This window comes from Vipera berus, assembly GCF_964194415.1.
Source record: "Vipera berus genome assembly, chromosome: 3".
Taxonomy (NCBI): domain Eukaryota; kingdom Metazoa; phylum Chordata; class Lepidosauria; order Squamata; family Viperidae; genus Vipera; species Vipera berus.
Window position 1 is genome coordinate 32507224 of NC_138204.1, and position 72089 is coordinate 32579312.

Consider the following 72089-nt stretch of genomic DNA (forward strand, 5'->3'; position numbering starts at 1 on the left):
CCAGACATCATGCACAAAAATGTAGTGTGAGAAGTTTTATATCCAAATATATTTTATTCTTTATGCTGTTTCCATGTTCCTTTAAAATATTAACAGAATCCACAATGGTCTGAGAATCAGTTTCTCCACTAGATAATTGAGAGTTAATCAACTAAAATTAGCAAACTTCCTCAAAACCCCAAATAAGTTACCCCGACCTAATAAAGATATCAAAGGATAAGGTCTGCAAACACAGTTAAGTTAGTTCTCCCAGCAGAACTGTGCGCACACACATGCACACACACACACACACACACACAAACACACACCTCAAGTGTAACCCTAGAATCAACACATAGACACTTCCATACTCTAGACAAGCTCCGCCTATAAAAATCTGCTGCTTGTACCCCATTTCTCTGCGGCCTGCCCTAAAGGCAAACTGTTTTGCTTTTAGGAATAAATATTTCTTCTTTCCTCACAGCTTTCTGGATCTCATTTTTATTTATTCTTGCAGCTTGAGTTGAAACCCAAAATTATTCTTCTGACAGTAGGATGGTTGTGATATTTTAACATAGTGGTAACACAGTAGGTAGTGTGTCACTGATCTCTGCTAAAACTAATAAATTCAATAGTACACACATCAGAGGTCACTTTGCAAAGTTTGGTCATCAGGATACTTCTCTGCCTCCCATAGACTAAGGCCAGTTTCATTCAAAGTTAATTTCTCTCTTCAATTGCTCATCCTCACTTATGTTGCCTGAAGGATCTTATCTCATAGCAGGCATATTCTTGACCTGAGATTATAATCCACTTGTAATACAAAATGTTCAAGCTAAACTGGAAGCAATACACTTATTTTATCCCCTTTTGTCTCTTCCTAAAGTCGGAAAGAATTCGGCTAATTAAAGCTCGTTTAAACATCCTTGGGTCTAGAACTATAAGTTCTTTCAATAGCATGGGTTTAGGGTAGTTTCCACATTTGGATAAAGGCAGTTTGGCATTGACATGTTTTAAAAAACATGTGTATCACACAGTAATGTGTTGCATTTGAAGCTGCTTCTGAGGCAGTTTGGAAATTGTGTTTCGTTTCAGAATACGGAAGCTGAAAAGCTGACCTGGACCAGGCATATGAGCTCATTATGCCTGTGCTTTGTAACTCAGTTGGATCTCCATCTGCTTCCAAATCCAGGTCGCAGCATTAGTTTTGGGCTTTAAAAATCTTCACAGTGTGGTAGTGAAGAGGCACCTTTCTCCACCATTATCTGATAATGTTAAATCAATTTTAGTATTAATATTTCTTGTTTTAATATTTTATCTCATTGCTTTTATTGTTTGTAAGCCATCCAGAATCACGCCTAGGTGAAATGAGTGGCATGTGAGTTTTATATTTATATTTATATTTATATTTAGTCCTCACCAGGAACCCATCAGATATTTCCTTTACTATCAGGATGACGGCATCCCAACATCCTGATAATTTGGCGTTTCAGTGAAGTCAATTTGCAGCTTCTTTTGTAACTGTCTTCTGGGAGGTATCTGATGCTAGCACACAATGCTGGTAGTATAAATGAATCTTGAAAGGGTGACAGTGGGGAGGGGGAAAGAACCTCCTTGTATGCCTGTGATGTATTCTTTTTATAATGTGCTTTTGTTTATTGAGTTTACACTTGCTCTTTTCAGAAGCAAGCTAATTTATATCTGTCCTTTCATAAAAGTCATTGTATGACAGATGAAATGTCAGCAGTAATTAAACAGAATCACTGGGGTATCTCCTGAAAGAAGAGTAGATTGCGCTGGAGAAAGAGATGGAAACATGTGCACAGACTTTATAACTTCACAGCCAAGACTGTCTCCTCCCTCTTTGTCTCTTACTGTTTTATCCCAGTTAAATATGCTCTGGCTTCTCTTCATTTGAATCAAATATTAGTGCATTTATGGTTTACATAAACATGGAGAATACATGGTGTAAAGATGAAGACATACGATCTGGACTATGGAAAGGAGGATCAATTCCATCATCAGCCATAAAGACTCATTGGGTGTCTTTATTGGGCCACTCTTGCTCAGCCCACCTTGCCTCCCAGGGACGTTGGTATGAAGACAAATTTGCAGGAAAGAAGACCTAGACCTCTTGATGGAAAATGGGATATAAAGTTAACGAATCCCTACCTCTTTATAATAAAAAGAGAAGTTTGAGACTACCATAATAAAGAAGTCACAACAGACCGCTGGTCCATTGAGACTATGTACAGATTGGCAGCAACTCTACAAGATTCAATGGTAGCACCATGGTGGGGCAGTACAGTATTGCAGGCTAACTCTGCTGACTGCCAGCAGTTAGATCCTGACTGGCTGAAAGTTGACTCAGCCTTCCAAAGTCCATAAAATGAGGACTCAGATTGTTGGGGGCAAAATGCTGAGACTGTAAAATGCTTAGGCAGAGCTGTAAAGCACTATGAAGCTGTTTATAAGTCTAAGAGCTATTGCTATTCAGGGCAACAATCTTTATGGCATCTGCTGTCAAACCCCATTAGCAAAATCACTATGTAGCATCTGCATATTTCCCTTTCCCTCCTGCCTGTCCTAATAATAGAATTGGGATTCATACACATATACCAGCATATACACAGCTTTAATGTGCTTACAGAATCCCTAAATTCTAAAACATTCAAAAAGAACCCTAAAAAACCAGCCATCTCAAATCTCAGTTCATTCCTTACTGGATCCGGAGCTGGGAAAAAGAGATGAAGGAAAGGAGTGGCGCCCTTGTCAAAAAGCAGTTCATTTAATCCTTTAGATTAAGATGGCTGTGGTGACTAAAATGAAACTGTGCAAATGTTCAAAGGACTCTTTATCATCTTCTGGCCTGGAAAATGATATTGAAAATACTGTGTATCATACTAACAAAAGAAACTAGTGGGTCATTTTACGGTTATAGTAAAATCTATCCTTAATTCTCTAACTGGAAGTAGAATGCACAGTGCACCTAATAATTTTTATTTAATGCTGTATGTATTGCATAATTTTTAGCTCCCTGGATATTGAAAAAAACTCAGATTTTAACCAGATTTTAAGTAATTGAATGTAAAATAAACTGGAAAAATATCATCATCTTAAAAGACATATTTGGCAATGGATCTAGATTTTATGCAAATATATTTGTACATTAGAGGCCAGGTGTGATTATAGACACAAATTCTGCTCAGAACTTTCATACACCATGGAAGAAAAACAATAATTGAAACTATATGTGGAAACCTATGGGCAAAATTTAAGCACACTTAAGCCTACCTACACCTACACCTACACCTACCTACCTAAACCAAACCTACACTACTATAATACATAGCTAAATATACAGGTAAAATGTTTCCTAAATCTACCTTCTTTTACAGATATTCATCAAATCTGTCCTTGCAAAAGAAAGTGGTAATGCAGTTGGGAATTATTTTTTTCATCAGTTGGGTGAGCCAAGTATAGAGCTCCAATCTAACAGCGTGAACTATGCAATTTTCATAGGCCATACACCCTGGATACTTAATAATTGTTTACTCCATACTGTCATACTGTCTGCATTATTAAGTCAATAAATTGGATCTGTGGAGGAAGGAAAAGCTCCAGATGCAGATAGCATTTTAGTATGCATGCATGTATTTATTAGATTTGTATCCTGCTGTATTATTTTTATAAATGCAACAAACATACATAATATTCTTTCCTCCTCCTTTTTTCCCCACAACAACATCCCTGTGAGGTGGTTGTGTTGAGACAGAGTGACTGGCCCAAAGTAATCCAGTTGGCTTTCATGCCTAAGACACGACTACAGCACATAGTCTCCTGGTTTCTGCTTTTTATTATTGAAATCTGGGCTACAAAAGTCTGGATAATCACTAGGCAACACAGTATAATAGTTAATTTCTCTTTACAGCCAGGAAAGTCAGTTTGGTGTAGTAGTTAAGGAATCAGACTAGAAACTGGGAGTCAATGAGTTCTAGTTTTGCCTTAGGCATAAAGCCAGCTGGATGACTTTGGGCTAGTCACTTTCTCTCAGTCCTAGGAAGGAGCCAATGGCAAACCAATTCTGAAAAACTGTGCTAAGAAAACTGCAGGGACTTGTCAGATATGTCAAAATCAGATATGATTGAAAAGGGGAAAAAATGGTTACCATAATGGAAGAATCAGTGAATCACATCCACTTTTAACTTCATTTGCATTCCTGGAACTTAAATCACAGCAGAACAATGTGCTCATATGAGAGTAAACCCTGTTTCAATATAGTAAGAATTTTATCACCATATATGTTATGATCATAAAAATAGCTAAGAAAATGCTTGTTATTTCTGCTAACATCATTCTTTGATGTTATCAGAATCATATGCATTGTTGGAGAAAATTTTTACAAATCCAGCATGTTTATTGTGGTCTTAATTATGACTTAAAAGTGACCGAATTTCTGCAATATGCACATTCTTTCATCATGATTAGCTACCCAATGAAACATAATTCTTGTTTAGGGCCACAGTGTTGACTACAATCACAGAGAGTAAAGTGCATTAAAGCCTCTTGAAATTAATAAGGTTAAGCATGTTATGTTGAATTGTGACCATTGTATTCCTACTGGTTGTTTTCCATTTTAGTTTTAGTTTATAACTTTACGTAAGCATTTTGTTTTGTGTCATTTTTAAAAATTTTCTTTAAAAAAATCTATGGCTACTTTTCACGTTAACAAACTTGACAAACACATAAAGATTTTATATGAACCACGAGAGGGAGACAAATACCAATGATCTCATAGCATTAGATGCATTCGTGGTGACACTGCTGTATTTTAGTGTACATAAACATCATGTAGTGGAAAGTAAAATGTCATCACAGGAAAAATGTGAATTAATCACACAGAATTACTAGAAATGGCAACAGTTGGTAAACTAGCATTTTCTAGAAAACTGATATCAGTTTTAAGTAAGTTGGTAACCCAGGAAGCTTGTCAGAATTTAGTACAGAATAAACACATTCAAAGACAATGGGGACATAAATCAATTGGCATTAATTTCATATTAATCATACAAATAAATTAATTTTGAAATTCATGCATTTCTAAATGGTACAATTTATATTTGAATTCATACACATATAAATAAATTCATACTGTAACATTCAGAAAACCTATTTGTTCTATATTCTTGAGCCTATTTATTTTGCAATACAATATGCATGAATTAAACTTTCTTAAGTTGAACACAAGAGTTTTTGGTACATACTCCTCTCCTTCAACTAATATCTGTAAGTAATATTGTCTGAAAAATTCAATGATTCTGCACTGTAAAATGAAAATGTAGTTAAGCAAATAACTGTTCATAGTATTTCCAGTTAAGTGAAAATATATTTTGACAGATTCTTTTTTTGGCAATCTAGTTTCCCCAAGCTCCCATTTCTACAAAAAAACAACAAAAAAACAACCCCTTAGTAATAAAAAAGAGAATCTCAAATGCTACTTGTCCTAACCCTGACAACCTTGCCAATTTTAATACTTGTGGACTTTAATTCCCAGAATTCCCCAACCAGCATGCTCCACATTAACTCAAATGAAATGGATATCTTACCATTTCTTAATATGTGACCCAAACCTCTTTAATATTATGAATTGTATGTCTCTTCATGACAATTGTTCATATGATATTGGAGAGGATTGTCCTGAAACTCACCTTTTCTTTCTTATTTATTTATTTATTTATTTATTTTTCACATTTCTTAACTGCCCATCTCTCTCAGAAAGGGATTCTGGGTGATGTACAATAGCAATAGGAATAGCACTTAGACTTACATACTGCTTCAGTGTTTTACAGCCCTCTCTAAGCAGTTTACAAGAGTCAGCATAATGACCCCCAACAATCTGGGTCCTCATTTTACCAACCTCGGAAGGTTGGAAGACTAAGTCAACCTTGAACTGGTCAGAATCGAACTGCTGGCAGTCAGCAGAATTAGCTTGCAATAATGCATTCTAAACACTGCACCATCACCAATAAATATCAAAATATAAAAATTGTATATAAAAATTAAAATGTTAATGAGTTAATTTTTTAGCATGAAAAATGTTTTAAAAAATTAAGGAGGCAATAATAATTAAAAATTAGTGGACAAAGTAAAAACATAGAATTTTGTATATTTTTATGTAACATATGTGTAACTCTAGTTCAGAGGTGTCTAACTCAATTTCATTGAGGGCCACATCAGCATTATGGTTGCATATAAGACTAAGTCTAGGTATCCACTCTGGAGGCTCAGTAGGATGCTGTGAGTCTGGATCTTCTGAAGTATAAGGGTGCTGCACTCTTCACGGCACTCTTAAGGTCCCAATAATCCGAGACCGGAGAGTCTGAACAGTAGAGAGACTAAGCCACAGATCTCTCACCCAGAGGGGCAGCAGCAGCTTTGTAGGAAGCGCATGCACTTCAGCAGCGTATGGCTCGGGTTTCTCGACTAGCTTTGGCCCAGGCCCGGCACACACAAGCCTCCCATCCTGCATTTCCTTGCATCTTTGGGGAAAAATCTGAGAAGCGAGTGGCTACTTGTGGGAAAGTACAGCACAGACAAAGAGGAGGAGGGAAAAGCGGAGAGGCAGGGAGGGGTGAGAACTGAAGAAACACATCACCTGAGCGCCTTCCGTCCTTTCTCTTTCCTTCCCTCACCAACCACTCACTTTCAGGCAGAGGGCACTTTAGCCATGCCCGCCCACCTCTGCACTTACTGCTGCTGCACAGCTCATGTTGGAAAGGCTCTCACTACCCATCCTCTGCTAGCACTGCTGCCACTGAAAAGACACCCAAAGAAGCAAGTAGGTAACTACTCAATCACCTCCTCCTACTAGTCCAGACATGTCAAACTCGTGACATCACGTGACATTGTGCAATGTATTGGGATGGTTTTGCCATTGCCAGCAATGGGGTAGGCACAGCTTCCGGCTGATGCATCTGGCCTGCGGGCCGGAGGTTTGACACCCCTGTACTAGTCTGATTGTGGGCCAGATCTAAACACATCACAGGTCGGATCTGGCCTGTGGGCCTTGAGTTTGCTCTAGTCCTTCCCTTGGGCTACTTAATTTCAATATTTAAAATCTTTCTTGGTTGTTGCTAGTTGTTTGAATTATTTCCTAGGTCAGGGTGAGAAGACAGCATGATAAATAGAGAAGCTGAATAGTTAGAGAGGTTGAGTTCCAATATATTTCAACAATTTGAGTGTTCACTAAAAAAGCACCAAAGAGATTCATTTGCTACCATCTACCTTGATTTTTGCAGCCCTTACATGGTAGCCCTGATTCATAATTGATCACCTCCTGCTTGTAAGCTATTTAGAGTTGTATAATTAAAACGGAATAAATGTCTTTACAAACAAACTAAAGTTAATGAAGGAATGGATTCAGGCCCCCCCATTTATAATTAAGGATCTTGAAGTTCTGTCTGTTCTTTTAACTCTCCTGAGTTTTCTAAACATTTAATGATTCTGTTCAGTTTTTTAAAAAAGATTCTGCTCTACCTACGGTACTTTCTCTGTATTCCGTTGAAACCTCTGTTTAATTAAGTTATGTGAACAGTCAACCACAGATACTCCTTTTTTCAAATGCAGACAATTTTTGTAGCCAAAGACCCAATGTGGTTAGAGTAGACTTTCTACCGCCTCCAAACTCTTTCCTTATTATCACCGGAAACCTGTGTTCTTCCTGTACTGTAATTATAATCCTTTCCAGTGTCTAAACAAGATATATTACATCAATAGGGGCTTATTAAAACCAATAAAACCATTTGAGTGTTATTTTAAGTCTTTTCTTCAGCAATCACAGACAAGCAACCTGGTGCTTTCCCACTTGCTCAAATTTTTCATAAGCTTTACAATGTTATCTTTGTGATAAAATGAATGATTTGCCAGGTATGATATCATTGTTTCAGACAATACCTGTTTTGATAACTATGGAAACAATGGCATATATGTGTGTGTGTGTGTGTTGTGTGTGTGTGTGCGCGAAGGGAAAAACATGAATTAAATCTGAAGTTTTCAAGATGCTGAGGAAAAGGAGGATTTGGTTTAACAATTTGAAAAACAAAAGCATTGTTCCATTGCATACAATGTTTTGTAAAATCCAAAGCTGTCTTCATATGATGAAGCCACAAACTAACCCAATTTATAAGGATTACAAGGAATTTTGAAAATTTGAAATGTCTCTGTTGCTATTTGTTTCTAGTACTCTTTATTTTTAATAAAATAGTTTCTGATGAAACTTTATCTTTCATGAAATCTCTAGCAAAATTATTTAGTCATTATGTATTTTCCCTGAAATGTTCCTTTACTATTTTAGTACTAATGACTTGTGATTTTCAGAATTAGTGGTTATTTAATTTCAGAAAATGGATAGTATTGATCATGATCTGACAGTTGTCCTAATGGTATAATGAAATTTTACAGATATTATGTTACTGACATGCAAAATGATACTCAGAATCATCAGTGATTGCAATGGCCTATAGATTTAGTAAATAAACTTTAATCTAAATCTGTATACTTGGAAGAAAAAGTAACATGGCAAATTACGGATTGGTTATTTGTACTGCTCTGTAAGCATACTGGGTCAACAGATGCTCTGTAAGCATACTGGGTCAACACATTATTATATTCATATATAATAAAACCCAAATGCTTTCAAACAAATGAAATCACATATTAAATTAGTAATCTTGGTGGAAATATTTTTTTAAAAGAGATGGGGTGATGGGATGTAGGCTATTCTTTTTAAAATATCAAAGCTGGCATATAATGTTAAGCCATAATTTAATATAAAAAATTCATACCTCAACTAACCTAAGTTTGGTGCATTTACTCATCCCTTCCTCTAATGAAATCATATTAGCATTTTACTCTCAGTTAAACATGTTTAGTGTATTGTCCCAAATTGCTAGCTCCAGGTGCTGCTGGAGGACAACTACAGCATCCTGTAGCTCAGCAATATTTAAAGAGATACATTTTTTTCCATTCTAAAGTTGAAGTAGTCCTCAACTTACAACAGTTCATTTAGTGACCATTCAAATTTACAACGGCACTGAAAAAATTGACTTATGAGTTTTTCATGCTTACTACTATTGCAGCATCCCCATGGTAATCTGATCAAAATTGAGATGCTTGGCAACTGCCCCATATTTATGACGGTTGCAGTGCCCTGGGGTCATGTGATCTCCTTTTGCAACCTTCTGACAAGCAAAGTCAATGGGGAAGCCAGATTTACTTAACAACCATGTTATTAACTTAACAACTACAATGATTCACTTAACAATTGTGGCAAGAAAGCTCATAAAATGGGGCAACATTTACTTGTCTCGCTTAGCAACAGAAATTTTTGGCTCAGTTGTGGTTGTAAGTCAAGGACAACTACCTTGTATTTTGAAAGCAACCAGCAATAGTCAAGATTAACCATACTTTGTCTGAATTTAGATGACACTGATGAAGTATGAAAAAGTATCTTTATTCTATGTCACAATTATAATTATTTTCAGATATTGGAGGCAGCATTCATAGAAACATAGGCAATGACTACGTTCTGCATATGTGCATGGATACTTGAGTTAGACTCATTCATGCACATATGCAGAACATAGGCAAGGGGAATGGCAAGTGATGAAATGTGTTTCGCAGCAATGTATGAAGTTTTGCACCTTATGTTATGAAGTCCATTGCAAACTTGTCATTTTGTATCATTGTGGCTAGCTGCAGATGCCTGTGCAGATGCTCCTAATGAATGGACATATCCTGGAAAGAAGAGCCCAAAATATAAAAGGAGGTGTCCACAATTGGATGCAGTATTCAAGGAGCAGCCTAACCAGCACAGAATAGAATCAAAATATTATTCTATTGCTTTTAATGTACTAAGAATTAGATTAAGTTGTAATTTCAGAGTAGAAAAAAGGACCCAAGGAACAACAATCAGTCTGACACCAACACTTGGAAAGTCCTAGAACTGATAATTATTTGAAAGCATCTTGGGAACAATGCATTGACTATTAGAAAACAGCATGGATTTTGTCAATAAAATGTGTGTTTTCTGGCTCTGTTTATTTCCATTTTTGATCCCTTAGTTAATAGAGAAATGTTGTGGACATAATACATCTGGATTTCATATCTGTTATGGATGACACAATCTTCATGTGGCTTGAAAACTACACTCCAGAAGCACTCATCAATAGAGGTATCAAGCAGTGTGCCACAAGATTTGGTACTGTGTTCAGTATTCTTAAATTTTTCATTAGTGATTTGGATAAAAGTATTTACCAAAAATATTTACCAAAGCTATAATAGACCAAATGCTAGATATAACAACATATTCCATAAATAAAAGAAACAAAACTAAAATGATCTTGATAGGTTATGGAAATGAGTCAAAATAATAGATTAATACTAAAAAAGGGAAATTTTTATGTAAAGTAAATGAAATGAAGTACACTGGAAAAGGAAAAGCAGTAGCAGTTCATTGTCAAGTGTGAAACACCACTACAAGTAAAGTTCTAATTAAACTTTTATTAGTATTACTATTATTACTATTACAATTATTCATGCCAATTCACAGAAATTTCTCTACTTAACTAATGGTTAGCACTAGTTTGGTGCTAGGTAAGGGTCAATGGAATTCGAGAGAGACTGGGTTTAGTCCATTTGTGGCTATGTAGACTTTAGGCTGATTCCTCCTTTGACTCCATTTCCAGGTTTTGCCACTACACATCAAGGCACTAGGATATGGAATGATTTTACTCTTTAAATTATTTTCTTAAATTAAATTCTTTCCCTATATGTCCAGTCAAAATCAGCCTTAGTTAAATTTAAGGGTTTTTAAACCAAGACTACACAGCATATATATATCTAAAAGTGCAGAAATGGAATATTTTTTATTTTATTTATTTTATTTTAATCCCATTTATATCCCGCCCTTCTCCGAAGACTCAGGGCGGCTTACAATCTAAGCACAAATCAAATGTGCTTAGCAATAGCCTTCATTCTATGTATATGCCTGCTTATTAGGAATAGGACTGACATTGTTGTCCTTAATTGACACTTCCTATTCTATTATTTTATTCTAAGTCAATGATTCTTAAACTGGGCATATGTTAGGGGTAATTTGTAATTGCTTCTTTGTGAGACAGCTGTCGAGATGCTTGTGTAAAAGAACTTATTGTGTTTGTAGTTCTTTGGTGGTGATACAGTAATGATATTTATAAGACCTGGAAAAGGGTCATACAGTTTAAAAAGCACTGTTCTAGATCATCATAGAGTTGCCAAAGGTCATTAAAAATGATGCTGTTATCCTAGAGATGCTTGAGCTGCCTGAGATGCTTCTGGTGCTTTTATATTAAGCTTGATTGGATTAATAGGCCTGAACAGTGCCTGGTTGAAAAAAAAAGTAGCTTTGCAAAGTAGTAATTCAAGATGCAGAAATAAAGCACAACTAATTAGTAAGATGTCCACAGAACTGCAATTATCTGTAGCAATTCCACCAGGTAACATCAGGGCCAGAAGTGAGACAATGAAGTATTTCCTTCACTCCATCTTAGGCCAGTCTAGGACTATGTAGGACTATCACATGTAGCTACTTTCTCCAAGAGCTGTCTCAATTGATGACCATTATAGAAGTTGCTTTTCAAAAAGTTTCATTTTAGACTCTTCTATCACATCCATTAAACTGTTAACTAAAACACTGTAAAGCGTAAACATTGTTGAACAATGAGTTATCTTGAGTGCAGTTGCAGAAAGCATATAAATCTACTTTGCAAGGAAGCAAATAGCTACACACATGAACTGTCATGTGTGATCTAACAAAAAATGATAGAATGGGCTTTGTGTTCCCTGGGAACTTTAAAAATTCTGAGATGCTCAAAGCTGGAATGTATTTGAGCAGCTCCCCCCAAACTTTTATTTCATAGCATTTCATGATAATCTAGTATTTTCCCCTCTGCTTTTGGGCTATTGCAAGTGAAAAACTTTATACATTAATACTTTATATATTAACAGAATTTCAGAATTATTGGAATAACACTTGGAATATTTTCAGTTTGTCTAATAGCTTCAAAAATTGAGCTACTTTGGAATGGGATCTCCTCCATGTATAAGGTCCAGGACAATTGCCATCTTTATGCCCTGGTTGAGAAAGCGTCTATATTCTTTTCTGTTGGATCTATGCCATTCCTCAGGTTGATGCCAAAGTTAACATTCTTTTTCTCTGTACACAAATTTAAAAAAATAACACATTGCTAGTGCTTCTTTCTGTTTCTGTTATGTCATGTAGCAAATCTCCATTGCTTTCAAAATTCCTAGTTTTGGTATTTCCACAAGTCTGCATTTTAGAACATTTTCATACTCATAACATATTCTTATCTTCTCCCAGGATCTCAAGAGGTAGAAATCAGGATGTACCAAGAATTTCCAATATAATTGCACAGGCCACCTTCAAGCACTGGGCAGTGATATATTGCCATTTTTTAAAAATGGCATTCACTGCTAGAATGGCATTTCCATCTCCATAGATGCAAGGCCACTGACACAAGGATGCATGAAAATGGCTTGTGGTTGGAAACCTCAGCTATGGTGTATTCTGTATGTGCCCTAAGAAAATGATCTAAAAAACAGAGCTCTCCAACCAGGGACCAATTCTGTTGAGAAAGGTTTTTCCACAGACAGGAGAGTGCATGGTTTTGTGTGCTGCCTGCATCCCATGGTTAGGGCTTTGTTTGTGCGGACCAGTTGCTGGCATGCTGCAGCCCCTGATTGGGGACCCCTGATCTAAAAGATTTCCAACATTCTTTTACCAATTCACACATGGCAAAATTACAAATCTGGCATCAATTTTAGCAATTTTCAGTGTGGATTAACAAATACATTAAACATATTTGTCAAAATATGTCAAATATAATTTTGTAGTATAAAGAGAGTGAAAATGTCCCAGAAAAGAAAAAAAATATCTGGAGCAAAAAATCTTAAGTAGAGATCTAAAAAAAAACTACCCTCTCCCAAAAAAAGAGGTATCCTTTTGAAACTCCTAAAAAAATTAGAAGATGAGCCAAACCACAGGGGATGCCCGAATAAGACACAGCTGACTCAGTAATTCTGGGAGTTGAAGTCTATGAGTCATAAAAGAGCCAAGGTTGCCTACCCCTGGCCTAGGATGGCAAAACGAATCAAGTTGAAAGATATGAATAAGCAAATTAAACTTTTTAAAGAACTGTGAAAAATAGTACTTATTCAGTTCCTTAACAGCACCCCCCCCCCACACTACTGCTATTCTATTTCCTTAAAAAAGGAAAATGGAAATGTTTGGAGTGATGGCATGGTATACAAAAAATTCTACAGAAGTATTACTCTCATGTCAAAAGCTTGAGAGAAAAAACATTGATTTTATGTCAGGACGAGAACATAGTCCAAGCCATTAATGAATAAAAATAGCTTAAATGTAATGCTGTATCTAAAGCTACACTTGTATATTCACTTACCCGGAAGTAAGTCCTACAAAGGTGATGGGATTTGCTTCTGGGTGTCAGTCCACATCTATAATATGACTATCAAAAACAGTTTTCATACAGATGTAGAAAAATATCTCTATGGATAGATAATAGAACTGCAACATAGAGATCTTTTCTTTCTTATGCTTGACGTCTGCACCATCACTCTCAAATGTGAGATTAAAGGTCAACCGATTGTCAAAAGCACGATGTATTCCATTTTGAATTCCTGTATCTAGAATTTAATTTCTCCATGGATCTGCCCATGTGCAAAAACATCAAGTTCCCACCAAGATTTTAATGCAGAACAATGGAGGAACCCTTAAATTCCCACAATGAAGGAATGGATTGTAAAGATCTCAGAAATGGCAAAACAGATCTGTATAGTCAGAAATAAAACAACAAATACTTTTATAAAAGACTAAAAAAATCTTTATGCATTTTTTGCTCAAAAAGGAAAAAAAACAAAGAGAGGATTTATGGTTTTGATGATTGAAAAAGGACTAAATAAGGGACTGAAGAGATTCTTGTAATGGCAAGAAAAGGAAGGGATAATGAGTTTGTTTATAACCATTTAAAAGATCTGATACTACTTTGCTTTTTGCATTTTCTTTTTTCATATTTTTCTTTACATTTGCTTTTTATTTATATAAAAATTCTTAGTAAAAAGTATATAGATGGACAAAAACACCAGGTTCCCGAAGTCCATCATCTCTTTTGGAAAAGCTAAGTGCTGGATAGTATTCTTACAGAAACATACCATGGGTCAAAGGTTTATGTATAATCAACTAAAGTGGCAATCTTAACTTAGCTAAAGTTCATGTATTGAAAGGTATTTAACTCTTCTTTAAAGCACATAGTTATTATTCAGACCCTTATGCATAATACACACAAGAATTCCTGATTAAGCAGATCCATCTCAATAGATTCTAGATTCTAGTCCATTAAAACTAAGGCTAGAGTTAATGTATTAGCATTTAAGAGACTCTGGGCTCTTCTATGTTGTGTGATGATGGAGGTTCTCCTGTGTATTTTGAAACAAAAAGCAATTCTGCAAATGCATTCACTTTGTGTGTTCTCAATCCTCCATTAAAGTGAAGAAAGTATGCTTTATGAGCAAAGGAATTTCATGTGTGCCCAGATACTCCCATAACAATAGAAGTGATGCAAATACATCTGCTGGAAGCATATGTCACAGTACTTTCACTAGTGAGAAATGGCAACTCAGAGTTATACACCTTTGAATGCCCCACAAAAGAATGTGACACCTTGGATTCTACTTTTTTTGTTTTATTATAAAGAAAGGTAAGATAAGCATTGTGAGTCAAAATGTGCAAGTACTGTATAAACAGCACCACAAAGAAAATAAAAAATAATTAAAAAAAACATGGAAAACGCACTTTTCATAAACTGTAATTCTGCTTTCTGTTTTTTTCATAAATAGACAAAAATCCTTGTCAGCAATTTTAAATAGATGGACATATGGCTGAAAAAATATAATAATGCCATATAACATGGATATAAATTGTCCATTTCTTGCTGTACAAATAATAGAAACGGGTTTGGCAGGGTTTTTTTTTCATTTGTTTTTTTATACACATCTCCATTCTATGTATAACTAAAAAATGTGCTACAATTAATATAAAATGCTTTTACTATAAAGTAAACTACTATTTCTTCCACAAAAGAATTTTAAAGATGTCTTTAGCACACTTCTAAAACATTTAAGTAAGCTACTTACAACTATCCAACAAATTATATTTTCCATGGTCTTTTTTCACATTGTTTCCTTCTCATATTTGCACTTTTGCTTCCCAGCTACTATGTCCACCCATTCTCCAAACAATAGTTTTGTTTTTATTTTGAATTTAAATCTTTGCCAGACATTCAAGGCCTTTTGCATGTACAATATTCACACAGACTTCACATTTGTCTTGCACAGAGTTTAGTGCCTTTTAGCAAGTCATCGTAAGAGCATCTCCTCCTGCTGAGCCAAGCTAATGCCGTTGAGTGCTGTGCCATAGTCTGTGCTGAATCTAAAAAGCAGTTCGCTAGGAAAATGGTCCTTAGCTAAGCTGGTAGCAAGCAAGAAAGTTGTGTGAGGGATGGGGTGAACCATTATCAATTTTGCTCTTTTATGATCTATGCACGGTTGGCTTCCACATACAGTAGACTTCTGAGAAGAGAAAGGAAGGGAGGAGGAAGAAAAGATACAAAAGACAAAGGACAGGCTGCTCTCAGAATCAAGATATGAAGCCATGCTCTCTTTTCCATGTGACTTGCTTGATGCCCACCTGGGTAGCCTGTGTCACAGACTCACTTAAGTGTCCTTCCTTTTCACCTTTGCAGAATGGAGATGTCAAGGCTTAAGTGAGGTAGAGTGACTTGTCCCTTGGCAGCATGCTGTAAGAAGAAAAAAGAGGGGACGTGAGATTGTGACAAGCTGCTAAAAAAAAAAAAAACCAGCATAGCAACCATGAGACTAGCAGGTACCCCTGTGTTGTACCTGTGCATTGTGAGGTCCACATTGTAAGAGACAGTTCGGAAATTAAAAATCAACAATCTGTCTTTTTCTGCTTGACGTTCACCCATATATGGCAAGGGACAGTCTCAAGGAACAAGTTCACCCATATATAAGGACAGTCTCAAGGAACAAGCACAATAACTGCTTGCAGGTAAGACTAGCTCATTAGCCTATCTGGAAGCAACTGACTCGGGAGCACCGAAACAAAAAAAACATCCAAGCCCTGCATGCCATTCAGACATTACAGTACTGATGTTGCCCATTACCACAGAGATAAGACCAATTATAGTTCCATTGTCAATCACAGCTGGACATGGGCTATGGCTGAGAATGAACTGCATGACTGGCCAACCAAATAACACTCAGCCTTCACATTTGGAGCAGTAGCACAGGACAGTGGAGGATATGGCTTCTGTTCCAATGCCCAACTGGCACTCCAGATATCAAAGCATTTGCAGCTGTTGCTTTTAGAAGGCTGTTGGGCCAGCCAGAGCACACAAGTAGCATGCCTGATGTATTGCCATCCGTTTTCAAACGGTTAACCAGGCTTTGTTATTTTTTGTTTCAGAACAGGCCTTTACATACCAACTGACTGGAAATACAATTCTAGGTGATGCATCATTCTTTGGGTGGTAATCCTCAAAAATGACAGCCCAAAGATACCAGATCAGTGCTGGGATACATAGTTTACATGCATAAGGTTCCAGGCTGAATTCTTGGAGTTTGCAGAGAGGGGTGGGGGAATCTGTAAACTTGGAGAGCTGCTGTCAATCGGATAGTCAATACAGAACTAAATGGAATGTGCAAGTCTTACATTCCATCCATGATAAAATGTTTTCATTCTCTACAGTTTGCCAGTCACTATTCTTACAGCTGACATCATTGTGGGTGCAAACTGTGGATGTGCACTTTTATACTACTATATTGCATTTGTTTTATAATCTACTTAAATAATTCACTGTTGTTATACTTAACTGAGACTGGCATTGAGCTACAACTTTAGGTAAAAAATTAAATGTGGTGATTATACTTCTAAATCCATTCTAATCCTGGGACCTCCTGGGACCTCCTACCCATGTGGTGAAATGATACAGCTTAGTATCAAAGTTGTAAAGGGCCATGTAGGCCACAGCATTTAGCTCCCTGCTTAGTGTGGAAATGCATGTTAAAGCAATCCAACGTTTGCTTGAATACATCCAATGAAGAGGATCACCACTCTTGGAAATGTACTCCACTTTTGAATTGCTCTTCCATTCCTAATACTCAGATGCTGCCTTAATTTGAAATCATTATTCTGTTTTCTGCATCCTGGGACATCAAGAACAGATCTTAAGTTCTTCTGCTCTCCACTCCATCTAGCGCATATTATTGTATTGTTATTTTTCAAGGCTACCTATGCAGTTTCCTCTGCGACTTTCGTAGGAGTCATGTTGCTCCTATATTGCTTAGATTCTCCTCCTTCTTCTTTGCTCAAATCCTATTCAGCTCAAATCCTTTTTAAAGCATGGTGCTCAGCCCTGGATTGCAATACTCAGGGCTTTTTTTGTCATAGAATGCCCAGAACGGAGTTCCGGCACCTTTTTTGGATGGAACCTTGTAGGGTAGGCAAGGCGGGTGGTATGACGTGTGTGAGTTCCGGCACTTTTTTTTTTTTTTTTTTTTTACAAAAAAAGCAATGGCAGTCTCAAGGTAGAATCTGACCAATATGGAACAGAATGATTTGAGAATAATTGTATTAGATAAGACCAAAATTGGCTTCCTTATTTGCAGCCATTGTGCTGTTTCTCTTAGTGACAATTATGAAAAGTTACAATGAAGAATCCATTAATCTCTGCCCCTCTTCACCCATTTTCCTGCTAGTTACACTTAGTAGTGTTATCTGAGTTTGCATGTTTTTCCTAACAGGAACCATTTATTTTCTTTTTTGTCAACTTCCACAGGTTGTAGCAACAAAAAAGTGTGTTTTGCCTTCTTAGAAAAGTTGACTAGGGCAAAGATCAATTCTGATTATTCTTTTAATAAAAAAGGCAATGAATGGCTCCACCATTCTGACCTGAATATATTTTATACTTGCTGAATGCTAATAGATATGGATTTGCTTTGTAACACAGGCTCATAGAAATACGCTGCTGCAAATAGACTTCTAAAGTATGTTTTCACTCTCACACACAAAAAGATGGAAATGCTAATCTGATACTAAATGTTACTGAAGATTTCTGCAAAATCAGCTAAATTCTGAAAGCCTTATCAAATTAAAACCCATAACTGGTTTCCCCATTTAAGAGCTTCACGGAAGAATTTCAGCTAATTAAATTGTGCAACTTCCAAGTTGTCTAACCCCATCCCCTCAACCCATTCACAATTTTCCAGATAAAACTATAATGCCTTTCATTGCATTTCATAATGAGTGAATAATTTTGCCTTATTGGAAACTAAGAACAAAAGAACTATCAGAGTGAGAATCAGTGTTGAACCTAACTACTGTACAGTTTAATGACAGGTATCCCTTAATCAATACAAAGCAGGCTGTAAACTTGCATTTTAGATGGAATAAAGCACATACAGTATTGTATATGTGGTGATACTAAACATTTCACCACCAATGTATCTTGTTGGATTCAAGAATTTTCTCCAGAACTATTTTTTTCTGCTGGAAGTAGACTATGGAGAAAAAATTAAGAGATAAAAGAGGTTGCATCAATTGTATATCCTTCCTCTATTAAAAACTGGATGGCTCTACTCTTTTTTATGTGCCTGTAGTAGGTTCATACTTAAGTGAATACATCTAAGTTCAAAATGAATTTCAGCCCTCTGTTATGGAATGAAAATATACTACAGCACTTGTTTGTCAAAGGTATCTATGGTATCCACTCTCTCATAATTCATTTATCTGTCCTTTTTACAGTCTGCACTTAGCATGTTCTATCTTTCTACCCTTAGCACAGAATTAATATGAACATGAATAGCATGGTCCTCTAGTATTAGAGCTTCATTAATTTTACAAACTGCTCTCCCAAACACATTATGGATATTGTTATAAATAATTGAATTTCAACTAAGTGCCTTTCCCATGTTTATATTTGCTCCTTTTTCCCCTCTAAAGATATTTCTTCACTTACTCAAGTGATTTGGAAGATTATATCATTTTGTCTACATCTTCCAGTTTCCAACATGAATTAGTGTGGTCTGTTTTTGTTTGGACAAACTGACTGTATGCAAATCAGCAATATGTGTGGTTTGCTTCACAGCCTTAACACACAATTCAGACTATTTATTCCAGAGTGCTCACATGCATTCTCTCTATCCATGTCAGCCCTTCAAGGTAGGCTAGATCAAGAAACAGATATAGCAGAGATTCCAGGAACACCTTTTACTGTTGAAGGGTAGAAAAATAAAATCTTGAAAACCTGTTAACGAGTTTTTTTCCTACCCCATAGTATATCAAAGATAATCAAGATGGGATTAATTTGAGTTTCTATCTCAGACATTCCTCCTCTTTGTCAGGACTTTTTTCAAATTCCCTTTTTAATGGTTCACTCATTTCTTCTCCATTCCCAAGGCCAGGTTTATTATTCTTTACATAAAGAGTTTAAGAAATACAGCCTAAGTTGTAAAATTATATTAAGATATCCAGACAGTGAAGCTTGAATATTGGCAAGAAGCCTAATATATTTAAACCAAGGTGAAGAACAATGAAAACACAGCAATAGCTTTAACTAGTGTAGTCACAATTATTCCAGTAAACAACTATCTTAGCAAAACAATTCATGGTATATCCCAATTCAGATTTCTCCAAGGGCCTTAGGCTGCTGGAATTCTGGTGAAAAACAAGACAGCAAATGGAAGCCATGTCATGTTGTAAAGAATGATGTTAAGCACACACATTCAGAAGATTGTGCAAAAAAAAAAGTAGCCCCATCTTTCAGGGCTAAAATGCTCCTTGCTAGGCCAGCAAAATCCAGACAGTTTCATGTCTTGGCTGCTTCAGTTTCCAAAAGACACAGATTTGCGGTTTGTGGGGCAGCACACATTAAATGGGGCAAGGCTTTAACAGCATAATTTCTGTCACCATCTTTAGTTTTTGTCCTCCTTATGCTGAAGCCTTTGACCAGTGGTCTAGATAGCCTACTATTGCATTAAGTACTGTATTCCATTTTTCTGATTTTAGAAAATCCATCCCCCCCAAAAAAAATTCTATGGTAAATAAAAAGAACAGTGAAAATTATGATGGCACTGAAAATTATAATGGCTATAGTGGAATAACATAAATGATTTAAAGCATATATTGTAAAGAACTATTGTCATGGTATAATAAATGGAGGTACGTCAATACTTTGGATTGCTTATACAACCGTACATATGCAGAAATCTTATGTTAGCAAGTGAGAAGGCTGGAACCAGTTCATAGTAAAGAAGGAGTAGAGGGTTTTTTGTAAATTAACCCATCTTTCTATTTGTTCTCTCTTATTAATCAGCTCCATCACTCAGTCTTCATCATAGAAATCTTCCTGTCTTAGATAGTCTTCATCATAGAAATCTTCCTGTCTTAGATATATTACTAGGTAAAGGTAAAGGTTTCTCATGTCCAGTTGTATCTGACTCTAGGGGGCGATGCTCATCTCCATTTTTTCTCTGCCAAGGGAGTCAGCATTGTCTGAAGATATTTCCGTGGTTATGTGGCCCATATACCAAGGCACATGGAACGCTGTTACCTTCCCACCAAAATGGTACCTATTTATCTACTCTCATTTGCATGCTTTCGAACTGCTAGGTGAGCAGGAGTTGGGGCAAGTAAAGGGAGCTCACTCTGTCATGTGCTGTTCAGGTCTCAAACCTGGGATGTCAGCTGACAAGCTCAGCATCTTTAACTGCTGAGGTACCGAGGCCCATATTACTAAATATAACAGACCAATTCTTAATCAAAAGAAAGAAAATTAATCTTTTGAATAAAAATAAAAATTGAAAAAACAGAAAGTTAAAGTTTCTGTTTCTGTTAGATTAAATGCAGTTAGTTTTCCTCTGATAATCCATGCAATTGTTTTGGGAACAAAATAGATTTTTTTCTTAGAAATGCAAAATCTAAATAAAAGCACTCATGTTCAAAGGAAACATGTATGTTTTGGAACATGGTGTTTTGTTTACTTCATTATTCTCTCTTTGTGACCTTAAATGATAAATTTCCAATTGTGTAAATAAATGCAGTTTAGAATCCTTCTAAATAAGTTGGGAGTTTTTTATTTTGTTTACTGGCCTGCAGTGGTTAATCCCACACTCTCTGCTGGAGTAATCGTTGTCCCAGTCAGTATTTCCTGGAGCGTTTGATGCACCAGGTGATCGGGGTCCAACACTGTTCTGAAACTCGGATGAAATATGTGAAAAATCCTAAGAACAGAAGACAAGGACAGAAGACAGGAAAGTTAGAACCCTGGCAGAACAATTTGGTTTTATATATATAACCATTTCATGAAAACATTTAAGAAGGGGGAAATCCCAGATGAACCAATTATGCTGAGATATGAACAGCTGTGAACATGCTGAAGATTATTTCAGATTATTTATTCTGTAAAACAATTTGCTGTTTTCTCACTCATTCTAGCTTTACAAACTATTGTTCTGAAAAAAATTATCTCACATTTACTGTCTTACTATGCATAAGAATAAATACTTTTCCCTTTATCATTTTTTTCTTTGCAATTGTAGCCTTTCCCCCCACATGAACTGCATCTCTCACTGCAGTTTTAACAGAAGCCATGTTCTGGTAGTTCCAAAAAAACCTGAGAGAGACTCCATGTGAAATATTGTTTTAGATATTGCCCTAATCAAGTTTTCTGAAATCTGCACCCTCCAGATGTGCTATGAATGTTGGTAACTTGGCACTCTCAAAACCATGGTCTCCGTATACCTGGAGGCATACAGCTGGGGAAAGCTGAAATCATAATAACAACTAAATTTAAATCCCAGTGAAGCTCCTGAAGGAAATAAACAAACCATTATTTTATTTATTTACAACAATCAGGGTAGCCTCAAAACAGGGCAATCATAAAATTTAAAAAAGATGTTCTACACAAATTTAGCTTGACAGAAACAATGATGGAAAACAACCATTGTCAAACCTCCAGGTTGAAGTTCACTTACTCTACAGAATTGGGATTTGACTTATTGCTACTTCAACTTCCCAATGAATAATCCATAGCTCATTTTGATTTAAATCACTACACTAATTTGCCACAATAATAAATAAATAAATAGTAGAAATAGGTATACAAATTAAATAAATAAATAAAAATCCCATCCAGTTATAAAAGGCAACTTAAGGGCTATCAAAATCATGGTTCATGTTTGCAGGCAACAATAATTATAAATGATTGTCTATAGCATTCATTCTCCTACCACTAACCACTAATAAGAAATTCATATTTTTTTGTTGGAGATTGCTATAGTAGAGGAACAGGAAGTTTTTATTTGGCTTGAAGGGGGAACAATAACCCTATTTAAAAATATTTCTAGGGAGATTCTCAGTCTTCCAGGTCATGGTTGTCCCAAAAGTGCTTTCCAAAAGGCAACTGGAAACAAACATAGGAACACGACTGTAAAAGCTAGTAAGGTCACATTTTTCAAATGTTTGGACAAAGGCAAAGGAGTTTTAAAAGGAACTTGCTTCAGCCACTATATTTCTTATTTTAGCAAAAAAATAAAACTAAGTAGGAGAAAATTACATTGCCAAATAATTGTTACCAAATATTAGGAATGTAACATGAAGATACTTTGGAAACTATAAAAGTAGCACAGGGAATTCTGTGAAGGCATCACAGATAGTCCTTGACTTACAACTATAGTTGGAACTGGAATTTCCATCACTAACTGATATGGTCATTAAGTGAGTATCACGTGAATGTGCCAGATTTTGAGAGGGTGTGATTTTTTTTGCCAAAACAGTTAAATAAATCACTTGGCTGTTAAGTAATCACACTCTTAAGTAAATCTGCCTTTCCCCACTGGTTTTGTTTGCCAGAAACCAGCTGGGAAGGTTGTAAATGGCAACCACATGACCCCAGAATGTTTCAACCATCATAAATACATGCCAGTTGCCAAGGGCCTGAATCTCAATCACATGACTGTGGTGATCCTGCAACAGTTTTAACAGTTTTCCCTCCCCACTGTGTCCTATTTGCTTTCGTATTTTTGTATTTTATTCTATAATCTAATAAAATGTTACAAATAGTTTTAAAGTCTGAAGACTGATTGGATGTCACTTTTTGAGCATGTTACAATTTTGAATGGTTGCTAAATGAATGGTCATAAGATGAGGACTACACATGGGAAATGGCACTGCTTGGAGTGCTTGTAAAATTCCATGGATTCCCCTGAGAGGCACCTCAAACCATGAGATGGGCAGCAAATAAGTTAGTTAGCTAGTTAGTTAGTTAGTTAGTTAAACAAATAAACAAATGCCTGAAAGCAACTCCTTATATTAAGAGCTGGTTAACCATGATTTATTAATTATACCATAACTGGCTGGATTCACATAATGCACTAAGTCAAACAGGCTTCTGTATGGCTGGCACACAATGTGGACTCAGTCAGTCTCTTCCAGAATCCCTTTTCGTACAACTTTCAATGCAGAGTAGCAGGATTGCTAAAATTAGTAAACTAGCACGCATGTGCGGGGGAACCTTTACCTTTATACATTTAAGCAAACTATAAACATGCACAACCTATTTAAGAATGGTTGCTTCAGAACTCAGCCACTCACCTGCTGGCCTGGTGGTGAAGAATTCAGTGGGGGCTGTACCTGTAGTGCCATAGAAGGAGACAAAATAGGTTGCTGGGGGACCTGCTGCATGCTGAGGGGCTGGTTGAGGATGGAGCTCTGCGGGTGATGCAAAGAGAGTTGCTGATGGAGAGGGGGGCTAATTTGGAAAGAAGGAGGTGGCGAGGCACTGATACTGGGCAACATGGGTTTGGAACTGAGGGTCCTGGAGAGGCTGGGGTGAGGGTGACCACGGTAACTCTGCAGATCCGATGGAGACAAGAAGGAGCCCAAGCCAGGATAAGGTGATGAGGCTTGCGGTGGCATTGTATACAAGGGCTGTTTGGGTGGGATCATTTTTGAAGGTTGGCTGCTTTGAACATTTTTTGTCTCGCCTTGGTCAGCTGAACTCTATGAGAGAAACACACAGACGAACACATGAAGAGAACAAATTGCAATGAAAATGCGTTAAGTGAAACTTGGACCTCTGGATTAATTAATGAGCAACATCATTTGCCTCTCTACAAAATCTTTATCTTTGCTTCCACTCATGATAAGAAGATATTTAAGTTTAAAATACATGACTGAACATCCCTTTCCAACATATGAATCTCATACAGATTTTTTTTAAATCAAATGGACATGGAGATGTGTTCATGCTAGCTTTTCTTCACTTCCTGTAACTTAAGATCACTGAAGCAAGCAGACAACTAAATTTGTGTTAATGGCTCATCTTCTATATAGTTCTGTAACATCTATGGCTAATGCCATTTTCTTTTCTCTCTAACCTGTATAAACTCTGTTAGAGATTTCACAATTGCTTGAGTAGTGTGGAATAACTATTTTAGAAAAAATAACAGCTAATAAAATACTGGATTTCTTAAATAAGACCTATACAGTAATCATAATCTCTGGACATTTAGGGCTGTGCCATTTGTTTTCTCAGTTACAAAATCGTGCTTGGTAACATATGTATTGAATGAAGAGCCTTGTTCATAAGATCCAGCTAACAGAGGTCAATTCCAAAATCTTTTTAGGAATCTAGTCTTGGTGTTCCCTCACTATCCCTAGGTGTAAAAATCTAATACATGCATACATTGTAAGGGCCTTAGTCCCCTGAAGGCCACTAAATCTTCTGCTTTAATGGTGCAACTGAATCACAGTGGTCTTGATTTGAGACTTCACATTATTTCTCACAGTATAAATGGTGTACAATTAGGTAAAAGTCTACAGTTTTCGATGGTTATATTAGATGAAGAATAAGTGGCAGAAAAATGTGCAACAAACTTACTGCATTTCCCAGCACTATGTTAAATCAACTCTAGAAAACATTTTGCTCATTAATACTGTAAGTAGTACCAGCAGCACAATTGGAGTCAAGCTTAATTAACATAAAATTCTTCAGGGTCTACAGCATAAACATATAAAAAGCTTTGTACCCAGAACTAGTTAAAGGATCAAATAACAGATTACTTTTTTTCCAATACATGAAGAGCCACTGCTAATCAAAGTAGCCAATTTTGGACCAAATAAAAGGCATTTTATTATATCATTATTTCATTTAGCTGCATGTTTTACTTATTCAATGCTTAAACCAGAGGAAGACAGACTTTTGGGCCCCTGAACCAAATTGAAATTTTGAAAGCATGCTGAAAGTGCTTTCATAAAATGCTTACCATAGTGGGACACAATCGTGCAGGGATTTTTTTTTACAATAATAAGGAAATAATCTATTTTGTTCTTTGGGCAGTCCACCTTGCAATCTAATTTATAACTTTGGGGATTTTTTGGTAATTTCCCAACTAAGGATTAACCAGAAGGCAACATGGTGATTTTATCCCACTGTCTCTACAGTTATGGTTTTTGCCAATATTCTTGATTATTTTTCTGTCTAACAGGCAATTCCCAGGGAAAACAACTGGGCTACAGCTCTAATCACTTAAATTTTCCAAGAATCCCTATGTAGCCTATATGACAATCTCAGACATTATTGGAAATAAATTGATCTTGAAGCTAACACTTTGATTTACAATCAGCTTTCCATTTATTTATTTTAAAATACATTTTTAAAAGTTAAGTAAGATGAGACTTGCAGGTGCCCATAAGCACCATGTTGCTAATCTCTGTTCTTATCCATTAGGATCCTTCTTTATTCTCATAGTTTTGACAATTGCATATGTTATCTGCTATGCCACCTGCTTCCATTTTGTGGTTTGCTTCAAATGCAGACAATTTCTAACAGAATTTTATTTATTTACCTCTCTAAGGCAATAGACATATTTTAAAGTATTTGCTTGCAAAGATAAATGGGTTTTTCTCTCCAAAATCTTTCATCCCAGCTATATTTAAATATGAAAGTCAGATTTTAAAACTGTCTTTTTTTGAAAAATAATTCCACAACAGTTATCATTACTGCTTTGCTAAATGCCGTAAGATAGTGTGCCAATGAATTAGATGCAGCATGAATGGAATACCAATATCAGAATATTCAACTTTAAACTCATTCAGTGCAGTTTTGAATTTTTTGAAACACTTAACCCAGTGAAAGGGACTAAGATTATTTCCTTTTTGACCTTTTTGCCACAGCGCTTAACCTTCAAGCATGGCTCAGTTAACTCTCCAGGCAAAGTTCCTTAGTGCTCATTGCACAGCATGAAGTGTATAATTACTTGATTTTAATTATAGTAAAATTAAAATGATGTAGAGGTTTAAAAAGTAAATTTATTTTCTTATAATATTGACATTAAAAGCATTTCTGCCTGGCCACTGCATGGTGGATTTATGTAAAAGGACTCTGTAATATAATGAGAGAAAGAGACAGACAGACACAGAGAGAGAGAGAGAGACAGACAGACAGACGGAGCTCTGTGTCTACAACACAAAGAATACTTTCCCATCTTCTCCCTCAACTGTGTTTTATCCCCAGGGCCACCCTGCCAGTCCATAGCATGCTTACTGAAATCTCATGCCAATAGCAAATGAAGAAGCAGGTCTCTGCATCATTAAAGAAAAATGCCACGTGACGTTCTGTGAACTGATAGGTCGAGATGATCTGTAAATCAAGATTCTGTTCTTTGATCCTCACTATTAAATATTTCTGCCTCCCCCTTTTAATAGTTTCATTATAATAAAATAATGTTGAAATCAAAGCAAACCAGCATGTAAAATGCACTGCTAATTAAGAAGAAAATGCTAATGTTAGCTATAACATATACTGTAATTCCCTTACATGTAACAGCTGTTGATCTAAGGTAGCAGTTCCAAGCTCACTCAAAAATGTCTATGGATTAGCAAAATGGATAGGCTTTAAAATATTATTACAGTCCAATGTCTCCTTTGTTTTATTAAATATTCCAATATTCCCCACATATATCTATGTTACACGTTCAGCATAGACATGCTGCCATTATTATATACAGGAAAACAATTGCAACTGCATTACCTTTGCTCATAATTGATTTTCAGGTAGTCAGTGGGTCATACTGTGCATACACACACACACACACACACACACACACCAATGCAGTCCCAGTCACCTATTGAATTAATCCTGAAACAGAATTAATGAAATAAATTTAAATGTGATGATTCTATTTTTGTTTTCTCTCTCTTTAATTTTTACTTTCTCAACTTATTTATTCTTTTCTTTTACTTTCTCACTGAATGGTGTCCATTTTTAAGTATAAATTTTATATTCTATATCAATTCAATTCCAATTCCATACCAATTCAAATTCCAAACAATTCTACTCTTGTTGGTTATATATTAAAAACTATTGTTTTATTTTTGCTTCTTTTTATTACTGGAGAGCAAAATTTTCTTCAAATACAAAAAAGAAAGAAAGTGAATATAACTAGTGAAGATAATCCCATCTAATGCAGCCGTCTCAACTTGTTCCTCAAAATATAGATTTAAATGCTCATCACCACACCCACTGGCTGAGGAAGATGTAGTCTGATGTTATAAATTCAATACACGCGAATTGCCATGTCAGCTCCTGCTATTTGAATCTTGTTGGAAGGATAACAAAGTTAAGATATCAGACACATCTCATTGAATGAACTGGACTTGAATCCCTTCCTGCTCTGACTCTGCTCTTGTAGGTTTTGATGTCAAGCTCAACTGCCTGGTTTGTGAAAACATCAGATCATATGCCAAAGGTATCCTTAAAGAGTTATGATTGCTACACACACACACACACACACACCCCTACATGATCACATTTTGGATACTTGACCATAGGCTTGCATTTATTCATGACTAGTTGCACCATCCTGTGGTCAAATATGGTCAATTTAGGAAAAAGTAATTACTTAACAACCTTATGATTCACTTAATGACCACTGAATGACCATTTGATTTGCTTAACAATTGCAAAAAAAGATATGATGGAAATTCTGAGCTCAATTGTGGTTGCTAATAAATACCTGTAATAAATTGATCCTATGTGCTGCTAGGACCTATCAATCTTCATTAAAACCTTTGTCTCTTTGCCTCACAAAAAATCTGATCTGCTAATGAACCATGACTACTATTTTAATCTTTGCGGATCTCAATGCCTGAATAGACGGAGACTAACATCTGCCTATTGATTTTTCTGAGAGCACTATATTAATTGTGACCTGGACATGAATGACTTGGCTAAAGCTTCTGGACCAGGGTATAGACTGAGTAAGGTTCAATTCTCTAGAAATTATATTTTAAGGAGTTTAAAATACATGCAGAGAATTTTCAAATTTCCCTTAATTATATTGAAAAGTAAGTATTTAGGCATATTTCTATCTCAAAATACTGGATCTAGTTGTGCCACAGAGTGAGCTCATAACCTGGTCTCAAAGATTGCAAGGAAACCCCAGGACATTCAGCGTTATTTTCTTGAAACCAAGAAAACTAAAATCCTTACTATGTATCCTTCAGGCAAGCTGGAGTATTTTACTTAGTTCATACACTATGTAGCTAACACTTAAATTCATTTTGATGGCGTGGTTATACTGTGTTTCTTACAAACTTGCTCTTCCCCAGAGATGTCCCTGAGTTGCAACTAATTTATCATTGCTACAACCATGGAAATTCATATATGAAGCATAGTCTGTTACCTTGGAAACCAAGCTGGCCCGGTAGGCTGCCAGAGCTTTTAGATATTCCTTCTTTGCTGCTTCAGTTTTCCTTTTATATGCCTGAAAAGCCCAAGAAGAAAATATTAATTAAACAAGAGAAACAGGATGATACAGCTCTGATTGTACAGTTGTTTATATCTCGCACATTGCCCAAGGGATCTGTGCTAGGTTTATTATAAATTCAATCTTTGTATAAAGGTAATACAAGAGTGAATTTTATATGCTTTTCCCAAAAACAGCAATTCAGGCTGAAATCAAAACTACCAGAAAACAAACAGAGATTAAAAATTATAGCTGGGCTTATCACAGAAGTTTTCTATTGTTTGCACAAGTTAAAATGCTATTTTAGAATTGGCAAGGAGGCATCAAATTCAGAGAGAGTGCTCTACAAACTAACTACTTATTAATTGCTTCTTGACTCATTTTTTACTTTTGGTTATCAGTAATGGCAAGAGCTACTTTGATGTAGTAGTTAAGGCATCAGGCTAGAAACCAGGAAACAGGGAGTTCTAATTCTGCCTTAGTCAAAAAGCCAGCTGGGTTTTTGAGCCAATCGCTCTCTCTCAGCCCTAGGAAGGAGGCAATGCAAACCCCTTCTGAGAAACTTTGTCAAGAAAACTGGAGAGCAGTCCAGGCTGTCTCTGCAAACTGGACATGACTGAATAGAAAGAAAAAAAATAGAGTGATGGTAAGATAACAGTATGTTTTATATTTCTTGCAGAATGGTATAAAGTATTTTTTGATACATTTTATCCAAACTCTATCAATAATCAGATCAGATTTTGTTAAACTGGAATCTTACCCTTTTCATTGAATGAAATATGATGCACATATCATATTATGTCTGGTAAAGATCATACAGTAGGTGTTAACATTTAACTGATTAATGTAGATATTAGAGCTTTAACGGCTATTTTAGCAGTTGGCTATTTTAGCCAACAGACATCAGCAAGTGATTGCTTCAATGATCAAGGATAATCAAACTTGACATAGATCAGATAATATTTGGCTGTTAAGGTTAATGTTATTGATTTGAGTAAAGATGGAAAAGACAAAGCCACCATCCTATTACTTGCAGACAAAGCTTCCAATGAAATCTATAGATAGTATATTATCATAGCTAAATTACCTTAGCTATGGATTTCCCATAGGATTTATAAAATGGGTCCAATTTTTGTACACAGCTTTAAGTCTAAATCAATGGTTGCCTTAATCTAGTTTTTCACTCTACAGAAATACCAGATAAGGATATCCATTTTGATTTTTGATGTTTGTTTAGAATTCTGCTTGTTCTACTAGAGAAGCTCATAATATCAGCTGAGATTATTTTTTGCATAATTTATTAGCATATAAATTGATACTATATGCTAGATATATTTTATTGTTTGTTTCTGATCATACTTTGATTCTGGCTCTGAAGCATTTGATTAATAAATTGAGGCAAATTAAGAGATGCTGTGTTATGTGATTGCTAAGAAGGAATTAATAGCAATAGGTAATTATCATTTTTGTATGTTTACTGAAATTATTAACTTTTAGGTATTTATATTCCATGTGACATTTCTCAAATAATTACATTAAATATAAATATTCAATAAGTATGTGGATTAAGGAAGCTTTCTCAAATAAATGTAATTCCCAGGATACTTGATATTGTACATAGACTTTCCACGTATAGCAAATTGATTTTTAAGATAGGATGCAATATTTTTGGTGTCCATATTCTTGAACTACATAATCATTACATCAAATTGATGTGTAGAGAACAGAAATGGATTCTCCACATTCTTATCACTTCCAGGTCCTTCAACTTGGAAAGATAAATTAAGTGGACTGAAGACCTGATATTATGATTTAGAAATAAGTTGCTTGTAGGAGTGGATTATGCATTAGTGAAAATTATATTGTTACCTTTTGATGATTCATTGCTACATAGTTGGATAATCAAAAGTTTGGAAACAACTGGTGTCATTAAAACATTATAATATTAACAGAAAAAAGAATAATGAACTGGTAGGCAGAATTGGTGGTTGGAAATGAAAAATATGGGCTTGTCAACAGTAAGAAGAGCATCTTCCAGAGTAACTCATTATCAACTTTATTATTGTCTGAAATGGTATAGGGTTTCCTGCCTGAGCAGGGGGTTGGACTAGATGACCTCCAAGGTCCCTTCCAACTTCAACTACTACTTCTTCTTCTTCTTCTTCTTCTTCTTCTTCTTCTTCTTCTTCTTCTTCTTCTTCTTCTTCTTCTTCTTCTTCTTCTTATTCTTATATTATTATTATTATTATTATTATTATTATTATTATTATTATTATTATCATCATTGCTACAATCCCACTTTCAGTGATTTTGAAGAAAAAAATATTTGTTATCAAACAGCAAAAAAAACACCACGCTAATAAACTCTGACATTTGCTTTCTAAGGATGATCTGAAGCTTTATGGAAAATCAGAAGTCAAACCACAATCACTGAGAAGTGTTATAAATTTTTTTAGCACAAATGTGGCAATGAAATTTGGCCTAGAGAAATTTGCTACAGTAGCAATAAATTGGTATAAAATCACAAACAATGATAGAATGGGAATGCTGAATGACTAAACCACAGAAACCATCAAGATGAAGCCCACAAGTATCTGCGCATTTTACAATGGGTAACATCAAGCACAGACAAATAAAAAATGTGATTAGTAAATAATACATCCAATCGGGGAGAAAACTGCTAGATAAAAACGAACTGTAGAAAACCCATCAAAGTCTGGGTCATACTTCTGAAATGATACACTACTTGAATTAGTAAACGGACACAAACTGAACTGGACATTTTGGATGAAAAAACAAGAAAACCTATGACTATTCACTGTGCACAACATTCCTGTAATGATATTATACTTGCCTCACAGAAATGAAAAAAGAGGTTTACTTTCAGTCAAACTATTTGAAGAAGTAAAACATGCATTGGCTGATTATGTAAAAGACAGTCAAGAACAAAGTTAAAAAAGTTAAAAATGGGAATTTCCTGAATGTATAGGAAATAACACTGGCAAGGAAACCCAATATATTGCCAATTTCTACAAGAAATTGAGGGGAAAGTGGTTAAAAATTAAACCTCGCAATGGCTTACAACTGGAACATTAAAAAAAGAATCTGAGGGCTTGCAATCCAAACCAGAAGTGAAAAATAATAAAATGATTCCAAATCCAGATTGTACAAAGAAACAGAAGAAACAGTAAATCATATACTCATTTCATGCAAAAAGATTACACAGACAGATTATAAACAACAACACACCACAGTTGCCAAAATGATTCATTGGAAAATCTGTAAAAATTATAATGTGCCAGTAATAAAAAAAAGTGAGAAGGAACATATTGATGAAAAAGTAGTAAAAAATGGGCATATTAAAATAGTATGGGATTACTAAATACAAACTGATAGTCTTGGTGCGTAAATTAATATACAAGATTTAACTGTGGCTAAAAGAAGAAAATGTGGATAACTGATCAGTTGGATCCACACATACATACGCTGATAAATTCTTTTAAGAAACTCACTACTACTACTACTACTACTACTACTACTACTACTACTACTAATAATAATAATAATAATAATAATAATAATTTAATTTCTATACCGCCCTTCTCCCAAAGGACTCAGGGCGGTGTACAGGGCAATAAATACAATAGAAATACAATGTACAAAAGTTAAAAAAAGAATTAAACATTGTAGCCCAATTACAGTAAAAATAATAAAATTAATATTAAAATGAAGGAACTGAGGAACTGACATCTATGATTTCTCATTGTATATGTAATTATAATAATGTGAGTTTAAGTAATCCATATACTTACGAAACTAATTATGCTAGTTTCAAAGATGTGTATGGTTGGCCAAAGTAGGCTCACTAGAAAGGCAAGAACAACTGTAGATCCAATGGATGGAAAATTATCTCTGTGTCAGAATCCATTTATATCACATTTCATAAATGTATAGGTAGAACAATGTGCTTATTCTGGGGATTCTGCCATCTCTCCGAAGGGGGGGGGAGAGGATAGACTTTAGGCGATCTTCAAACAACAGGGAACATTTGAACTGGGGGAGGGAGGGGGAGAGACAGATCTGGATTGCATCTTCATTTACAACTAAAAAGAAAAGCAATAACCATAAAACCAAGGAGAGTTCCCTTTCCCATGGAAGGATCTGACACCTAAGCAAATGATGAGAGCCTGACCAAATGGATGAGGGGAGGGGCTGAAATGGGAATGCTTTATATAGGATTGAAATGTAACTTTGTTAGATTCCGTCTTGTATTGCCACAATCGATTCCATCCTAGTAAACATTTTCCTTTTGGACTAAACTTGCATCCAAGAGTTCTTATTTCCTAAGATGTGGATTGAGGTGGGTCCTGACACTCTGCCACAATCCTGCCTATGGAAACACATTTTGGAGCAACGTGCTCACTACAACAGATAGAACATCTCTGATAAACATGAATACAGCTGTAATAGTGCACTTTATCAGAAGACATACTCCCTCCATTGAAGCAGTTGAACATCAATGCTTTGTCCCAAACACTTCCATTGAAATATATAGATTAGAATATTACGCCCTTATAGTTATGAATGTGTTAATCTGCCATCTTGTTCTTCTGCATAACAAGAATATTGCTGAAATAGAGCATGGTTGCTGAGCCATTCAGCATTTATTTAGTCTGCTTATACATAAATATCATAATGGTATTTACTTGCTTACTATCTATATTTGGCTCTAAGAATAAACATTTATTTGAGTGTATAGAATTGAGCAGTTTTTTTTAAAAGGTGGTGATCAATATACAATCTGGCACTGTGAAAAAAACTATATAGTGTTATTCATCACAGCCTCTACCTCAGAATAACTAAAGATTAGAATATTATTTTTAATTTCCACAAGTTGTATATTAGTTTAAAAACATAAAGGAGTTTAATTCCAGTTTATCCAACCAAAAGCTGGGTTTCAAAATGGCAGAAGTTAGTTTTCATTCACTGAGGAAGTTTTGCATCACCTTTTCTAATGGCAACTTTCATTTTACAAGTCAAATTCTGAGGGCACTTATGAGATGGTTTTTGAAGGCTGCAGATGTTCTATATATGTGTGGACTGAAAGTACTATAGTATTAAATCAATAGCCTATTTTATGCTCATAATACATGCAAGCTTTTTCAATAATTTTTGAGAATTGTATTATCAAAAATGAAAAGAACGATGGTAATGGCTTTGTGTCTTCAGATCAGATCCAAAACTGCCACTTTGCAATTATCTATTTGTAGAGACATTACAACTCCACAGGGAAAAGTACTAAAAAAGGCCAAAGACAACAACTACTGTAAAGCTTGCTATTTTGACTTGGGGAAAGAGAAGGCACTGCTCTCCATGGAAAGATGGTTGCCATTTCTGACCTTCACAAGTGGCAGCTGCCTAATCTAAAGACAGAAACATATGACATCAAGCTCTTCATTACATAATTAGCAAGAAGACTACAAATAAAACTGAATATTAGCACTGGGTGGCTAATCAAGGAAATTGAATTCAAGAAAACAGATTTTAAAAAATTAAGAAAACCTTCTCTAACTGCTCTGATTTTATTAGACATCCCAGCAATTGGAACACTTTGATTTGCATAAAATTACATGAGATTAAAAAAAAAATAGGTCACTAATATGTGGCTGAAAGTTTCCAACCTTAACAGAAAAAAACTGCCTTGTGGTTAATAAGTGAGACCAATATGAGATTCAAAAAACCCACCTCAGTTTTGAAGAAGTCTCCCAAGAGATTAGGTTTGTCAGTGAATACATTTCTATTTCTGTTTTTTTCTTAAAGCTTAGTTATACTCAGAAAAATTAGCTTTGAAAAACTAAATTTTATAAACAATTAACCAACATTTCTAACACAGGTAGTCCTCGTCTTAAGACCTCAATTGAGCCCAAAATTTTTGTTGCTAAGTGAGACATTTGTTAAGGGAATTTTGCCCCATTTTACAACATTTCTTGCTACAATTGTTAAATGAACCACTGTAGTTGTTAAGTTAGCAACACAGCTGTTATGTGAATCTGGCTTGCCCATTGATTTTGCTTGTCCAAAGGTCACAAAAGGTACATGACCCTGGGACACTGCAAACGTCATAAACATGAACCAGTTGCCAAGAGTCTGGATTTTGATCATGTGACTGTGGGGATGCTGCAATGGAAAAACAGTCATAATGGTCTTTTTTCAGTGCCACTTTAACTTCAAACAGTCACTAAATGAACTGTAAGTTGAGGACCACCAGTATAGACCTGATGTCATTAGCTTGCACATGGCTATCTACATGTGGCACCATAACTTCTATGTTGAAGGATGCCATGAGCAATTGGCTCTTCATATCTTCTTTTGAGCATTTCATTCAAGAAGCATCAATTGCAGGAAAGGGAGGATATATGAACTTTTGGAATAACTTTAATTAGAACCATCCTATCTGAGGATGCGGTGGCTCAGTAGGTTAGGACGCTGAGCTTGTCGATCAGAAGGTCGGCAGTTTGGCTGGTCGAATCCTGAGTGCCGCGTAGCAGAGTGAGCGCCTGTTACTCGTCCCAGCTTCTGCCCACCTAGCAGTTCGAAAGCACATAAAAATGCAAGTAGAAAAATAGGGACCACTACGGTGGGAAGGTAACAGCATTCCGTGCGCCTTTGGCATCTAGCCATGCCAGCCACATGACCACGGAATGTCCTCGGACAAACGCTGGCTTTTCGGCTTTGAAACGGAGATGAGCACCGGCCCCTAGAGTCAGAAACGACTAGCACGCATGTGAGGGGGAAACCTTACCTTTACCTTTACTTATCTGAGGACTGGATTCCATATTCAACAAACATAACTGTGTGTGAATAGAACCATTAAGAGTAGCTAGATATTTATGCTTAAGATCCAAAAAGGCATGCATTTTTTATGGAAGTTACATTCTATGACAAATAAATCTACATCTCTGAGCTTTCTCTCTTTACAGTGGAGGAAAGTGTAAAAAAAAAGAAAAGAAATATCTTATGATTTCTGTAGAAAAAGACCTAAGACTTATAATCAAGGTGGTGGGAAAATTGCTTTGAGGCTCAAAAAATTATAGTTCCTTCAATAACCCATCCATGTGCATAGAGGTAACTGAATCTAAGCACTGATAAAATGAAGTAGGTGTTAATATGCCTTTTAAACCTCATTCAATTGATCAAGCAGGATGATGTTTTTTAAGTATTATTCTGTTATGTCACTATAACAGAATACTGAATAAAGGGTAAAACATTTCAATCCTGAACAGGACAGACCTACTCTTTTTGATCATTAAAAATATATGGACATATACACTTTAACATAATATAAAAGCATATATGATTGGTAGAAAGTACCTTTTCCCTTCTTTAATTCCAATAATTATTTCAATGTTAATTGGGTATCAATTGAAAATGTTTAGCCAAATCCAGATTTCCAGTATTGGGGTTTGGCACTTGATAAGAGGATAGCATTAGGATCCCTTATTATTTTTCTATTAGAGAAGGGTTTAAATATATTGGTAAAGACCCACTCTATTTCTCTTCCTCTTTGTCCATACTGTATATAGATTGGCAATAATGAAAAAGAAGATATAGGGTATTTCCAAAAGGAAAAATATTAAAGGTGATCTTTTTTGACAGTGGATGCTAACTTTTCCTAATTAGGGTTATCTGATACATTCAATGATATAGTGAGTTTAAAAGGAATTGCCAGATCAGTCTCTAAAATACAAAATTGATTAATATCCTGGAAGGTGCATTTATTTTATTTTATTATTTTTAAAGGGAAGGTCAGGGATTGTTGTTGTTTCCAGGACTTTAGGAATAAAATCATGTTTGAGGGATGATTTTTTTTATTTTATCTTTGCTTTAAAATCATCAGATGTTTCATTTTAATTTATTTCTATCATATATTGGCAGTACTTTTTTGCTGTGGGGAGAAGAACTCCAAAGATCGAAAAAGAGTGTCCATGAAAAAAAAGCTGGAGATTAGAAGGCCAGCTGCATAAGCCTGTTTATGAGTTGTATAAGAGGGTGAGAGACAGGTATCTTGGTCTATATAGGGCGGTATATAAATTCAACAAATAAATAAATAAATACCAAACGAATGGCCCATTGGGATCCCCATATCAAAATAACTTATCTTATGTCCGGTCGGAACTTGAAAATAACATTTAACGTAGCACAGTATTTAAACAAAATGATCCGGTTAAGATCTGCATACGTGGGACTGATTGGGGTAGACTACAAGGGCGACTCCGAAATATAATGTTATCATATTTTATCTATATCTTAAATTTGTATTTTATTACTATTTTATCTTAAATTGTATTTTATTTTAATTCCATTTTAAATTGTATTTTATCAAATTCCATTTTGGATTGTTTTTATCAAGTTTTGTTGACCGTTTGTTGCTGGAACTTTGCATTTTGATATGGCCCAAGGGCTAATCAATAAAGTTGTTGAGTTGTTGAGTTGTATCCCTCTTTCTGAGGAATAAAAATGTGATGGCATATTTCTGCAAAGGAGAGGTAGTGTGATGGACTACAATGAAAGAGGGAGCACATTCCAAGAAGACAAGAGACAAGATTGTCCAGAGCTGGATCAGAAACAAAGGAAGAGATTTAGGATAGCCACTCCCTAGAATCTCTCAAGGTATATCCTTTACTTTAGGTTTACTTTGGCAAGATTCTGTCAATATAGTATGAGCAAATAAGGAATGAAACTTTAGCTGGTTTGTTTTTCCATCAGAGATGGGCCTAATGGAAGAACATGGTTTCTATTTGGAGGCTTAACTGTTCCCTCCATGCATCCCTAATTGAGAGCCTAATGATAAATATCCTGTTCTAGGGGTATAAAAATTAACTTTCCATACTTTCTTCTCAGTTACATGTTGCATGAGACTGTTTAACATACATTTTATTACATTCATGTAGATAGGTTATATTTCTTGTTAGGTTCAGAGTAACTTCTAAAGAACTGCCTTCCTCTCTTATATGAATGATAAAACCAATTATTAATTACCCTTAATTAATTAACCAATAGAAGAGTTTGCCTTCAGAAATCGTGGGCGCTCCACCACTGGAGGTTTTTAAGAATAGACTAGACAGTCACTTATCTGAAATGGTATTGGACCTCCTGCTTGAGCAGGGGGCTGGTCTAGAAGACCTCCAAGGTCCCTTCCAGCTCTATTCTATTCTAATTAGCATTACTAATGTGTTATTGTTCCTTATCTGATTATTTTCTTTAGGATAATTCCAAAAAATAGTAAATATTATCATGATTCCAACTTATAAATGCTAGGGAGATTTCAAGATGAAAAAAAATCAAGAGGAAAGGAGAGTGTCAACTTCTATCTCTGTTTAATAACTGTACTCATTGACACAGAGACAAGGCTTCCATTCACTGGCACATGGATTTAGCTTTCTACATGTTAATATGCTTTACCTGTGACCCTGTTTAGAAACCATTACATGCTGTAGTACCCACTTGGCCTTTTTTCCACTAAAAAGAGAAAATGTGTAACTAAGGCCTACTTGAATCTGAGGTGAAATGTGGACAGCAATTCCTAGCAGGGTTTCTTAAAAGCCATTTTAAAAAGGGCTTTGCTGTGAGATCCATTTAAATACTGGCAGAATTGGCCCTCTTTTCCCCCCCCAGAGCATTAACTTCAGCCATTTATCAGAGCTAAAGATTTCAAAAATATTCTACATGCCCGTGGGTTTATTTTTCTTATTCAGTGGCAGGAGCATTCATTAATCATTAAGGGACTGGGTGGGTGTTGAGAAGGAGGGCAAACATGTGACTGATTATGGGGGAAGGAATTGCAGCTGATAGAAGTATAATCCAGGGTACCAGGCCTAATGCTTCTGCGGCTTAGCAAAGAAACTGGCAATTGTGCCATAATGAAATGCTGTTTTTTAAAAAAAATAATAATAAGACAAGACAATTATTCCAAATCCTGCTGATGTACCCAGAACCACTCTGTGTTATGTAAATAATACATGTTCTTTATTAGTAAATGTTAAATGTAACTAAAGAATAAAAAAAATCCTGAATTTTGGATATGATAATTCGCCTGCTGTATTGCAATATTTGGATAAAACATGAGATAATCAGCTTCCTATCCATAATATAGTGCCATAAATACTTCTACTATCTTCCTATTAACATGCATATAACTACCTTGGTCCAATATAGAGGGCCTAATTTGATACTTCTCATAAGAGTTTTGGGGCAACTGCTACTTGTGCCAAATACTTACCAACTTGACTTCTCCATGGCCAAACATCAGATGTGCCATTGGACAGAAAAGTGGCAAAAATTAAAGCAAAAAATTCCACACATTTCTTCTATTAACAATGTATGTAATTGGGCTGGAATTTGAATGTTCAGAGCCTTAATTTGTTTGAAGTGAAAAAGGAGGCTTGTATCTCAATCTCAAAGTTGCTATTGCCATATCTTTTGCAGGAAAAGCCACCTTAACTAATATTTAATAAATAATTAAATTATATTTTAAATGTTTTGGTTTAAAGTATTTTGGAATTACCCTCAGTTAGAAATAATAAATGTAAAGTTTGCAAATATAAAAATAAGTATTATTAATATAAACATAATTTAAATAGTTTGCTATACTTTATAGATATGAGTACCATATTTATGATTTTAATATAGCTTCAGAAGAAATTCAGAGTGCTGCATATTTCTACAAACTTGCAATAATTATTCTGGAAGATGAATGGACAGTTGTTGCATAGCTTGTTGCTAATGCTTTTCAATCAGTACACTGATGGGAAACAACTAAGCTTCCTTGAAAACCAGTACATATGGAAGAATTCCTATTGGTTACTTGTCTTCAATCATTTTTTATATCAGATAATGAAAAAGAAAATGCAGTTTCATCTACTTAGAATAACCCTTCCCAAGCTGGTGTCCTGTGGCAACATTAGACTGCAATTAAAATAATTCCCAATAACTTCCATTGGTTATACCAGGTGAAGATGATTTATCACTCCAAATTTATTTAAATAAGCTGTAAGTTTTGTGCATCAGTTAGGATTTGGAATAAGATTCCACCTGATATCCATGTGACCTCTACCTTTCTTATATTCTGGAAAGACCAGGCCTTGGGTTAGGGTGGGTATTGCCCCTGTTGGATTCTATGTGTTTATGTGTATTGTATGGTTAACTAGGTCTGCCATCAGTTCTTGTTCATTCTTTTATAGTTATAGTTTCTGTTTATTCTTTTATACTCATTTTGTTATATTTTAATTTTGTTGGCTTTTTTGTACACTGTCTAGACTCTGTGGAGTAAGGAGGTGTCTAAACCAGCTACATTAAATTAAATTAAAAGCCTTGGTGGAGCAGTGGGCTGATGCCTCCTTAAGTAACACCAGCTGCCTGCAATTAGTGCAGGTTCGCATCCCACCAGGCTCAAGGTTGACTCAGCCTTCCATCCTTCCGAGGTAGGTAAAATGAGGACCCAGATTGTTGGGGGCAATTAAGCTGACTTTGTAATAATGCCGCTTGGGGTGTGTGTGTGAAAGCCCTAACAAGCAGGCATATACATAGAATGAAGGCTACTGCTAAGCTTGTAAGCCGCCCTGAGTCTTCGGAGAAGGGCGGGATATAAATGTAATAAAAAAAAATTGTTTTGGATGTTTTATTGTTCTAGCAGAGGCTGATGGGAATTGTTTTATTAAGGCCCACAGTGCCACAGAGTGTATCACTGGCATTCAAATGAACGCCAGTTACTCCTTTCATACCTTGCTGTGGAAGAAAGAAAAACACAGAACAGAAAATTAAACAGAACTTGGATAAGATCAATATGCCAGTCTGAGAAAAACATGGACATACAAAGTTGTCTTAAGACTGTTGGATCATTTAATGTACATTCCAATTCTGTTTGCAGTGACTGGTATTTCTCCCAGGCTTCAAACTAATGTCTTTTTAGCAGTGCTTATGGCTTTTTTAATGGGAAAGGTTGGATACCAGGACCTAAAGCAAACAAATGAGGTGCTCATTAAAGATCTGTTGTATTAGGAGACAGTTCTTAAGTGTCTGTGAAGTTTTGAATTACAGCTAAAAAGCAAACTAAATTAATAAGCTGTAAAATGTGTGCACAAGAGAAATGAAGGAAATGTTGATATACTACAGGTTTCATATTACATGCACATGTCAAAGTACAGAATTTCTATGGAAGGTAGCCATTGTAATTGTGAGTAGAACTAAGATTGTTGGTATGAGCCATGCTGGTCCAGAAAATTACCATTTTGGTAACTGACTAACCCCAGTTCCTCTAGATGGTGCTAATGTTAACAAAAAATGATGTTCTACTTGTACAGTTGGCATTAAAAAAAAATCCAACTCTTTTGCCATACCAGGGCCGAATTTTCTTTGCATTATTTTAATCTAGAGTTAAAATCTGCTTTGTTGTGAATATAGGGGACAATCTATTTTTATGGTGGTAATGCATTTTATGAGCTGAAGGTAGATTATTAGAGATACTTCTTTGGCTGATAACAATCATTAACATGTTATGTTTTAGAGAGATAAGAACTATCTGCACAGGAACAGCTGCTACATTTTTTGTAAGGTCAAAATAATGTGTGTTTATATATGTGTGTTACACACACATATTCTTTAGATTCTTCTCTAAGCCTCTTAGAAAAGCCTATGTCAGCTGGCAAAGTACAGTGGTAAAAACATTTATGTTGTGAGCTTCCCCCTCTGTGTGCCCTTGTGTGCCCACGCATATATGCATACACACATTTCTTCACAATATTGATGATTGAAGGAGTTAAGGCAAGGAAGGAAATTGTGCATATTCTACACAGAAGCAGTACTTGAAAGGGTTAAGGCAGGGAAGAAATTGTGCAACTTGCAAAACAGGTGTCCTTGATGAAAACCCAAGGACAGAGAGATTGCTAATCCTGTATTCCACAGCATGATCAAATCACCAAGCAACAGATATAAATAAAAAAGGCAGGAAATGAGAAATTTAGATATAAGTATGTCAGCGAGAAAATGAAGATTCATTGTAAAAAGCCAGGGATGAGAAGAAGAGAAAGAGAACAATATGATAGAAACACCAGCTGACAAACAAAAATATTACGATTCTTTTTGATTTTTTTTTACAAAAATTCAAATAAATGACAGCAATAGTAACAACTGCTTTAAACATAGCTCTGCAATATTTTTTTTACATAAGTAACAATAATTCCTTCCTCTTTCTGTTTGCCTTTTAGTGAGTGAGGGGAAAACATATAAAACTATATAACTGCAATTAAGAATATGTAATCTTTGCTTACTTCATCAATAGAAAGAAAGTAAATTTGCTTTGTAGGAGTAGCAGCACCTGTTCTGCAGCAGATAAATATCCCCAGCTTTGACACTTCAAGTGTACACAAAAAGTGGTTTAACCCTCTGTAATAAACAAGATACCTGCCGGATACATGGTAGCTCATTCCAGTTAATATCAATGCCAAGTTTAATATCCATCAAATTAATATTAATCTGTCACTCAGCTTTGAGAGTTGCCATTTTGATCTCATTGTTTTGATAATAATTCTATTACTGCTGCTTCAGAAGGAAGAGAACTTAGGGATTTTTCCTTTATCACCACATTGTGCTGCCCTATGTAAACGATGGTTCATTGCAGAATGAAGGCTACTTAACAGGTTGTTGTGCTAAAATGTATTGATGAAAACAGTAATAATTATCAGCCGATTTTATTTATACTGTCTGTTGATTTCTCGAATACAGTGACTCCAAGCCCTGTGTCCCTTATTGCTTGTCATCCCTAAATCTTTATATGATAGTCTTTTGAACATAAATAGAGGAAGAGCTTCAAAAGAACTTAGCAGGATTCATACAAATTCTTAGAGCCAGCAAACTATAACTCTATAAATACTCACAGCTGGCTCAAGAAATTAATCTTCAATGTGGATAATTTTAAAACATTTTTCTCAAAAGAATAAATGTGTTTATAATTTTAACTTCAGACATTAATGCCCACCATCTATCTTTTCTTAAACTGATTCACACTAAATCTGCTTAAAGCAAAAGGAAACTTGAAGAATAAGGAAAGCCAAGTCACCAGATTTCTAGATAAAGCACTGTGTTCCCATGAAGAAAAGGCTCTATCCCAAGATACAGCTCTCATTGAGCAAGAATTATCTCTTGGTAGTATTTCTCATTATTATTTTATTGCCTTTGTCATCCAGCTTTTCCTTAAGTAATATATACTTATCTTCTTTTACTCTCATAGAAATCTAATGGTTAAACTGAAATAGTACAAGTTCACACAGTATATTTTATGGCATGAATTAGGATGGGAATACAAATCTAAGATTCAGATCAAATAAAATTATCAGCAGTCAAGAAAAAAAATTAAGACAGGTAAAAATGAAAATCTACAATGTGAAAAGTATAGAAAAAAGTAAATTTTCAGGTTTGAAGAGAGAGATAGTACACATTGAGTCATGGAATAGAGCAACTGAGAAACATGTCTGAATGCATGATCGGACCAGAAAAGCACTAAATAAAAGTCATGCTCTCTACCAAGAGATTTCTTCAGGATAGAACAGGGGTCTGCAACCTTGACAACTTTAAGACTTGTGGACTTCAGCTGGCTGAGGAATTCTGGGAGCTGAAGTCCACACTCTTAAAGTTGTCAAGGTTGCAGACCCCTGGGATAGAATAAATAACAGTTATCTAGAATTCCCTGGAGTGAGATGAAAGGGTTCATCTAAGGATCAACGCTCTGGCTGTTTCCCCCCCCCCCCAATCTGGTGATGCTGTGTGAAATTTGGGATCTGGTGTATGTAAAGTACTTAACTTTTGACTTAAGATCATATATCTTATCTGAACTGAAATGGTTATTCCATATTGTAATATGATGTGGTTGTTTGAATTAGGCCTAAATAAAACCCATCTTTACCAACTTATCTGGCAAAGGCTATTATTATTTCTAGCATGATAAGGTGAAACAAAAGCCTTATAAAATTTACAATCCTGAAAGAGTAATTTTAGGGGGGGGGAATCCAATAGTTCCTTGCTGTTTCAAAAATAATTGAAGTGTACTCCTTAAAAGGTTCACTTTCTGAGATCTGCTGCAGGACAAGGATGACAATGATGATGACAATAATTTTCTCTCTCTCTTTCAGGAGCTGATATACGGCATCTATTCATTTTTTTTCCAGCAGTGATCCTCAAATGGGAACTTCAGATGAATATAGAACTGGTAACACTGAGAAATCTACTGAAATCCTGGCTATTCTTCTAAGCTTTGGGACAGAAGTAAAAGCTTAGCCACCTTGGATGGGTTTTCTGGTTTTATGTTGCTTTGGGGGCACTTATTACTTTTTTTGTTTTTGGAAGGATTTTTTTTAAAAAAATTAATTAAAAAAACTTGGGTAGCATCTAAAGTGAAATAAATGGTAAGCCACTCAGAGTCATTGGGAGTTCATCTATCTTTCTCATTCCTTTTCAGACTAACGTTCTGGGAAAGAAATGATCACCACATGCTCATCTTATAATAAGAATCTGTCTCCCATTCCTGCCAGATTTTAGTCAGTTTGGAAGACAATAAGTATTAATTCAACTTAAGGGCACTGCACTGATTCTGGAACTGAAGCTGGATACTTTAAATAACAGAATCCATATGGATAATCTGGACACTTTAGAAAAAAATAAGAATGGGGAAGTTTTTCAAAGACACAATTAATTGGTATGTTTTCAGTGAAATTTAGATTTCAGTTATATTTTACATATTTATGTAAATATCATATATCAGTGAATACATTTTGATGCTACATGTGTCCCTACCTTACAATGAAGTATTTTGAAACATACAAGGAAGAAGCAATCCTCTTGTATAATTTGGACTTTTCACTGATCACAGAATTAAAAAATAAATAAAAAAGATTCAAAAAAATATTTTTAGCTTTGCTGAATCAGGACAAGTGGCCATTTGAGCAGAAATCTCTTTCTGGCCCAAATAGAAAGTAACTCACTCAACTATATTAGAGAGAAGCAATTACTTAAACATTAAGAAAAAAAATCCTGGTAGCAAAGGAGCTCCTGCATCTCTTGTAGTTGTAAAGCTATTAAGCTTTCACTGTTAGATCAGAATGTAGGGTGGCTAGGACAGGCAATAGAGACAAATTGGCAGCAAAAAGTAATTCTATAAAAATAGCTACACATGGCTAAGAATGATAGAGAATCATTAGTACTCTTTGCCAATGAGTCACAAAAGTGAAGAAAATTTGAAAACTACATTAGAATTATTTTTTTTAAAAAAAGAGAGGGGGAGCTTATTAAAATTGAAGATATTCATGGTATTTGTCATCAACACAAGGCTACATAAAATGCACAGCTATTTTAAAGCACACTTTTAGTTTCAAATAGTTTCTCCACCTGCTTCTCTTTTCCTAAATGCAGTTTCTGGGAACCCTTCCAGTGGGAGGATCTTGGCTCTCTAGATTTTTTTTAAAAAAATCACCAAGCATTGCATTGCAACCCAGATAAGGCAGCTCTTAAGAATACAGAGTACTTTCCACTGATGGAGCTGCTTCTTCCAACTCTCTTCAATCCTTTGCATAGTCTTAAAAATCTTCAGAAGCTTAAGGGGATTCTTTAAAACACATTACAAGAAGAAAGAAAAGTTCTGGTGTGCTAGGTGAACATCCATATGGCCCCCCCACCTTGTTTAAGTTCTATCAAGCTTGCAAGTTATCCCGGACCAGGGTAGGGTGAATAGAGTCCCCTCTTGGAAGGGTTTTTGCATCAGGCAATCAGATCCCCATCTTGTTTTGTTTTGTATAACATTTCTATTGCATTTTATAGTGTGAACTGCCCAGAGTTGGTTTAAACTGAAATAAATAAAATGTGAAAACATAATTTCCATATTTATTGCCAATAAAATGCCTAGAGATGCTACTTCCTGTATCTAAGTGAGTGACTATAGGATTTACTGGAAAATATTTTTGTTAAAATATAAGTTTTCAAACCAAACTTTATAGCAAAGTTTCTATAGCAAAACTCCTGGAGTGAAAATTACCTCTTCAATTTAATGAAGCAATAGAAACAAAAACCAATTACCAATTTATAGATTCTTCAAATCCCTGGAGAGCAGAAACTATTATCTATCATCCCAGATTGCAGGATGTGGACTAAGGGTCAAGCTGCAAGGAGGCAAATTCCAGTTACAACTTAAGAAAACTTCCTAATGACAAATCAACATTGATTGTAGAATCAATTACACATACTCTTCATAGTTCAAGCTACACCTGGACAGACATTTGTTCGGGATGCTACAATCTGAACACCAGCATTGAGGACTTGATGGCACAGACCTGAAAGACCAGTCCCCTTTCAGCTGTGATTCTGTGGCACTGCAAGACAGCTTAACTATGCAACAAGGATTCTTGAAAAGTGAAGGATCTTTCCATCAAGATGTCCCTGCATTCACATCTACCAATCTTCACAAAACATTTTATGGTGTAATATTATGTACATTTTTTATAATTTCTGCTTGAGAAATAAATTTCAAAATAGCAATTTCCAAAGAGTCCACATTTAAAAGATATAGCTTTAAGGATGCTCAGTGGCATCATTTCAATTTGCAAACAGGTATCAAAAATAACAGATAACTAACTGTTTAACTAAACAATAACAGCTATGAGATTCACAAATTTCTGCTCCATATAACACTATAGGATACATATAACTGTCTTGGAAAAAAGCTGTGTTTTTACTATAGTGTAACACACAGTCTGATTTTGAATCTGAAGCAGACATCTAGAAAGTGCACAAACCAACTTATACAAAATTATCTACAAAGATAGCTTTGATAACAAAAACAACAAAATAAACTGGCAACAACAACAACAATCATCACTACCCAGAAGACAAGCAATGATATACTCAGTGAAAAAGTGCACTCAGGAATGGGGGTGGTTTTACTAAACTTTACACGCTGCTCAAAACCCCTAAGGCTTTTGCAGGCATTACTTTTACTGAAAATGTTAGCTTTAATATGAGATGGAGGTATTTGAAAAGGTAATTGATAATTTTACTGCTGCAGAAAATAGCTTACATTAGTAAAACAACTATGACTACCATCTTAAGAAATAGTGTGGGCATATAATGTATGAGATAAATGAAAATAAAATATGGCATTATCAAGGGGGGGGGGAAAGCAGTAACTGGATGGGAAAAAACATTCACCTGCTTTTGTTCTTCTCCTAAACTATCCCACATTGATGCAACGATTTTTGACACGTCCCCAAAGGTAGCATTGGGATTTTGTCCTTTGATAGCTGCTTGTGTATCTCTGAAGAAGAGGGCATAGGCAGACACTGGCTTCTGGGGTTCATTAGGATCCTTCTTTTTCTTCTTCTTTTGGTTTTTGGGTTTCTTGCCCAGATCTGTCAAAGGTCTCTTCTCTCCAGTAGCCTATCAAGAGTCAAGAAAAATGTTTTATTTTTTTCCCCCTGCAGTCACTCTTAATTTTACAAGAAACATTATATCTGATTTTGAACTGGGGAGTAAAAACCCACACCATAACTAGGAGTAGTTTAAGAACATGCATCCCAGGTAACTCTTTTTAACTTTGTTTCCAAAATACAATGCAAATATACAATTTCTTTTACAGATGGTTCTAATCAACACCCTTTACTTTTGATAACTTATTGTCCCAGCATTGGTATTAATCTATGTAATTACTCTAAATGCCACACATTTTTGTTGCTATCTTAAGGAAAAATTCATTCACATGCAGTATGTGCACATTACTTGATTTGTCATTATTGACTATTAAAATATCTGAAGACTTTCCCACGAATATATGTTACATAGATAGTCCTTGGTTAATGACAGTAACTGGGATTGAAATTTCCATCACTAAGCAATGGGGTTATAAAGTTTGATGTCACGTGATTACATTGTATAGCAATGGTAATCCCAACTATCTTTGTTGCCATTGTTAATCGAATACTACTGGCCATTAGGGGAGGATCTACTCCAATCCAAACCATTCCCAGCTTGATCCCTCCCAGCCCTGAACCTTGGTAAGGCAAGGGATTGCCTCTTCTTGAACTTCCTGTCTCTTTCCATCACTCCCTTTTGGCTGGTCATCTACCTGAAGTTGCCAGCTGCCCCCACTGCCCAGCACACTGGGATTCTTTTGCTAATGTGTGAAAGACCGACCCAACTAGAAGGGTCCTTCTTTCACACTGGCATAGCTGGGCCCTTCCTTCATGCACCAGGCTTCTTTTGCTGGTCTTGGCTACACTGGCAGAAAAGAAGGATCCGGTTAGAAAGGTCCTTTCATGTCAGCAGAATTAGGTCTTTTTCATGAAACAACATCCTAGTTAGAGCACGAAGAGAATCTCTGGTTAGCATGCAAAATGGAGGCCCTAGCTGGCCCAGGAACAGAGACACTGAGCAAGGTGTTAGAGAAGCCCCAACTGCACTGGTGCAAAAAAGATGATACAAAATACACTAGGGATTTTTGGTGAGGCCTTCAAAAGTATCGCGAGAATGGAATGTGTTATTTGGCATATGCACTATTTCTTTGACAGCAGCATAGTGACACGGGGGCTGAGTTGGAAGCCCAGAGGTAGTGGCAGCCAGCTAAGAGTGGGCCTCTACTTCAACAAAGCTGCTGCCCCCGAGAAATCGAAACAGGCAAATATGGGGGGAGAGCCTTGGTGGAGCAGTGGGCTGATGCCTCCTTAAGTAACACCAGCTGCCTGCAATTAGTGCAGGTTCGCATCCCACCAGGCTCAAGGTTGACTCAGCCTTCCATCCTTCCGAGGTAGGTAAAATGAGGACCCAGATTGTTGGGGGCAATTAAGCTGACTTTGTAATAATGCCGCTGGGGGTGTGTGTGTGAAAGCTTTAATAAGCAGGCATATACATAGAATGAAGGCTACTGCTAAGTTTGTAAGCCGCCCTGAGTCTTCGGAGAAGGGCGGGATATAAATGGAATTAAAATAAATAAAAATAAATAAATAGGTGGGTGATGGTTTTAAAATGCCCCTATAATTGTACATGTGGGTGGGCTGTTTTGTCTGTGTGTGTGTGTGTGTGTGTGTGTGTAACAACCCTAACTTTGTATACCATTTGTTTAGCATCACCATAACTTCAAATGGTGATGAATGGTCATTAATTGAGAACTACTTGTATATTTTTTCACATGTATACATGAAAAAGGAACAAACATTTATTTGAATGGAAAACTTAGCTAATTTGAATGTTTATGATGAAAGACTTAGAGACCTGGCAGTGGATAAAAGGATGGTGAGTCTGAATGAGTCACTTTTTGCTGAGAGATTATGTTGGGGAAAAATGGATGTAGAAGGAAAGGAAAGAAGTAAAAGAAAGTAGAACAAGTACTGGAAAATAATGTATAAAGCTTGTATGAAAAAGTAATACAAAACAGATTAATCTTCCAACAGAATGAAACAAAAGTGACATAAAGAGATACAGAAACTACTTAGAACTGGGATTTGAAGTCCACATGTATTAAAGTTGCCAACTTTGATAAAGACTGCATTAGAGGGAGGAAACTGAGATCAAATATCGTTTTCTCTCCCAGTACAAACTCCAAATCATTTCTTTTTCCCACCATATTCATTCCAGGGGAAAATAAAGAGTTCTTCTTTATTTCATCCCCTTGAGGTAACTACTGAAGGAAGGATTTGCAACATTTTCAGGAAACACAAACTAATCCCTATCCTAGGCTCTATGCCTGCTACCAGTCACTACTATTTCCAACTTACTAAATCAACTGACTGTGCATATGGCAACCATAATTGCTACTGGATTTGACAGTACATCATCAGTATTGCTACAGACAAAGAAGGTTCATCTTTAACACTTTCTGATCACTTTGTTTTCTTCTCAGTTTAAATGACCACAATATCTACGTACTTTTAAGTACTTTTATGAACCAGTTATAGTGTTCAGAAAGCTACAGAGTTAATCTCATGTAACAAGATGAAGTTCTGGTTTCTATTTTACTTAGCAAACAAATTAATGAAGGCAAGAATACTTGGAATTTCTTTGCTTCCATGGTGCCAAAGTCTTAGAACACGTTCCTGCAGAATTCATAGCTAATTATGGAACATATGAAGCACAGTGATGCCACATAATTATGAAAATCATTATATATGGATCTATAAACACACCATTTATAGTCAATACTCTAATCCAAGTGAAGAGGGAAACTACAGTAATCATATTGGTTACCTTCACTGCTATTATCTGGGGAAAAAAACAATGATAGCCCTTTATTACAATGACCAGATGCATAAGAACACAAACATCTAGTTTTGTGACTTAGAAATAGCTGCACTGAACTGGAAATGTGAAAGAAATGAAATGTTATCTAGGAACGTGTATTCATCTTAAATGATTACAATACTTCATGCAAACTGGTACCCATTATTATTTTTAATGTGTCTTTGCCCAAACTGCAATAGGTGGCTATGAATGAGCAACGTTATTATTTGTGCACTTTTTTTTCTTATTATCATTCATAGGAAGGGAAAGAGTTCTATTCACATATGGATTTTTGGCTTTGCAGTATTTATCCTGGACTATTTATCTATTAGTCAGGTTTATAGCCTTCCTTTCTTCCCAGAAATCAAGATAGTACACAACACCAACTTCTTCAGTTTACTGCCTCCAGAAGCTGTGAATGCTCCAACACTGGAAGTTTTTAAGAAGAGACTAGACAGCCATTTGTCTGAAATGGTATAGGGTTTCTTGCCTGAGCAAGGGGATGGACTAGAAGACCTCCAAGGTCCCTTCCAATGTATTATTATTATCATCATCATCATCAACAACCCACAAGGATCTGATAGTTTCTTCTTTTTCTTCCATCCTCATTCCATTTTTCTTTTTTACTTATGTCCTTTAAAGTATGGGCAGAAATTGTCCCGTTTTCACTGATCATACATAAATTGTTCTGGATGTCTTTCTACCAGAAAAATGGAATAAATAGGCTATGTGAAAAATATAACATAATAATAGATCTAAAGATCAAAAGAGATTTATATTATTTCTAGAGAAACAGATTTGTATTCCTGCAATATAGGGCAGGTGTCAAACCTTAATATGCACTTTTGCAAATTTTGTCAAGTCAAAAGATTCCTTGTCAGATTTTAGTTTTGATTATATGAAAAGGTTGTGAGAATGAATAAGATTAATTCTACCCTCTTGATAATTTCCTACACACTGGCAATACTCCTAAGTGACATACATTAAGAATAAGGAAGATGACCTTGATGGAGATAAGCAGGAACTGTTATCTATGCAAAAGGGGCTGAAGCATTTTTAAAATCCACAATGAAAAAACATTCAGAAGCAACTCAGGCAGATGTTCCCCTAATTCAATGAAGTATAAGGAGAAGAAGGAGGCACAGCACAATCAGATTTCCAAGATTGTGTTATTGTAGCCAATCACAATAAAAGAAGATGTCCAGTGAATCTGATTTCCTATTTTGGTCTATCTAGTGCAAGTGACACATATAATCAGTTTTCCATAAAAACTTTCAAATGTGGAATTAGGAATTTTGGCCAGTTAGGGATCAGTTTCATAGTTATTTCCTTAAGTGTCACTGAGTTGGTGACTCCTAGTAATCATGATTTCTAGTAATCCCAAAGGACAAATTATTACCTGCGAGAAGTGATTTGACCTAGTAAAAACACTTCTATAATATATCTGAACATAATTATCCATCTTATCTGCTGTCTTCTTCTCTCAACCATCTCCAACAGTTTTTTGTTTTCCTTTTGTTTCTCATTTATCATCCACTTATACACATGCCCCAAATCTGTGAATTTTTAATAGTTGGTTATTACCTTAAGGAAGCAATTCAGGAGTGATTGATTCTTCCTGCAGTCCATGATACTCTTTGTAACCATGTCCAAATCCATAATTCAAACAAGTGTATCTTTCTTCTCTTACTCTTTCTCAATGACCAAGGTTCACAGCTGTACAATTACCTTCACAATTTTGTTTCATAGAAATATCTTTATGCTTCATTATTGTGCAGAAAATATGTTATTATTTTTCTCCCTTACAATATCCTATTTATTATTGTGATGCACTCTCTGTCTGTATATATTCTTGAACCCATACACATATCATAAATCTTATTCCTATTTAAATTTAAGCAGACTCATGCAGTATTATATGCTTGAGTACTGCCATCATATACAGTAGTGGCCAAAATTGTGGAAACCTTTTGGGAAAAGTGTATTTCTGAGGTTTGATGGCTAACAACACCACCTTATTTTTGGAGTAGTACCATAAAATTATATATCAATGGAAAGATAATTTAATCAAGAAGGTAATGCAACAAAGTTTGTTCAATTATCTGTACTGTATTCTATGAAAAGGTATAGCCAAATAACCAGAAAAAGGAAGCACAACTTGCTTCGGTTGATATCAGGTAGCTTTCCTTCATCTGATTGTAGACAATGAGCATAAGTGTTTAGAGAGCCAATCAGGTGTCATCTTGTTTTGGCAATGAGTCAATCAGATCACAGTAGGATACAGTTATTGATGTCATGTACTGAAACTGAGAGGAGGACATTTGTCAATGTGTTATGTGATCAGTATCAAGTTGGTTGGGTTTTTTGTGTTCTTTCATTTAGTGAGCTTGTAAAATGTAATAAAATTAAAGTAATGGTGCAAAGAGTTGACTGGTTGCCCAGAAAGTAATGTAAAATAGTATTATTAAGCGAACAAGGCTGCAGTTATAAAGAAATTAGAAGAAAAATTGGTGGAAACTTAACCAAAGGTGGCATTTCTACTGTAAACTTTTCCCAAAAGGTTTCCACAATTTTGGCCATTACTGTAGTTAGTTTCAAGGAGGCAAAGCAAAACTAGCAATTCCTGAAATCTCTTCTCTTCCTTATTCCCAAATGGAAGGCTAATGTTAGGTATTGATATCTTTGTTCTGAAGATGCTCAAGCTACAGTATGTGTAGACATTATACAAAGTATAGAAATGAAATAAAAATCAATAAACCAAAGAAACACTGCAAATAAAAAACAGTGAATATAGGTAAATTTAGTGTACACAAACAATGTTTGTGTTCATTACATATATTCTACATATATTTGTTCTACCATGTCCACATACACTTAGACCACCCAGAAATGCCTTGAGTTCTTTAAACTCCTTAACTCTATTATTTTTAGGATTTTCAAATTTCATTCAACCATGGCTTCCTTGGACTTCCCATGGCCCATTCATTCTTCCTTTGTATATTTCTTTTGCAACTTGATTCTTATTCATTTTCTCAATATAACCAGACCAAGCTAACATCTCTTTTGATACATCACTGAATTTACCACTTTATTTACCACTCATTTCATTACTTTGCATACCTTTTTACTTTACCTCTTCTTGTTTTATTATTCATATAAGTAACTAATCCTGTCATATAACCAGTCACACAGCCATACTAGGTTAATATGTGTCCAGTAATACCAACTATACTTACAGTTGTACTATTTTTCAATATTCTTATAGTATTTTTATTTTCTTTTTATCATTTATTTTCTGGATACTGCAGCATTTGTTTTAGCATAATTATTTTCATTCTATTCCAGGCAATTCTTCACACACACACACACACACACACACACACACACACACACACACACACACACATATGTATGTGTACATATGAACAGACATGCTTAAATCATGATTTTTTAAAGAAAAATCTATGCCAATACATTCAACAATTACAGTTCCTGGGTTTCTGAGTGGCCCATTATTTTTGGATATTCTTTTGCCTCATCCCCAGCCATCTATTCATGTAACCTAACAAAATAATTTTCCCTTGTTGAAGCACATTCATTCAGAATGTTGCATAATTTTTCCTAAAACCAATCACCATTCCATTTCTTCTTCCACTTTTCCCATTAACTGGTTGTATGACATGCAACCTTCATCAACTTATGAGTTCCTACTTTCAGCTACATGCACAACAGTCTACGTAACATCAGTTCTGTTGCCAAACATATAGTATACCTTTTTCATACTGAACCTATACCTTCCCTTCTGTTATTCATCAGTTTCATTCCAGAACATCATACTAACATTATTCAATCTATTACAGTTTTACCCTTTGTCTTAATTTCTGACACATAATACAGCTATTTTTTTCTATTTCATTTCATTATGCTCTTTATCACTAATCACACTAATATACCAAGGTGCTATTTTCTACTCACCATCATCATCATGAGATGAACCCACAGATGCACTTCCCATCATGTTTAATAAGATAATGTAGACTAACTTAACAATCTTAATCGTATCATGAAACATACACATTTCCCTGCTAATGGTAAAGATACTACCAGAGTTTGCATAGTTCAATAAACACAACCAAAGCCCAGTTTTACTCCAACCACGCTCACACACAGCATGTTATGATCTTTCATAGAGACAACATTTCAAGCCAAGACGCCAACTAGTAAATACATATAGCACACAAAGATATATTCAGGACACCAATTCCTACGTAGCTTAATTTCAAAATATGTTAGTAAACAACCAGTTTGGCTCAGGCACTGAAGGGAGAGGAGAAGGAGTGGCAGAAGACATGGTAAAAAGGATAGCAGAAAGAAAGGAATGGCCCCTGCCTGCCACCAGCAATTAATTTATTATCTCCAATGAGGTGCAGATTTCAACATATTTGGTCCAGGATGACTGATCACTTGAGGGGGACGGAAGATCCACCTCCCTCTCTCATGCTCCCCTTCTCTGAAAGCAGTAGATCTACCAAACATGTTCTCATGGCCAGCTAGCTATCATCTTGGTATAAGCTGCAGGAGGAGATTCTCCAGTTGGTGAAACATAAAATGGCTGCCTCTCCTTCACAGTGAAAAGTCTTCATCCTTTAAAAAAAATGCTAGAGCTATTCTGCTACAACTTGTGTTTTTATAAAAATGATAGGTAGTATGTAAATGTATTTAGCAAGACTTTATTTTCAAATACAAAATAAATATGCATATTCATTTAGCAAGACATTCAATATAAAAACACATTTCTTCATACAAATTGCTACGTTAATGTGCAAGCATTCTTTAGTACCTTACAACATATTCAGCATATACGTATCACTAACAAAGCAAAATAATCTGTTTTAAATAACTTATAATTTATTATGTCTTTAAAATCCTTCCTATCTAGGTTTAGGTATAGTAAAAATATTTTCTGTTATTTCATTCTGATAATGACCTACCTGGCAAGCTATTTAATTAAAATCCCAGCTGAATATTTATGCTTTCCTATTTTCACTCTCCAAATATGAAATTTTTGCCTCTACAGAAAACATTTTCAGCTGGTGGAATTGAATGCTTGTATGCGATAAATCATACTTTTATTTCAGAATCTTAACCTGGAAGGACAGTACAAAATGATATACTTAGCATTTTCAACAAGACGGAAAACATTTATGAAGAAAAATCTCTTTTAGAATTTGCTGTATTGTTTTGTATCCATCGATATAGCACCTCAATGCCTGATATAATTTGTAATCCTGAAACCTTTTCCAATTCTTTTGCTAAGAAAAGTTCTTTTCAGATGGTCTAGGTTTTAAAAAAGTTCTTCTCTCTCTTTGTATGTATCCCTCCTGGAAAAGGTGAATGTCTTTGTTCTAGGTGCTGTTCATTATTTCTGCCATTGCAGGTTGCCTGCCACTGTCTGTCTCTATGTCTGTCAAAACAGGCATGGCTGCACGTACCTTATAATGTGATTCTGTCTCCTCTTCCTGAGTAGAACTGGAGGGAGATGGTGTAGCAGATTTGCTTCCAGGGGGTGATGGGGAACCATGTGTAACACCACTCCTCAAACCCATCTGAGAAATCAGCTGTGACTGGCTGAGGGCACTCATGTGACTGGTTAACATCCCTGGTCGATTGATCAGGGGAACTTGATGGTTGGACTCATAGGACGTAGCATCTGAGTGGACCATCTCCTGGATCTGAGTTAGGAGAATATTACTTTTAAATTAAATTGTATTTATTATCTTATCAAAATTATATGATGATACAAGTTGGGCATGGTTGTTAGCAAGGTATCAATCATCTTTGGGGAAAAACTAAAGTTTCATGCTGGGAAAAATTATGCTTAATTTGTAATGGAACTGTTTCCATCATATCAAACACTTCTATGTTAGCTTTATTTGTAGTTTGCAGAATATTCAGCAATGTATTTTTAGATAAAATTGTACTATATTTTTAATATCAATCTATTGCTGAGGATTTCCTCAGGTGCTAACATTCTCCTACAGGTAATATTTGGCAAATTAAGGCATCCCTTGAATTCAAATGCCAAATGTCTTACAGCAGAGCTGTTATAATGGGCTAACCCTATAATCCTTTACTAATCTGACATTAATCAGCAATATTAGCAGTTATTTTGAACTGGGTCATGCAGTATTCTGACTCCCAAATATCAGAATTTGAAAGTGGGAAAGGGAGGAGACCTCATTGCAACATGCAGTGGACTTCCTGGTTGTACTTTGCTTTTCAAAATAGGTTCATACAAATATCTTTGCTTACTTTACTGTATATTTCAGCAAGATAGCCCCATTAAGCCGCCCTGAGTCTTCGGAGAAGGGCGGGATATAAATGGAATTAAAATAAATAAATAAAATAAATAAATTTTATGATCAAAAAGAAAGTCATAAAATGTTACCATATAATGGAAACAAAAATGAAGAGATTAATTCTTGAATGTAGCCAAATATGTACAGATGGAAACTACAAATCTGGGTCCAAAGAAATATACAATATTTTACAGTAATAGTTATATGAAGAGCAGGTGGCAGTCATGGCTAGAAATCCCTTAGCACAGTGCCAATTGTACCCTTTCCTAGATCATGAGACCCTGTGCACTGTCACTTATGCCCTGGTCATCTCCCAGTTGGATTACTGCAACATGCTCTACATGGGGACTCCCTTGAAGAGTATTTGGAAGCTACAACTGGTACAGAATGCAGCAATGTGGACAGTTCTGGGGGGCCCTTGGGTGGTGCATGTGACACTGCTGTTATACCAGCTGCACTGTTTGCCAGTTTGCTTTCAGGTCTAATGCAAGGTGTTGGCCATTACCTTTAAAGCCCTTTATGGCAGAGAGTCCAGGAATTACCTTATCCCATTGGGATTAACCCACCCCATTTTTCCAGGGGAAAAGGCCTATTCAGATCCACTCAGCCTAAGAATTTCAGCTGGCAGGATCCAGGAGAAGAGCCTTTTCTGCTGTGGTTCCCACCCTCTGGAATATTTTCCCATCACAGGTTAGATCTACCCCTGCACTCCTGGCCTTCGAGAAGAGCCTAAAAACTTGGTTCTGCAACTTGCCTGAGGTGCTGAAAGGGGCCCATTACATTGGGAGCGGCTGATGGGATAGAGAAAATTCTTTCCTCAAGGCTACACATCATCTGGGTTTTTAATTTTAATTGGTTTATTCTATTTTAATTTTTGTAAAAGCATTTATTATATTGTAAGCTGCCCAGAGTTGCTGTATGAGTAAGATGGGCATAGAAAACCAATAAATAAGTAAAGAAGCAAGCAAGCAAACAAACAAATAAAGTGATACAGTAGAACATTTTTTTTGGTTCAGTTTTCCTAAAATAATACTAAAATTTGAAAAAAATAATAGTTTCATATGTGAAACTAGCTGGAAACCTGAAAACAAAATATTAAAACAGTTTGGAAAGCACGTAGAAGATTTTGTTTACAGAACAGGATTTCTTATATAATTCTTAACTAAAATATTTATTTAAAGCATTTTTTATGGAAGATCAAATCCACTACTGTCAACTTAAAAAAGGAAGGACAGCTTCAAATGCATTTTTATTAGTCAAAAGAATTCAAATCTGCACTGACGAATTTTTAAAAAATCTTGAAGAAAATATCAACTGATGCAAATACAGCTACAATAGTTAATGTTTCAACTGGAACCTATTTCCTTAAATGGAATGCTCATGACAAAGACCCCCAAGCTCATTAGTTTTCAAATTGCTGGAGGCCAAAGGATTTGAAATTAACACCTTTTTTGAAAAAAGTATAAACTTAGCTCTGAAGTCCATCAAGAATTTCTATACTTTTGTGCTCTTATATATCCTTTATGATAACTCTACTATCTATATACTGATATTTCTTCCTAATGCTTATGCGTGGAGCTACACATCATGTAGGTTACCGTTCAATTCTGTTGATTTCCTCAAATCTATTTTCTTAAAATTCTTGATATTCCTCTTAAAAACTCCCAGTGCATGTTGAAACTGTTTTCATTCCTTATTGTATTTCAAGCCCCTGGCAGTGAAGTCAGTAATTATGACTAAGGTCTTAATGGACACATTATTACTATCAGGTTTCTTTTTTACTATGATATTTTACCATGCTTAAGAGTTATGCCTTAATGTTCTTTCAAAACAAACTTATTTTGGCTTTCTGTAAACTTTTTAATACTCTTAAGAATTGAAACAGACTTGGAAAACTGAAGGAAAATACTTAATTTTATTATAGTCTTTTGAGATAGGAACTTAGAATGTTATAGCATAAACTTTTCACAAGGCTGCTCTTCAGCTGAATCTATATCTATTTATCTGCTTCAGAAGTTAAATTTAGTTATGCAGCATTATTCTAACTATGGATAGAATCTTCGTATTCAAAGACAGTTTACTCTTTTAAAGGCTAGATAGAAGGGGTAAAACCAAGATTCTTTCCACAAGCAAGGTTTGGGATTTGTGTAGATCTCAAGCAGGTGAGCCAGTTAACTATTGGTTTGAAAATGTGGTATTTCTAGTTGTGTTGATAACAAATGGCTGTAACATTATGGACTAGGAAAGGCATTAAAAGACCCAGTAAAAAGTGAGGGAGTTTTGGTCACTTTTAAATAGAAGACTGAAAGAAATCATAAGGTATCTTCCCTCCTCTGGAAAATACAAAACCATATAACAGTTTTAACTAAAGTTAATAAAATTTATAATAGTGAATTAGGTCAGGGCTTTTCAACCAGTGGTACGGGTACCACCTGTGGTTCGCGACCATCCTAGAAAAGTGGTACTGGGGGAGGGGAATGAGCTGAACCAGTGGCAGCACCACACAAGCCTGAGTGAGAGATGGCTGGAGCTGCAGGGCTGTCAGGGCTCAGTGGAAGCGCCAGAATCAGTGCCAGGCTCCAGCTGGAGCTCGGCACTTATCCTGGTGCTTCTGCTGAGCCCAGAAGAAGTGCTAATCAGCTGAAATGTTGCAGCATCTCCAGGATCTTGTGATTTACATTCAGATGCTTGGCAACTGATTCATATTTATAATGGTCACAGTGTCCCAGGGTCATGTGAAGTGACCAAAACCTGCTGCAACCACCCAGCAAAGGGGGGGGGAATAAAAACCAAACACTCACCCCCACCCCATTCCCACTGTCAATCCTCAACAGAAATGCTCACAATAATAAAAACCTCAGACAGGAGGAAGAGTGCCGCCGGGCGAGCAGGCAGGTGTCTTGCTCGGCTGTGGCTTGGGAGGCACTTTTTTCAGTGCCACTGTAACTTCAAACAGTCACTAAGCAAACTGTTGTAAGTCGAGGACTACCTGTACTTCATCACTTTTTTTCCTTTTTTTTTTTTTGGTCATCAAGTTTTTGACACCTTGCTAGGCAACTGATGGTACTCGGATGTTGCCATATCCTAAAAGTGGTACAATGGGTGAAAAAGTTGAAAAGCCCTGAATTAGGTAAGCAGGAAGAGTAAGTTATTCCTGTGATATCCAAAGAACAAAATGTGACCTCCAACAAAGCCCACAAGATTCTATTGTTAGTTAGTTCTCCTTCAAAAAAGAGACAAGATGCTCAGAAATAGGGGCTTATCACTTTCATTCTGCTATAACTGCTAACATTTTAGAAAAAGTGTGTGTGTGGGGGGGGGGGGGGAAAGACTTGTTAATAAAAAAAGCCAGAGCACTGAAATACAACTGCTCCTTCACTTGTTTTGGAAACAAAATTAATCCAGATACTTAGGTACTATCAATCGAGACCCAGTAGAAACCAGCAGGAGAGAAATCAAATACTGTCTTCAGCTTTTGCCAGACTCTCCCCTCCCACTTTTTATATTAATCTGATTAATGTTAACATGACTTTAAAGACTCAGGGCTTTATTTATTAACAATTTTCATTTCCAATAAGCCCACTGAGGTGCAATCTCTCATTAGCAGAGGATTCCTGCCAACTCCATTAGCAGCTCATAAAGTCAGGAATGTAGGGAAGAACTGGAAGGGCTCTGTAGGCTTCAGCTGAAATAAATCCAAATTCAGAAGCAGATTTACTGCTACAGGTCAGGAATCAAGAGCTTTTCTACAGCATTAGACAGCATGTAGGGCTCAGATGTTCAAAAGACACAGGGAGGGAGCTTAAGAGTGGGGAGTTGGCAAGGTTTGGTAAGAGCTGTTCTTGTCAGTTCTGTTAAATAAATAAGAGAATTCAATACACTTTTCAGAATGTGTCGCATTTTCAATCCATTTCTATTTGTCCTCCAAAGAGCTGAATGTAGAATTCTGTAGCTGAATGACAAGCAGGCTTGTTTTATAGGACTTGTTCACAGGAATCTGTCCACATGACTTAATGACGGCAACATGAGCTGATGATTTTAATGTGCGAATGAACAACTGCGGAAGAACTTTTAATGCCAACTCAAATTATCTCAGAAACAATGGTTGTTGCTAAACTAGCTTCCAGATTAAGCTCCTAACAGAGAATCAGAGAATTATACATTTACATGAATTAGATTATACATGTCAAAATCCATACAATCAGTTATTTGTATACAGAGCTTCTCCTGCAGCTCTGGAAAAAAAAGGTCAGGATACGAAGGGCATTTTGTAGATCACTTGCAGGGGAAAGAATTTGTTTCTGATTTAATAAATTGTGCAAACTGTTTTAAAATGCTAAATACCATTCTATAAGAAGCAAAAAGAAAATGATCATATCTACTTATCTAGCATTCAATGAAATCCTTAAAAAAAGAAACTAATGTTACACTGTCAACTGTCTATGTTAAGCAAGGTTATTTAAAAGGGCTAGTTCTAATTACATGTAGAATTATAAATTTCTTAGAGCTCTTTAGATTGCATCTGTTTCATGAAGATGTTAAATGTTAAAGATGATTGGCCATCTAGTAAGAAAAATAATACATTCTCCTTATTTTTTATTCATTTTTTAATAATTATTGAAAGATATAATGTAATGTGTTGAGTTTTAAACAAATCTAAAAGATCATTTCCATCTATACTTACATTAGTCTCTTGGGCAAACAATGTATTAAGACTTTTTTAAAAAAATGTTATTATGGAGTCAGTGGACCACAACACCTCCATTTATCCATTAAATATGTAATCATATTTTTTCTTTAAAGTGAATATATTTATGCAGCAGAGCAGAACTAGTCCAGGAATGTAATTATGAATATGAGACCTGTGCAGAAAATTTATTATGAAAATTTCCAAAATGAGTATAAAGTCAATCTAGCTAGCCCCATTAATATCAGTAGAAAGATTCCAGCTAAACACATGTGGCTTGGATTGGGCCCCTGATATGCTTTATCCCATATACTAATTAACATTGTTACCACTCTATCTTTTTTATTATACTTTAGCATCAGACTATGAGTAAGCTATCACCATCATGTGCTACAGATGACAAAGCAGAGTAAATAATTACGGTAAGTGGAAACTGCACACATACACACATACAAATACCCAGGGCTTTTTTGTCATAGAACGCTCAGAACGGAGTTCCGGCACCTTTTTTTTGATGGAACCTTGTAGGGTAGGCAGGGCGGGTTGTATGACATGTGTGAGTTTTACAAAAAAAGCAGTGCAAATACCCATAAGTGTTTATACGATAAATCAGCACTGAAATGATAAGGGTCATTTGTTCTAGATTAGTGATTCTCAAATACTTTGGTCTCAGGACCCCTTTACATTCATAAAATAACTGAGGACCAAAGAGCTGTGGTTAATGTGGGTTATATTTATCAATATTTATTTTATTAGAAATTAAAAATGAGAAATTTTAAAATAGTTATTTGACATCATGGACCTGATGAAAAGGTGTCAGAGACACTTGAAGAACTGCTGTTCTAGACAGACCAGATAGATAGCTCTCTGTATCAGGGATGCTGAAACCAAGGAAATGAAGGGTAATGGTGGCTGTAGCTTTTATCATTGCAGCTTAATTAACATATATATCCAGTTAAACACAGCAGTCATGACCCTCTGTGGATCCCATACTCCATAGAGAAGGAAGATGGGTCTGCTGAGCCCACTAAATCCTGTGCATTAGATAAGCCTGGCCCAGCTTAACCCAGACTCAGGTCAGAATTAGCCTTTTTTTAGCCAGATGCACTCTGCCCAGGATTTTGATCTACACTCAGTACAGTAATCTGAGTCCACTGACTTGTACTACTGCTGCATTCAAGGAGGAGGGGCTCAAAGTACTCAGCTATAAATGAGAATAAAGATATACTTGGGAGCTACATGGTCTTGTAGCCAGACAAGGTTCACAAAGTATTAACTGAGAAAGGAGGTGGGCAGTTCACGCCTCAATATAAGTTCTATAATTGTGGGCAGCTCATTACTGGAAGTAATAATCTCCCATTCATGATACTTGCTAATATTGTGCGTGAGTTTTGACTGACCTTTTTGTTATACTATTGCCTTTGGCTTTGACTTCTAGACTGATTTACCAAGTACTTCTGCATCACAGAGAAGCCACGCCCACCCCAGCTCCGGCAAAGGAAAAAAGTCACAATACATCGTGACACGTCACGTGACGTGGTGAGTTTGATACCCCTGCTCTAGGTCATACCTTATAATTCATCTGCATATTAAAAGAGACATCTGGTAGCAGGTATCACTTCAAGGATTTTTTAAAATGTATTTCCCACCACTGGAATTTATGTGAAAAATCTTCCAACTATCAAAGAGGTTAACATTCTTTGGAATAGCACAAAATTTAATGTAATAAAACGTAATAGTACTACTACATCTGAGAATGACTTATTTCCAAAACTTGTGCAGAAGTAATCAAACAGTGTACAAAATGACAGATTTTCTAAAGCAATAACTAATGTCTATTCTCTCTCTGAAAAAAAACTATTCTGATCTGTCAGGCTTGATCAACCATTTTATATTTCTGCTTCCTCAGTAAACCAAGAGGTACAGCTAACTCAAATCTGCAACTTACAGATGAAAAAAAACACAGTGTTAATAAATTAGAAATAAATTCTGCTATATGTTGTAGCACAGGATATACAAAGACAAAATTTTTAATTACTTTTCTTAAATAGAAATGGACCACCCTTATCAAATTCCTGATTTTACATTAGACAAAAAAGATGTATACACACGCACACAATTTTTGTTACCCATTCAATTTGTTTCTGTTTCTAAGAATCTGTGTCATAGCATATGTAGAATGCATTGGAGAGGGGACTATTTCTGGTGGAATTTGAGATGTCTTGTTCAGAGTAATAGCTGTCTCACACAGGTGCCCAGCTGGTATTGTAAAATCAGTAAGCATTTAATTGAAACAAATGACTATAATAATAGTACATTATCCCTGCAGGCTCATAGCCATAACCATTTTAATTATTGAGTTAAGAGTCAAACTAATTTATTCTTTAAAGTAACAGCCACTTTTTTGGTTCAACTACTCATCCTGTTAAGAATATGAGTGAAGCAGTAGGGAAGGACTTAAAGAGGGAGCAATTTATTTCTGTAGGGGTGCATTTATCACACAGTAGAAGCTTCTTACTGTTATATCTCTCAATCACTGGTTCAGACACAAGCTCAACTAGACCTAAGTATTGAAATGCAATGTGGTCCTCTCAAATCAAAGTCTGCTCCCCTCATGATATTGAATGCTGAGCAAGGGGCAAAGCAGCTAATACTAAATTCCTGCTTTAATTAACATAGTAGTTATCACAATTTGATTTTCCCTCACAATCTTCTCACAGGATGTCTCTATGTAACATTTTAATTATGAATTTATACAGATTTCCCCAGATGACATTACCTACTGCTCATAAACCTTGTTTTTACTTTTTAAAATTTCTATTCACAGAACATTTGCTCAGGAGGGAAGGAATACTGGAAGATCATATTTTAGTTAGGAGCTCTCCCTCTGAAATCTCCATCAAAGTCGTTTCTACTTAATGTCCTATAATTTTCTGCAATGAAATATTGTATGGCATCCCAGACAATTTAAGTCTAATTGTCACTCATAAACAAGGTGATGGTACTTTATGTTAGACACTTGCTTTATTTAAATTATTTACCATTGATTATTTTAATGGTCAGGTTCTTCTCCAAAGCCTTTGGATAACCTTGCCACTTTCTTTATGTCCTTCATTCCCACGTTTGAGCCAAGCCTCTTATGGAGGAGGGGGAGAAGGAGCCACACTTGAACAGAAAACTGAATGCAGAGTTTTGACCAGCTATGATCCAGTATTATGGCATGTAATATTAATGGGAAAAGGGTTATTCAAACATAATTAATGCTTCATATAAAGACAAAAGGGACACAGTGGCTCAGTGGGTTAGGACACTTAGCTTGTTGATCAGAAGGTCGGCAGTTTGGCGGGTCGAATCCCGAGTGCCGTGTAGCAGAGTGAGCGCCTGTTACTCGTCCCAGCTTCTGCCCACCTAGCAGTTCGAAAGCACGTAAAAATGCAAGTAGAAAAATAGGGACCACTACAGTGGGAAGGTAACAGCGTTCCGTGCGCCTTTGGCGTCTAGTCATGCCGGCCACATGACCACGGAGACGTCCTCGGACAAGCGCTGGCTCTTCGGCTTTGAAACGGAGATGAGCACCGGCCCCTAGAGTTGGAAACGACTAGCACGCATGTGTGGGTGAACCTTTACCTTTTATAAAGACAAAACGACAGCCCACATGGTAAGAAAAGCTGTCAGAAACTGAATTACAATATTTAACTAATATTGTTTAATTGTTTCAGGTTTCACCCATGTTCTAAAGATACAAGTGGATTGCAATTTGTTTTCAGTGTTGATATTTGTAGATGGGAATACCATTCAGGATTTTTGTTGCCCAGAGATTCTGGGCAACAATTCTGAAGATAACCTAATTATTTCCCAGTAACTGATGTATGAGATTAAAAATCTATTCTATCTTTTTGTTCAATTAATACTTGTTTTTCTTTAAAAATCCCACAAAAGTATTAAGGAATCTTAAGATTTCCCCACCTGATGCTTTGGGTTACAACTATCAGAAATCTTACTCAAAGACTATGTTGATTGAGATACAATTGAAACTATCAACTAAACTGTCAAAACATTGTCCAATGAAATTCTGCCCTTTGTTCTTTTGAATTTTTACTTTGTTTTCTATTGAGTACTAACCATCTGGGTCAGAGACTGCTTCCATCAATTCTTTTTGCTTAATTATTAATAATTAATTGTGGTATTTTAACATTATTTTATCATGTTTTGTTATGGTTAATACAATATTTTAAACTACTACCTTTCTTCTGAACAAGACAGATTTTTAAATAAATGATGAAAGGCTTAACTATAGTTCAAAGTTTGTGTCTTGATTCTTCTGGAGAATTTATTTTTTGTTGTTTTGTTGATCTTTGTGAAGCAAAACATGAAGATAATAGAAGACTGAACTTGCATCATATAATTTTGTAGTAATTAAGCAAAAGTTTCAGTGGGCTTTAGAGAAAATCTTTCTCTCAAATAATATTTATTCAGGAACGTTTATGGCATTTGACTTGCTTGTTACCTTTTGATTTTATACCTGCTCTGTTTAACAATCTTTTTCTGATATTCTTTTCCCTCAGTGCTTTACAGCAATGCGACCATTCTCATTGTACATATCTAGAATACAAAAATGATCCCCCACATTTTATGCACAGTCACATCATCATCGTTTCATGCTTTTTATAGCTTTGCTAGTTATTTTAGATATTGTGTTCCCATAAACAAAAAGGTCTAAAAATAATGGTATATCTCTACAGTATGTTTTACTGCATGAATATAAAACATTATGATTTTAGAACAGAGAAGTAGAAAACTCTCTAAGAGAGAAAAAAAAGCATCTAGGGAAGAGCTCTGCAAGTATGTTTCAAAAGCATGAATTCTGACCACAAAACATGATCTAATATTTCAAATGCCATTAAATACAACTCGTCATTGACTGATCATACAGCAAAAATGTAATCAATATTAAAACATAAGTATTTACATGTATATAGACACAAAGGGCTGGGGGAGAGAGATTTTTCTAGTATTTTAGTGGAGCAAATTAAGAGTGCAATTGGCAGTTTTCTCCAGAAGACTGAATTTTTTTCAGCACTGGATTTTCCTAATGTGATTATTAATATGCTTGGAATAAGATCACAATGGTTTCTCCACTCCTCTCCATACTTAGATGGAAGAATTGGTAGGATATGGTATGGCCAAACAGATCTTTTTTACATTTGAAGGATTCAATTTTGCACTTCTATTTTATAGCTGAAATGCTAAGTTTATCCAAAGATTTACCCTCAAAACACCACCTCAAAGAAGAGACAGAAATGACCCTATGGCATTTGGCCTATTATACACTTCAGATAAGGTACCTATCAGATGCATCTTTGCTACTAGAATTATCCTTGAATGAAGGAGGGACAAGCAAATATTAGAGATAATAGAATATATCTTCAATATTATTGGGATGATTTTAGAACATCAGCTTACCATATTTTCCGGCGTATAAGATGACTGGGCGTATAAGACGACCCCCAACTTTTGAGAAGATTTTCAAGATTTTTCGTCTTATACGCCGGAAAATACTTACATGCCAGTTGCCAAGTGTCCGACACAAGCTTGATTCAGACCCGTCTGATGCAGATGGTGCAAAGCCCTGCCGGTTCCCGCCCGACGCCGGACGGCTCCGCCGGTGCCGCCTCGAGAGGGAAGGGCGTGAGGCGCCTGCCACGGCTCCCTGAGGACTCCTTAGCAGCCGGGGAGTGCGCACATGCGCAGGACTGCCCTGCCGGCTCCCGCCCAACGCCAGCCTGCCCTGCTTCCTCCACAGTGAGAGGGGAGGGCGTGCCTTCCCGGGCTCGTCTACTTGCAGCCAAGCCGGAGCCGAAAGGGGCTTTTCCTTCCACCCACCCTTTGGAATAAACGCAAGAGCTCCTGGGGTCTGGCGTTTGCAAGGGGGAGGGGAAGGGGCTTAGAGGCTCTTGGGGGTGGGAAGGGAGAGTCACGTTGGAGGGGGTACTGGACTAAGGAGGCTTGAAGTTGCTTTGCAAGAACGGGGGCGCTCAATTGATTTATGTACTATTTTCCGGCGTATAAGACGACTGGGCGTATAAGACAACCCCCCAACTTTTGAGAAGATTTTCATGGGTTAAAAAGTCGTCTTATACACCAGAAAATACGGTAATTTGTTGAATTAAAAAAAAGAACCCAACTCCAATCACCTGTCAAAAAAGGAAGATGTGGATTGCTTAAAAAGGGACAAAAAAGGAAGATGTGGATTGCTTAAAAAAGGGACAAAAGAAACAGATCAACTATAAATTGGTATCAACTATAAGACTATATAATCTTATCAATAAGTGTGCTTATTCAGTCTACTGGCGACTTGCTAGCTATCTGAATGGAGCATTCTCTTACAATCCTTCTTAAACCATCAGAGTAGATTGTCCTCTATATAGTAAAACAGGGGAGATTAAAAGCCTTTCGAGTGGATCCTGACTTGAAATAGTTCCTGACCTTGCTTCTGTCACTTTTCTATCCTAACTGAAAAACCTGGCAAAACAACAACAAAAAAGTTTTAGCCAACTATAAGGAAGCTTAGTTTGGTAGGGAATAATTTTCCAGAAGGAAAAATGTTGTAGATCAGCGGTCCCCAACCCCCAGTCTGTGGACTGGCACTTGTCTGCTGCATGCCAGCAAGGGGGCCACACAAACATCCAAAGCTCCATCCTTATTATCTTCAAACTAAATTATTGAACTACAATGTGCTTTGGACTGTCTTTCAAGACAACTTGGAAACTTTAGCTAATACAGGAGCAGCAGTATGAATGTTAAGAGGTGAGAACTGTTTCAGCAGAATTACACCAATGTTTCAGTCACAGGGTTGGTTGTCTCTTAGTTTCCAAATCCAATTCTGTGTTAGTTATAACTTCTGGAGCCCTCTGTGAAGTGGGTTGCTGTCAGGTTGATAAGCAATAATGTCAGTGCCTCCCTTTGGGAAGTTAGAAGTATGGGAGTGAAGAAGATATATCCATTGCTACCTTGGTCTTGTGGAAGTTTGCCATCTAAGCTTCAGATTATTTCCTCCCTCCTAACCTTTAGAAAAGACTATATTTTTTCACCAGGCCTTTAGAATTTAACATTTTTATTGGCCTTCTTCTTATTCTAGCTATTTTAATTAATTTTGTTATTGCTGTCATTTTTAGAAGATTATAAGCCATCTAGAGTCCGTTGATTTGGCAGTGTAGAAACCTTCCTCCCCAGTAGGTTGCTAGAAAACATAGCCAAGAGAAACAATGCCTCATTTTCTTTATCACCGAGACTTTGAGGAGAAAACAAAAATGCAAGGTAATTGCATTTTAAAAATACATTTCATGCTCGTGTCCTGGCTTGCCTCAGTGAAAACCTATAGTTATGTAATAAGCCACAACAGTTTTGGCTTCACCCTAGAGGTTATAAAATACGCAGAGGTTTTCATGCACTTTGAGATGCCTTCTTCCTGAGGTTCAACTTTAAATAGTGGAGAAAAGAAAAAACAGAAGAAAAAATAGAGATGCTTTTTAAAAAACAAGCTGATTGGAAAGCTTCAGTTCTCCCCAGGACACAACACTATATTTTTTTTTCTGGCTAAACTGGGTTAGCAAAAAGAAAACCCATAAAAAAAGTATAACCTTTTGAACAATAGTGAGAAAAATCATAAAGAAGGAGGTAACAGTTAGCTAAATCAAGTTCTGGCTGAGAAGCCCAACAAAGCAAAACACCAGAGGCATTGCGTTCTCTAATGTTAACTTTGTTAGGCATTAGCAAACTGGTATGATAGAATTAAAGTTAGCTCTGAGAAAATAGTGGGAAGCAGTTAATTAAAAGAATGAAACTTTCCCTCCTCTCTCTGACTGTTCAGGTCACATTGTCCAATATATCTTTCCAGTAATTATTATGAGAAGAAACTTTAGTTCGCCAAAACAACTCTTCAATGGTTTTGGTTCTCACATTGATAAGGAACACCTGTGGATTCAAAAATCTTCCCTTCTTTCCCTCCTGCACTGTTGGCAAGCTAGAATCATGCAGCGGTCCTAAAGACAGTAGGTTTCATAGCTTGTCACCCTCCTATCTTGCCTTAACATAGCAAAGTGTTAAAAGCAAAAGAAGGCAAAAAGTGCCTCCCGCTACATCTAATTATTATCATAAGGGCTGCAAATAGATTGTGCATATGATATTAGGTTATTGTTAGCCAGTCGTACAAATGTGTCATGTATGTTTCTGCACTTAAATAATTTATTTCCTGATCGCAGATCACTTGGGTCTCCCAAAGAAGTAAATACCATGTTTGACCATATTGTTTAATTTTATATTTAGATTATGTTGCAAATCTTAATATATTATATTGCTTTGATACAATATTTGTACAATATTGATTGAAATTTATTAATACTCTAATGTTTAGACAGTTGAGAATAAAAAGAAGAAAGATTTTATTAATATTAATTACAATATAGGATATCAATGTTAAAGATTGTAAGATTATTTGGCATTTTTAAAGTTTTTTTTATCCCACCTTTATTATTTCTATAAATAATTCAAAGCAGGAAACGTGCCTAATAGTTCTTCCTCATTGAATATAATATTTTTTTTAAAAAAAATTCTATATTGCAACAAAACATTTGCTTGTCTTAGGTTAATTACTTAGTGTTAAGGTCTCCAGGCATGTGAAGTCTCAGTGGTTAAGATGCTGAGTTTGTCAACTGGAAAGTTGACAACCTGGGTTTGAGACCTGAGCACCATGCGATGGGGTGAGCTCCTGTTATTTGTCCCAGCTCCTGCTAACCTCACAGTTCAAAAGAAGCAAATACAAGAAAATAAATAGGTATCACTTCAGTGGGAAGGTTAGTGCATTCTGTATATTCCTGTTGGCCCCATGGTGACAGAATCATCTTTCAGACAGTGCTGGCTTCCTCAGCTGAGAATTGGAGATTTTATTTTTATTTATTTTAATTTCATTTATATCCCGCCCTTCTCCGAAGACTCAGGGCGGCTTACAAGCTTAGCAGTAGCCTTCATTCTATGTATATGCCTGCTTATTAGGGCTTTCACAAACACCCCCAAGTGGCATTATTACAAAGTCAGCTTAATTGCCCCCAACAATCTGGGTCCTCAGATGAGCACTGCCCCATTAAGTCAGTCGTGACTGGCTAGGGGAAACCTTTAAATCTTCTTTAAAAGATTTAAAGAAAGAAAAAAAACAAGATACAAGGAGCAAATTTGACAACAATCAAATTCCAAAAAAGAAAAGAAAAGTAATGGGTTTCTAACTTCCCCTTTTTGTGTTAACTTACATAAAGTTTATAAACATTTAGGTCCTTTTTTATTAGTTTTTATTAGTTTTTCAATTTACAACCTATATATTTAGAAAGCATCATGATACCTGTGTAGTCATCAGTTGAGTAACAGAGTTTTCAATACATAGTTTGGGTTACCTTATCATAACATCCTTCTCTATTTCCCTCAACATTCAATACAACATATTTAAACTAACAAATTTCTAGGAATAGCATGGTCAATTAGAGAAGATTTTGTCAATCCAATTTCGATTGGGTATATCTATATCCTGTTATTAAATTTTATCTAAATTTGATGTTAATTATAGTATCCAAGTTTAACCTTTAACATCCCAAATAGTATTCACAACGCAAAGTTCCCTTATCTTATTACAGCAAAGATTGTATCATCTAACATACACCAATAATTAAATAGCTAGCTTCTACCTAATAAACATTGTTTATTTCATATCCTTATACATCAAAGGTTACCAATCGGAGAGACTATATTTATCAGTCTACTTCTACATAACCAAAATTTTAACATCAAACATAGGATTCATAAGCCAGATTTCCATTATATCAATATATAAATTTATAGTATTTGGAATAAGCTTAATAAATACTTAAACACATTTTAATTCTATCTCACGGATATTTTCTGTTTCAGGTCCTAATAAGTCACTAATTACTAACAAAATGACCTACGATAATTCTCTAGGAATTCATTTTTTAAAACTAACTCTAGGTTTCTTTTTTTGCCAGTCGGGTTTCCAGACCCAAGGCTTTAAATTGCCAAGTAGGTCTTCATTTACTCGCATGCATATTATTTGCACCAGAGGAGACCATCCAACCATCAGCAATATACAAAGGTTGAACCATTTATAGTCATTATATTGTTGCCATGTTAATTCCACTCTCTTTACGTATTTGCTCTGACATCTCTGTCTGCAGTTCAATCTGGATTCTTCTTCCATTTGGGTTGATCTGTTTTTAGTAGAAAATCTTATCCAGTTTTATAGTTAGTAATTGACTGTCCAAGCTTTCCACAGGTTGTCTTTGTTGGTATTCGGCGTCTTCTATGTTGGCATCACTATCTTGCATGTAGTGTACTTCTGAAATTGTAGGCTCCTTAGAGAGAGTCAGAAGTTGAGTATTAAGTTTTTCCCTAGTTTGTTGTTGGTCTTTAAGATTGTCATAGTAGTAGTTCCTTGTACTTTAAAATTTGTAGGCTCTTTGAGTAAAGTTTTGGATATTAGTTTTTTCAGTACTTTGTTGTTGTTGCTTTATTCCTCTGTCTCAATAGTAGTATCTTTCAATTTTATTATTTTCTGAAGTGTAAGTTCTTTAGTTGCAGTCTGGGTTTCAGGTTGTGACTTAAGATTGGTGTGTAAATTATTAAATCTGGAGATAGACATCTCAGTGACTCTACAGATTGTTTCAAGTATAAGGTTATAGTCAAGCGAGGTTTGTGGCTGATGCTTCTCCATTTTGTAGTATTTATAAATATTC

General features: G+C 35.8%; 1 protein-coding gene across 1 annotated transcript; it reads right to left on the bottom strand.

Annotated features, from left to right (window-relative positions):
* Positions 1–14691: 14691 nt before the first annotated feature.
* TOX2 (TOX high mobility group box family member 2) lies at positions 14692–55970 on the bottom strand (the record flags this gene model as incomplete). The annotated part of the gene is made up of 6 exons (XM_081322431.1): positions 14692–15911; positions 21284–21414; positions 23786–24193; positions 28879–28959; positions 47188–47415; positions 55740–55970. 6 exons carry the CDS (start codon positions 55968–55970, stop codon positions 15875–15877), a joined length of 1116 nt encoding a protein of 371 aa, XP_081178557.1. The 3' UTR covers positions 14692–15874.
* Between the last annotated feature and the right edge of the window lie 16119 nt (positions 55971–72089).